We start from the raw sequence: 72,089 nt of genomic DNA on the forward strand, positions 1-72,089 counted from the left end.
TCACATGCTGGGGGAAGGGAGGGGTCCGCAGGAGAGAGAAGGATTGATGGATTGTTAGCCTGCTGCCCCCCCCCTCTCTCTCTCTCTCTCTCTCATTAAGGAGGCTGTTGTTAAAGGACTGTTCAGTTTTTAAAACTGATTTTAAAGGAATGCATTTTTCCCCTTCTCCAGGGATCAGCACATTTCTTTCTCATTTGTAGGGGCCATTCATGTTGAGTCAAATCCATGTAAAAAAAATCCGTGTATAAATAGGCTGGACCTGTAGACCTTTCTTTTTGAAGTAACAGCAAGTGATGTCTTTGTGCAGCCAATTCTATTCCAAGATCAATAAGTCACTGGTCCCTGATGGCATCTACCCTAGAGTTATTAAGGAATTGAAGAATGAAGTTGCTGATCTCTTGACTAAGATATGCAACTTGTCCCTCAAAACGGCCACGATGCCAGAGGATTGGAGGATAGCAAATGTCATACCAATCTTTAAAAAGGGAAAGAGGGGGGACCCGGGAAAATATAGGCCAGTCAGCCTAATATCTATACCAGGTAAGATAGTGCAATGCCTCATCAAAGATAGAATCTCAAAACACATAGACGAACAATCCTTGCTGAGGGAGAATCAGCGTGGCTTCTATAAGGGTAAATCTTGCCTCACAAACCTTTTAGAATTCTTTGAAAAGGTCAACAGGCATGTGAATGCGGGAGAACCCGTGGACATTATATATCTGGACTTTCAGAAGGCGTTCGACACAGTCCCTCACCAAAGGCTACTGAAAAAAACTCCACAGTCAGGGAATTAGAGGGTAGGTCTTCTCCTGGATTGAGACCTGGTTGAAGACCAGGAAACAGAGAGTGAGTGTCAATGGGCAATTTTCACAATGGAGAGAGGTGAAAAGCAGTGTGCCCCAAGGATCTGTCCTGGGACTGGTGCTCTTCAACCTCTTCATAAATGACCTGGAGACAGGCATGAGCAGTGAGGTGGCTAAGTTTGCAGAAGACACCAAAGTTTTCTGAGTGGTGAAGACCAGAAGTGATTGTGAGGAGCTCCAGAAGGATCTCTCCAGACTGGCAGAATGGGCAGCAAAATGGCAGATGCGCTTCAATGTAAGTAAGTGTAAAGTCATGCACATTGGGGTAAAAAATCAAAACTTTACATATAGGCTGATGGGTTCTGAGCTGTCTGTGACAGATCAGGAGAGAGATCTTGGGGTGGTGGTGGACAAGTCGATGAAAGTGTCAACCCAGTGTGCAGCGGCAGTAAAGAAGGCCAATTCTATGCTTGGAATCATTAGAAAAGTTATTGAGAACAAAACAGCTAATATTATAATGCCGTTGTACAAATCTATGGTAAGGCCACACCTGGAGTATTGTGTCCAGTTCTGGTCACCACATCTCAAAAAGGACATAGTGGAAATGGAAAAGGTGCAAAAGAGGGCAACTAAGATGATTGCTGGGCTGGGGCACCTTCCTTATTTGGAAAGGCTATGACGTTTGGGCCTCTTCAGCCTAGAAAAGAGATGCCTGAGGGGGGACATGATTGAGACATACAAAATTATGCATGGGATGGACAGAGTAGATAGAGAGATGCTCTTTACACTCTCACATAACACCAGAACCAGGGGACATCCACTAAAATTGAGTGTTGGGAGGGTTAGGACAAACAAAAGAAAATATTTCTTTACTCAGCGTGTGGTTGGTCTGTGGAACTCCCTGCCACAGGATGTAGTGTCGGCATCTGGACTGGATGCTTTTAAAAGGGGATTGGACAAGTTTCTGGAGGAAAATCCATTACGGGTTACAAGCCATGATGTGTATGTGCAACCTCCTGATTTTAGAAATGGGCTATGTCAGATGCAAGGGAGCGCACAGGTCTCTTGTTATCAGGTGTACTCCTGGGGGCATTTGGTGGGGCTGCTGTGAGATACAGGAAGCTGGACTAGATGGGCCTATGGCCTGATCCAGTGGGGCTGTTCATATGTTCTTATGTTTAATTGGGTTTTACTATACGACAGTGTCACTGAGTGCAAACAAAGCTAGCGTAGAATGAAGACAAAGTTGTGAACTAACTTTGTCTCCCATTATGATGCTGCACAGCAAAACCTGCTTGCATTCCCTGGGCTAGTTGGGATGATACATTTATTGCCCTATCACTCATGCCATGTGTGCATCCTAGATCCTTTAGTCCGGGAGCCCCAATTCAGCCCATGGGGAGCCCCCAGTCTCCAATGAGCCTCTGGCCCTCCGGAGACTTGCTGGAGCCGGCGCTGGCCTGATGCAACTGCTCTCAGCATGAGGGCAACTATTCGACCTCTCACGTGAGCTGTGGCTCCCTCCACTGCTTGCTGTTTCACATCTGTGAAGCGGCAGCGGCAGTGAAGGAATAGCTGGCCTTGCTTTGTGCAAAGCCTTTTATAGGGCTTCAGCTATTGCCAGACCGTCATTCATTCATATAAGTTCCATCTCTAATATATTCATTTATGTAGATTTATTCAAATTTGTAATGTAAATTAATTATTTTCTTTCCCCGCCCCCGACACAGTGTTAGAGCGATGATGTGGCCCTGCTGCCAAAAGGTTTGGACACCCCTGCTCTAGTCCAAACTGCTCTCCACCATATAATTTCAGAAATTAACAAAGAAGTGAGGATTGAAGTGAACAAAGTGAAGAAGTGAACAAAGACAAGAGAATTGTCTCTTGAAGGACAATTTTTCTGACAAGAAGTGGTATGGAAGTTGCAACTATTTGGGGATGTACTCACAATGGAGCCTGGCAGCCACTGCCCAAGTGCCAAGTATTGGATGAGCGGGCTTGGGTCACCTCAATATTTGTTCAGGGAGTGGCATGCCTTTTCTCTGAGTAGGACACAACAGGAGGACACAACAGCACAGTGCTAGGGAGGCAAGGAGAAGAGAAAGCCTGACAATGTCACATTCAGTTCCAGGGGCCATCCAGCAGCTATCTAGGTGCACCACCATGTCTGGCACTTGGGCCACTTGAGACATATGCTTGTATATCGGCCACCCAGGCCTTAAGATGTTTTGGGAGCAGACCAGGAAATACAGACCAGGAAATATTTTTAGCACAGTCAAAATGTTATTTAAAAGCTCTGTTTTCTATACTTAGAGATCAGTTCTAGAGATGTAAAGAGAAGAAAGCCAATAGATTGGCTCCTCATATGTGTTTGTCAAGGAGTTTTTATAACGATTCTTAAACAGCTTGGTGTAATTAGTTAATCCGCCCCTCTCATAAACAATTATCATCCTTTCCCAATTAGCTACTCAGTTGTAATCTGCAAAATCACTTGCATTAAAATAATCCGCATGCTTCTCACATTGCCTTTTCATTTGACTAGTACGGATTTCCACACACTTTCATTTTCTCTAATCAAATTTCTGCTTAAAAATAATATCTCTTGCCTGCATCTTTAATAAGGGCATGTTTGCATTGGGAAACAAATGACTTCTGTGGGGCTCTGCCCCACTTAACATGTGTTGGATGTCGATCCCAACTGTAAACGGAAAAGGTTCAGTATCTATTTATTTGCGTACTATAACATCAGTACCCAATGTCTTTTAATGCCTCTGGCAGCTCTTCAGAGAAAATAAGGGACACTAGACACTGCTACACAATGTTTTGTTATATTTATATTTCAGTTATGTACATGGATACCACCTTGGGTACCCTTCAGGGAGAAAGGCATGGCATAAAACAAACAAACACTTCAGTTGGAAATGGCCACAAAAAAGAGGCACAAATCTGTGGTAGATAAGAGGTGTGGCTGGCAGGGTCAAACTTCAGTACCCACAACGTTGATCCTAGAGAACAGGACAAATTCTTCCAGTTCTGGAGGTTCAAGGTCAATCACTGGTGACTGACTAGGGTGGACAACAAGGAACATTGAGGTTGTTAGCTGAGGAATCTGTCCAAGGGCAAGGGTGGGAAGGAGCAGAGAATGGAATGCAGGCACAGCCAAAAACCTGAAGTGGCTGTATGAAGACATGGAGCTACAAGAGGCAGTTTCAGCAAATGAGAAAGAGATGGTCTTTTTGCTGCTGGTTAGCAAAAAGCAGCCTATAATGGCTGCATGCTGTTTGCATGTGGGGAGCTGATGCTGCTTTAACAATTTCCCATTGTCTGTCTGGGTGTGTGTTGGTTCCTCTATCTACCTTGAACCTTTATTTTTTATTTTATTTTATTTGGTTTTTAAGTCTTCAGTCTCCTCACAGGGAACTGATGCTTTAGAACACTGTGAGGGAAGTGAGGGAAACAATATATATGATGGCAGCAGAGATTTTAAACTGGAATTTCTTTAAATAGTTCTTTGTAGCTATTCTGTTTTAAGTCACTAGACGACCAAACTGCCTATGGATGATTTCTTGGTCCTGCCTCCAAGGAATGAATGGACAGAATATTGTTTCTTCTGACTTTAACATCATCAATTCTAGTTGTGAAAACTTGGTTGATGGATTATGTCTGTGATTTTCTATTTTTCTCCACCAACTCATTTCCTTGATGTGATAATAAGCTCATGTGTTAATCTAGAATAAAAGCAATTTTCTCCTGATGTTAATTTTTTCCAGTCTTCCCACCTGAAATGGCATCACTGCATATACAATTAAATTTGTGTTTAAGTATATAAGGGATTGTGTTAGTGTTTGGCAGAGGTGATTTATGTGTAAATTCACCTTCAGATTTGTCGGTTATCTAGAACTGCCATATCTTGAATTGGGAACTTTTCTGAACCTTCAAGGAGTAAAGTTTGAACAAGGCAGGCTTGATTTGGTTCATGCTTGAGGTCATTTACTCTGTTCCCCAACGATGGATGAAAATAGGTGTTCTAGTCAAAACAAATGCCTTTTCTAGAAAGTCTAAAAATTACCCCAAGCACACAATGGATTTAAAGAGTTTTGTGTCAAACCACTGATCAGATTGCTCTGCCTTATGGACAGTTTCAGAAGCGATAAGGATGACCATATATATATTTTTTTCATCACTGAAATAGAAAATTAATCTGAAAATTGAGCTGCCTATAAGATGAAGAGATCAGACAATTGCTGGACAAAATGCATACTGAATGATATCTGTATGTTTTGACTTGCAAGAGCTACTAGCAGCTGCAGGAAATGTTGAGTGATTGTAATATGAACAAGGCATGAGAAGAAAGAGATAATTCACCTCCCTCAACACTGTGGTCCTGAACCAACCAACCTCCCCTCTCTGCTATTAATACTTCAAAAACCTCAGTAACATCATGTCCGTGGATCCCCCCATGTCATGTTTAGTTTGGCCCCAAGTCAGGCTTGACAGAAATAAATACAGACCAAACTTTGACTGCCATAGACGGTCCAGTTTGGTTTTCACAAACCTTAGAAACAGCAAAGTATTTGCCTTTTAAAATAGCTAATATTTTCTCATACCCTGAAGATAGATAAGCACAATTTTGGCTTGTTAGGAAAATGAGCTTAAGTTCTAAACAAGCAGCCATAAGAGCATCACTGCTGGATCAAGCCAAAGTGCCCATTTTGTTCAGCATTCTGTTTCCAACCAGGTACCTCTGGTGGTCCAATTCTTACCTTTGATTACAAGAGCAAAAGTTGCATTCTCTGGTTGTAAATGGAACGGTACTGCCAAAACCGGTGCGCTGCTGCTGGTAGCTTCACATGCCCACCACTGCAGAGCCCAGCCCATGCTGATACAAGTAAGTCATCGATGGGAGAAGATCATGGGCATGGGGTAGGGAGCAGGCTAGACAGGGTGGATCTTGACGGTAAAGGCACATGTTGGATCTGTACTGGAATCACAGAAGATCTGGCGAGCAGGTAGGGTGTGGTGTCAGCAGTGGCCCCTTTAAGGGTAAGGCCTGGGCATTCATCAGGGAGTGTGCTGCACAGCTGCAGCCACTTGAAGGCAATAGGGCCCTTCAGGCATAAAAGCACCTGATGAAGGGAGAGTTGGGTGTGGGCTGTAGAAGGAGGAAGCAGAGACTGGATTGATGGACTGAGGAACTAATGACCTATGAACTACTGATGCACTGATGTGTGAATGGACTTTGGGGGCTGCTGTCGCAGAAACTGCTGGAGATTGGTGTTTGGCTGCTGCACCCAAGACCTGCAGAGTTCCAATGTGCTGCTCTAGTGGTGGGAAGAGCTGCTGGCAGGAGAGGGGAGGAAGGAGGACCTCTGCAGGTGGAACAGGCGAGCTACCATGGTGGTTGGGTCCAGCAGTGCTGCAGGGCAGAACTAGGGTCATTTTTGAGGCAAGAAGGGGAGCTAATTAGGTGAAAGTGGGCATAATTCTCCAGGGGGAGCTTAGACTGGGAATCTGGCAGAACAGATCTTATCTCAGATTACCTAGTTCCCTTTCTGTCCTCAAATGTATGCCTGAAAAATAGCTGGTGTGGGTCCAAGAAAACCTATGGGTGGCCAGAAGGCTTACTAAGGAGTAAGTAAAAGTTTTTGTACATACCAGTGGTTGACCTTCTGGTTACCCCACTCACCACAGCATGCAGCGCATGCTCCATTGGCATGGCTGCATGCTATAGCATAGCAGAGGATTGGGCTGTGAGAAGCCTGGAAGCCCAGGCTGAAGGCATCTCTACAGCCATTTTCCCCCATAAATGGTATTCAGAAACACACACTGTCAGTGAATCTGGAGATAGTATGTAGCCATCTTGATGAGTAGCCATAGATAGACTTGTCCTACAGGAATTTGTCTAATCCCCTTTTAAAGCCATGGAAGCACATGGTCATTACCACATCTTACAGCAGCCAATTTCATAGATTTATTAAGCACTGTACGAAGATATACCTCGTTTTGTCTATCCTAAATTTCCTGCCAATGTTTCCCAGGAAGTCCTCTGGTTCTGTGAGAGCCTCTGTCAGGTTTGATTAAAGTGGGACATGGGATGGGGAGGCATTTTGTGGTGTTTCTACACTTTACCTGCTGCAATTGAATTTCTTCTAAAATAATTCCAAAAGAAATTGAACGTGTGGGGCAATCCAGGGATAGACATGCGTTTCTCAGACTGCTTACCTCTGGTAGTTCTGTTTTCATTTTGCTGGGGTTTTCAATATGAGAAGTGCTCAGCCTCCTTATTCATATAATTCTTCTAGGCAGGATTTCATTCTTACATTTTGTACATGATCTCTACCCCACCCCCTTTCATGTTATGAATTTATTAAGTGCTTAGGGGAAAGGTACTCAGCGCTATAAAGGATTCCGTTTGTAACTTTGCCGCTCACAGGCAAGACAGAGTTCCTCTCAGAGAAAGAATGGCTGTGCCATGTAGCTCTCCAATAAAATAAATTTTGAATCTGGCAGGCCGTAAAGTGCTCAGGCATCATGAAAGCTATTTCACAGGATTAAGAATTATTTCCTGAATAGCCTGAACAAACAACAGTAGTTCCAGTCTAAGGCACTTCATATGTTTCGGAGAGAGTTCTAAAGTGTAAAAATGGGGCTGGGAAACTGGGATCCCTGAGCTGTGATACTGGCTTTTTTAGCTGAAGGCAAAGTACTAGACTTTATTTTTTTTTCTGCATGGCAAACTGTGAAGGGTTAATAGTCTTCCTTCATTCTCAGCCTTGCTGGGCTGGCTGAAAATAGACTTCGTTGAGGCTATTAGGATCACTCACTCCATCTTTGTTGTCCACTCCAGTTTTGCCCTGGCAGTCCTGTAACACATTGGTTGTCACTCGGGGTTGCAATCTGACTTAAGGTGCACCAGTGGCATTGTGACCGTTGTCTTGTTGTTTAAGATTTCCTTCTTTAAGAGGAGAGGAAAGACTTCAGGGAAGACAGGGAAGAATAGACACATAAAAGGGGAGAGAGAGAGAGAGAGAGAGAGAGAGAGAGAGAGAAACATGTACTGTAAAATGGGCCTTATGTTGCAGATTGAGATAAAGTTGGGTCTGTCCGATGTCTGAAAAGGTTGGAAACTGTGGCCCAAACACATTCCTCAGACTTCTAAAAATTCATGGTGCTAGAAATAGCTGAACTAATAACCCCTCTCACCCTGTACATCTTTTGGAGTTACTATTTAGGAAGGTTCCATAGGAAGCCAAAGTATGCATCTCACTGAGGTTGTAAACCTACACCTGGCAGTATTACTTCAGTCCTTCTTGGAGCTCACATGATTGCATGCTCTCCCATTCAAAACCATTCCCTTCACATACAAAATTAGCATGTCCACAAAAAGTGTTCTATTCTAGCCCTGCCTCCTCGACATACTGTGTAGGGAATGTTTTATTCAAGCACATGATTCTCCCCACTTACAGTGTAAAGTGGCACAGGCCAGGCCTAAGTTGTCCACCTCAGTGAGAACTAGGCTCTTTGCTGCTTATTAGTAGTAGGCAACCTTCAGTCTCGAAAGACTATGGTATCGCGCTCTGAATGGTGGTTCTGGTACAGCATCTAGTGTGGTTGAAAAGGCTGATTCGGGAGTGACAATCCCTTCCACACCAGGAGCAAGTGCAGTCTGTCTCCCTGGCTCTGGGCCTTCCTTCTTTGCCTTTTGGCCTCAGTCTGTTGGCCAAGTGTCTCTTCTGGGAAAGGCCATGTTGCACAGCCTGCCTCCAAGCGGGCCTCTCAGAGGCCAGGGTTTCCCACTTGTTGAGGTCCATCCCTAAGGCCTTCAGATCCCTCTTGCAGATGTCCTTGTATCGCAGCTGTGGTCTACCTGTAGGGCGCTTTCCTTGCACAAGTTCTCCATAGAGGAGATCCTTTGGGATCCGGCCATCATCCATTCTCACGACATGACCGAGCCAACGCAGCCATCTCAGTTTCAGTAGTGCATACATGCTAGGGATTCCAGCTCGTTCCAGGACTGTGTTGTTTGGAACTTTGTCCTGCCAGGTGATGCCGAGAATGCGTTGGAGGCAGCGCAAGTGGAAAGCATTCAGTTTCCTCTCCTGTTGTGAGTGAAGAGTCCATGACTCGCTGCAGTACAGAAGTGTACTCAGGATGCAAGCTCTGTAGACCTGCATCTTGGTATGTTCCGTCAGCTTCTTGTTGGACCAGACTCTCTTTGTGAGTCTGGAAAACATGGTAGCTGCTTTACCAATGCATTTGTTTAGCTCGGTATTGAGAGAAAGAGTGTCGGAGATTGTTGAGCCAAGGTACACAAAGTCATGGACAACCTCCAGTTCATGTGCAGAGATTGTAATGCAGGGAGGTGAGTCCACATCCTGAACCATGACCTGTGTTTTCTTCAGGCTGATCGTCAGTCCAAAATCTTGGCAGGCCTTGCTAAAACGATCCATGAGCTGCTGGAGATCTTTGGCAGAGTGGGTAGTGACAGCTGCATCGTCAGCAAAGAGGAAGTCACGCAGACATTTCAGATGGACTTTGGACTTTGCTCTCAGTCTGGACAGGCTGAAGAGCTTTCCATCTGATCTGGTCGGGATATAGATGCCTTCTGTTGCAGTTCCAAAGGCATGCTTCAGCAGGACAGCGAAGAAAATCCCAAACAAGGTTGGTGCAAGAACACAGCCCTGTTTCACGCCGCTTTGGATGTCAAAGGGGTCTGATGTGGAGCCATCGAAGACAACAGTGCCCTTCATGTCCTTGTGGAAGGATCTGATGATGCTGAGGAGCCTGGGTGGACATCCAATCTTGGGGAGGATCTTGAAGAGGCCGTCTCTGCTGACCAGGTCGAAAGCCTTCGTGAGATCTATGAAGGCTATAAAGAGTGGCTGTCGTCGTTCCCTGCATTTCTCCTGCAGTTGTCTAAGGGAGAATACCATATCAGTGGTGGACCTGTTGGCTCAGAATCCACACTGTGATTCTGGATAAATGCTCTCTGCAAGTACCTGGAGCCTCTTTAGTGCAACTCGGGCAAACAACTTTCCTACAACACTAAGGAGAGAGATGTAGTTGTTGCAGTCACCCCTGTTGCCTTTGTTCTTGTACAGCGTGATGATGTTTGCATCTCTCATGTCTTGAGGTACTCCACCTTGTCTCCAGCAGAGACAGAGGATTTCATGCAGCTATGTGGCGATGATCTCTTTGCAGCACTTTAGCAGGGATGCTGTCTTTTCCAGGTGCCTTGCCAAAGGCAAGGGAGTCCAGGGCCACGTGAAGTTCTTCTAGGGTTGGTTCATTGTCAAGCTCCTCCAGCACAGGCAGGCACTCAATGTTGTTCAGCGCTTCTTGGGTGACTACATTTTCTCTGGAATATAGCTCAGAGTAGTGCTGCGCCCAGCGTTCCATCTGTTGCACCCGATCCTGGATGACCTCGCCTGTGGCAGACTTCAGGGGGGCAGTTTTCTTCTGCGTTGGACCTAGGGCCTGCTTGATACCATCATACATCCCCTTGATATTGCCCGTGTCAGCTGCTATCTGTATCTGGGAGCAGAGCTGGAGCCAGTAGTCGTTAGCACATCTCCTGGCAGTCTGCTGGACTTTGCTGCGAGCAGCTCCGAGGACCTGCAGGTTGCGCTCACCTGGTCAAGCAGCATACAAGGCCGCTTATTACTACAGATCACAAACATTGCTGTAATCTTATCTTGCAATTATATAGTAAATGACAGGACCCTACAACAGCTACCCTTCTTAAATTTTAAAATTTAACCACATGGGTTTCAAGGGCCTGAAAAAGATTGGCCGCTAGGATCACTGCAAAGTTAGATATGTTCCACAATTCTATCTCATACTTAACGATTTTAGATACTTAACTTAGCCACAAAAAATTTCAAGATAGGGGATACAGCAGAGCTGGTGCATCATTCTCAGGAATGCCTGACTGTCATGACATTTTGGAAGGAAGTGCTAAGGATAGTTCAGGATATTTTTGGTTATGATTTTAAATTAATGCAAAAAAGTTACGTAAAACTTACTGTAGACTTATTAGCAGTAGACTTATTAGCGGTGATGAGGGTATCAGTTGGAAAAAACAGGATCTCCTATCTGTTGTAGACTGGTTGAAGTAGGTATGGAACATAAGCATAAGACTGAGCATATATACCATAAAAATCAAAGCTACATTGGATAAGTTTAGACAGAAATTGATTTTATTTATAGACTACTGGAAAAACGGCTTTCAGGACTGTATCTTTTCATACTTATTTACACGACTATGAAGGAAGTACTGCAGGACAACCCTTTTGAAAGGAATTGAATCTAGTGATTGTTGACAGTTCCTTTTTCTTTTATTGGGATATTGATTTGCAGATTCAAATAAAAAAATTATTAAAAAATGATGTGCTACTTCAAAGGACATGGCTTATATAATAAAGATACGATTGCCTCATAGTAAGTTTTAATTTTGAGGAGTGGTGGAAGCTTTTATGTGAATCAGTCTTTTGAGATGGGATAGGTTTAGTTGTAGTACACATTTCTACCTATTACAGAGAAAAAAACCTGCCCCATCTTATAAGTTGCATTGTTATTTTTATTTATGGTTATGTAACTCTCGTATTTGTGTGCCTTATACAAAATTTGGCTTAAATTAAAACTAAAACTAAAATAAAACAAAAAAACCCCTACAGTCATATCTAGTTTAGATTAGGTGCCTACTTAAAAAAAAAATACAAACCAGATTAAACTTCTAGTAAGTCACCAATCTTAATGTCCCAGAAATAAATATTAGAGTAGTGGTTCCCAAACTTTTTAGTACAGGGACCACTTTTTAAAACAACACTATCAAGACCCACCAAGCTTTACAAGACCAAAAAATAAAAAAAGAATTATTTACCAGCTGATCAAGCTTCTGTTTTTATTTTTTTCACTATGATGGGAGAGCATTTGTTGAGCTCCACTTTCATCAGATCAAGACCATTCTGGTGACCTTGAATTCCCCTTTACCTGGCCTTCAATAGGAGCTGAGGCAGGTTTGCCTGCTCATGAGTGAACAAACACGTGTGGCTCAGTTTTGCTTTCATAGGGCTTAATATGTCCTTGTCAGCTTGGAGGGGAAACTTTCTTCTCACATGCTTTTTGGGGCCTGCATTCTGGTGGCATTGCATTCTTTTTGGCCTGCTCTTCAAAGTGGACTGAGGCACACCTGCCTACTCACAAGTAAACATGTGGCTCAGTTTCACTTTCCAGTACATAGGCCTCAATGCATTTTCCTTGTCAGCTAACAGCTTGTCAGTTTTGCGACCCACCAACAATCACGTCACGATCCACTGGTGGGTCCCAACACATGGTTTGGGAAACACTGTACAGGTCCAGCCTATTTATACAAGGATTTTTTATACACGGAATTGACTCAACACGAATGGCCCCTGCAAATGAGAAGGAATGTGCTGATCCCTGGAGAAGGGGAAAAACGCATCCCTTTAAAATCAGTTTTAAAAAATGAATAGTCCTTTAACAATAGGCTCCTTAATGGGGGGCGGCAGCTGGTTGACAATTCATCAGTCCTTCTCTCTCCAGCGAACCCCTCCCTTCCCCCTGAGCAGATGAAAGAAAGGTGATCACTTTGCATTGGCAAAGGGAGGGGCTGAGTCAAGCTTTCTAAGCTCTTGGAGGAGGACTGGTTGATGGATTGTCTTCTTAATGACTCTTATCTTAGAGTCAAAAGGTCAGCAAGGCTGTTTTTCAATCACTGGAGCAAAGGTTGATTGGCAACCTTCAGTCTTGAAAGGCACCTGGTATTCTCAGGCGGTCTCCCATCCAAGTACTAACCAGGCCTGACCCTGCTTAGCTTCTGAGATCAGACAAGATCAGACATGTGCAGGAGCAAAGAAACTGTTTTTTAAATTGATATGCTATAGTGCATTTTTTGCCATCCACGTGAGTGCTTGGAATGGAACCCACACGAATAATTCGTCTCAACCTGTATTGGACTACTCTGAGAAGTAGGTTTAGATTAGGTTTAACCTCCAAATTAGGTTAGGCATGTAACCTAACCTCTGTTTTGGGATATTTTAACTTAAGGAGTAACCAGGGGGACCTATCAGGCTCAGTGGCATAGCTAAGGCATCTGGCACTCGGGGGGGCACAAAAATTTGCTACACCTCATGCCCACCCATAACACCCCCCAAGTTTTAGACATTCCACATATGACAGAGGCAAAAACCGGAAGTGACTTTCAGAGCCCCCTAAGACACCTCCTCAAGGTGTGGTGCCCAGGGCAATCTACCTCTGTCCCCTGTAGCTACACCACTGATCAGGATCAGGACTGCGGTGCAAATGGGGGAATTTATCCCTCTCCTACTGCACCACAGTCCAAAGGAAAATTGTACCCCCCCCCCCAAGCTCTTATTAGCCAATGGAATAATTGTGCCACATTGGCACAATTTTCATTGGGACCATGGCACAGAAAAAGAAGGGTTCAACCCTTCCTGCATGCTACAGTCATGATCCAGTTCAATGCTGCCCTCCCATCCCCATAGCTGCTGTTTAACTTTTTACTTACACTCACTCACTCACCCCACAGAGCAAAATGACATATGTTCCATTAATGTGTCCTTTGGCCCTGAGAGATCAAAACCAGCCAAAGCATCCAACATTCTATCCCTGTATAGCCGCACTGGCTCTTGGCTATGCACTGAAAATGTCCTGCTAAATACAAATGTGAAAGGGCCGGTTCCTCTGTCCTGCCTAAACAAACTGGATTCTCTTGTGATTTACTGGCCTGGTAAAACTCCAGGTACACTATTGTTTCTTTCTGCAGGCCCTTTCACAAACCCAGTGAATAGCTCACTGGAGAAAAGTTGTCACATCTACTGATTCATCAGCACTCCCCCCCCCACCCCCGCAATAGCAGTACCTGTGCCATCTGTGTTTAGCACTTACTAAGAAACCTCTTTGCAACTGCCATACAAATCAGGGGCATGCTGAAGGTCACACTGAAGGGAATTTCAGGACACCGAGAAGATGTTCAGCTGCACGGCGGTAAGCAATAACAGCATCCCAACACAAGTTCTCTAAAATCCCAAGCTGCTCCTCCCCAGCCTGGAGCTGTAGAGGGTCCACTGGGAAATGTGTATTATGCCTGGGTTAATTTACTGATTAATCTCTAGTCAGTGGTTTGTGCTTTCCCCAGATGGCCAATTAAAATTTACAACTGGCAGAACAGTGCCCTGTTGGCAGACTGCTGTGGGGGCCAAAGCTAGAGGCAGTGACAGAAGGCATGGGCCTAGTTTTTGCCTTTAAGAGAGAGAGAGCGCGCACGAGAGAGGGAGAGAGGCTACCAGCTTTAATCAGAAGTAGTATATAAGCCAGGCTGATGCAGTAAGTGTGGGACGCCTGGTGCAGTTTGCAGCTCAGCTGCTATTTACTCTCCAGCACTCCCAGGACTGCTCCAGTATTCTAGGCATCATCGGTTTTACCTACAGCAAATATAACTGACAAAATCAGCCAGGGGGCACAACTGATTTAACAGCTTTTGAAATGTAATAGCCTTTCCCTCCCACCCACCCCCAACCCTGATTTGCGGTCCCCATGGATTGATAGTCTAATATCATTCACTTCCTCACAAATATATAAAACATTCACAGTTGTTTGCGTAAATCAAAGACAAAGTGCCTCGTGTGAAGCTGATAATAAGTAATGCTGTGATACATATAAAAGATAACATACTTTTATAGCAACAGTGGGGGGAGGGGGTGGACGGACAGACGATGACATAGGATTCTTGCCACGTTGCATTGCTCCCCAAATTGTGGTGGCACATACCGCTGGATAAAGACGTAGGAACAAAAATTTCAGAAAAATTGACATAAAGATACTATTTTATTCCATTCATTTTCTTTCTGTACTGTTTTTCTTTTAAGAATAAAGTATTTCTGTTTGTGGGTTTTTTTCCTGAATGCTTATTCAGAATGGAAAATCCAAAATAAATTTTGAAATCTGAATCAGATCATTCCTTGAATGCACCAAATAAAAATGAATATGCAATTATGGCAAGTTGCATTTTCAAGGTATTCAGCTGATTGTACAGATTCAGGCTATAAAACGAAAATTCCCTTAAAAACATATGGGGACTGTTTTTAGCTTTGTATGATGCAGTGAGGTCATTGTGGTTCTACAGGTGTAATGTACACCATAATTTGTAAAGAGCTTTTATTTTTATTTTTTATAAATTAATGAATATTGATGGTAAACTTAATAATAACAAACCCTGGGAGTATTGTCAGCTATTACTGCCCAGTAGGCTTAATGTCCATTCCTTCAGCAAGACTGTAGAACACCCATGTGCCCCATAACTCCAGTATCACCCTTCACTAGACAGTGTATTCTATAACACTAGGGCTTTATTATTGTACAGGTCCACCTTCACTATCTACAGGTTTGGAACCCGCAGATTTAAATCACAAGGGTTCTGAAACCATTGGGGAGGGGCTCCTGGACATGACCGGAGGTGTTCTCAAGCCTAATCTGGGAGGCTTTCTGAGGCCTGGAGAGGCTGCACGTGGATCATCCCATAGGAGAAGCTCTACATTGCAGGGGTGTCTTGCTTATGGGCCCAGGAAGCAGTGGCATCACTAGAGGGTGCAGATGGTGTGGACCACGCCAGGTGACACCCTTGGGGGGGGGGTGATAACACTAGTGGCCTAAATGTTGGAAACCTTTTGGAAAATGTGTATTTATGGATAACACCATCATGTTATATATCATTGGAAAGGTAATTTCATGCAGAATGTAATGAAACAAATCATGTTGAATTAACTGTATTCTATCAAATATCATGGCCAATTAACCAGGAAAAAAAAACTGCCTTATGTAACAAAAATTGGATTTTCTTAACTCAAAATTGACCGATGAGACTGACTCTTCCAAGAGTCAATGAGGTGGTGTTATGACACAGCAGGGAATCAATAAGGTATTAGTATGAGTCATCTCTCATTTCCACGTATCAAAGTTAATACTAGAACTCTTCTTCAGTTGTGTGAGTGTCATCAAGTTGGCTGCTGGTTTTTTGCTGGTTACTGATTTGTTGGGTGACCTGTACCATTATATATTAAAATAAAAAAATAAAGTTAATGGGGGTTACACCAACATTAGTGACTCCAATGCATTGAAGCTGTGTGTATGATATTGTAATTAATTCTGTATAGGCTGGTATGGAAGGAGGTCCATCATGGGGATGACGCAATGAGCTCTTGCACAGAAAAGAGATGCCTGAGGGGGGACATGATTGAGACATACAAAATTATGCAGGGGATGGACAGAGTGGATAGGGAGATGCTGTTTACACTCTCACACAACACCAGAACCAAGGGACATCCACTAAAATTGAGTGTTGGGAGAGTTAGAACAGACAAAAGAAAATATTTCTTTACTCAGCATGTGGTTGGTCTGTGGAACACCTTGCCACAGGATGTGGTGATGGCGACTGGCCTGGATGCCTTTAAAAGGGGATTGGACAAGTTTCTGGAGGAAAAATCCATTACGGGGTACAAACCATGATGTGTATGCGCAACCTCCTGATTTTAGAAATGGGCTATGTCAGAATGCCAGATGCAAGGGAGGGCACCAGGATGAGGTCTCTTGTTATCTGGTGTGCTCCCTGGGGCATTTGGTGGGCCACTGTGAGATACAGGAAGCTGGACTAGATGGGCCTATGGCCTGATCCAGTGGGGCTGTTCTTATGTACAGGATGACCAAACCCTAGTGATGCCTCTGCTGACACAGCCTTTGTTATTTTGAGTGGAAGAGAGTTATTTCCCCTTCCATCTGCACCAGAGCCCTAAGGTGAACCCTGGTTCTGGGTGACCTTCTTTCCTGCTTCCTGAGTACAACAGCATCCCAGTTAAAGCATGGTTCAATGCTAAATCCAGTGGTGTTTCCTCTTCTCTTCAACAACAAATTCGTTTGTGTTGTCAAGGAAGTGTGCTACAAGAAGCATGAAGAAAATGGAGAGAATCATTGGAAAATGGGAGCATAATTTCTCCTGTTCCTTGAAATTTCATAGAAAGGTAACAGAAAGAGAAAAATGTGCAGCACCCCCGCCCGAGACAATAGCCAGTAACATCTGACTCGCAACATAATGCCATGTTCCATTTATCATATGGTTCTTGTGTGGGAAATCTCTCTTAGGCTGTAGAGTATTCTAATTCTTACCTTTCTCCAGAACATAACACACCTGACAAAGACAAAGTAGAAGAAAATGGTATGTATGAGACTTTCAGCTGAAAGGTCAGGCTGCATAATTGGAAGACTTGCCGCCTGCCTTTGCCTCCACGTCCATTGTGGCTGCAAGAGTTAAAATAGTTAACATAGTACTTCTTTATTTTTTCTCCCAATGGCTAGAGAAAAAAAAAAGAGTGCATTAAATGTATCTGTTTTATGATTATTTGGAGGAAAGGTCTGTGGGCAACAATTGGCAACTGAGTGTCCTGCTTGTGGATCTTTGCTGCAAAATCCATAAGGTTTTTTTTTGTTTTTTTAAATTCCAGTGTAATGTTTGTCCTTCAAAGGCAAGATCATGTCTTACCCAGTATTTGGAAAATAGTGGGAGGAAGACTTCTGGCACAAAGTACCTAGAGCAGTGTTTCTCAAACTGTGGGTCGGGACCCATTAGGTGGGTCGTGAGTCAATTTCAGGTGGGTCCCCATTCATGTCAATATTTTATTTTTAGTATATTAGACTTGATGCTACCATGGGATGCATTTGGGGAAATGTTACGCAGCTGTACTTTTAACAAGCTACTATGTATATTCTTTTAACAACAATAGTTAACGCCTGCTAACTAGGTAAGAGGCACTTTTTCAAGTGGGTGCTCTTCTTTTATTTAGCAGGGGAAGAGTAACTGGCCCTCCTCACCCCAGCAGTATCTTTTCTAGTGGCTGTCTGCTGGTGTTCTTTTATATCTTTTTAGATTGTGAGTCTTTTTGGGACAGTAAGTCTTTAGTTATTTGATTTTCTCTGTAAACCGCTTTGTGAACTTTTTGTTGAAAAGTGGTATATAAATACTGTTATAATAATAATAATAATAATAATAATAATAAATGGAACTTACTTCTGGGTAAGTGTGGGTAGGATTGCAGCCCAGGATTGTTAAAAATTTTCCTGCTTGATGATGTCACTTCCGGTTATGATGATCACTTCCAGGGGGTCCTGACAAATTCTCATTCTAAAAGGTGGGTCCTGGTATTAAAATTTTGAGAACTACTAACATAGAGTAGTCCTGGGGATCAGAACGCTGCCTTCCCCAGCCCCTGCCTTCTCCACTCTCCCACAAGGACTAACTGTGGTCCTCAAACGCCCTGAGAATTTGAGAATTACAGGGCTTCAGTGATGGCTTCACACTTGGACTCGGGACGCATGGTTTCAAATCACTATTAAATCACAAAGATCATTGGATGCTTTTGGTCACATGATTTTTTTTCCTCTTAGCCTAACCTAGTTAGGAGTGCTGTGAGGATGAAATTGGATGACCCTGGGTGTGCCGGCTTCACCTGGTTGGAGTTTGTATAGAATACTGTCAGGCTTCAGCAAAGATTAGATGCCAGATTGTTGGGTTTTAGGGGATCTGGCTGTCAGTTCAAGTGAGCCAGAAGAAAATGTATGGTGCTAAACAGGCACAGGTCAAGCTCCAGAACAGCAAACATATCTCAGAGGAGTAGTAGGCTGGTGTTTGGTCAAAACCAGGCAGGTTGAAATCCAAGACGATCAGGAAAGCTTGAAGCAGGTATAGCCAAGGTCAGACAGGGGTCAGCACCCAAGGGAGCTGGAGCTTAAGAAATGATCTTACACCAGGAACAAGGTGCCCAGCCTGAAGAGGAAGCTCTGAGTGGAGCTTTATAGGGTCTGGTAGACATGACTTGGTCACTGGGTTTAGCTGACTTGAATGCTCAGTCAGGCTGGAACTGTAGCCTGGATGGCACCCTCCAACTACTGTTCTCAGTCTGACAGACTTGCAGTGGACCCAGAATGCTGTTGGCAATACAACCAGGCTGCCGGAGCTGCCATTTGAGAGCCCCCTCAGTGGGGGGATTTATAAATCAGTCTGTATGGCATCAAGTGAGGAAAAGGTGGGCAAAAGTTTGTCAAACCTTACAAATCTGATTCCAGTGCTGTATTTTGGGCGGTCCCAGTGGTGTTCCCAGAGAGGGCCCAGCACTAGGTTTTGCAGGGTGCCTCAACACATTGTGTAGACATCCCCTCCCCTTTGGAACCATTACGAACATCAAGAGCAATGTGGAGGCATCTCCTCCACATTGCTCTTGCCAGCAGGAATTGCTTCAATGGGGAGTGTGAGAGGCTGCTCGCTTCAATGGCACATTAAGGCACCCTGCAAAACTTATCGCTGGGCCCCCACTCTAGGAACACCACTGGTCTGTCCACCATGCTTGGTGTTCCTCGTCCTCTAGCAGGCCTCAGCTCATCTTTCTCATTGGTCAGGAGTCTATCTTGTCTCTGAAGAGGCTTCAGTGTGCAGCCTGTTTGCATGTCAGGACAATCTTGGGTCTTATTCCAGAGTACTTATCCTGCTTGACGCTGGTATTTCTACCGTGCAGAACAATGCATCTACAATATGAAAGGACTGCCCACAATCTGTGCACTGCTTTGGCTTTTTGATTCTCATTGTGGGGGCCTACAGTCAGGCAGGCATAATGTCAGAACCTAGAAGGGCTGAAAGCAAAGTCTTGACTTGGTTCAAAGAGAGATTGTCGCTGAAGTCATACAATTACAGTTCCTCCATAGACTCTGTTTAGTTTTTGGTTGTGGTATCTAGTTAGCAAAACACAATAGTTGTTTTTTTTCTTTTGCAACTTGTCTTTCTTAAGGTAGTGGCCCCCCTTTTTTTTCCTGAGAGCAATATGCCCTCAATTAACCTTCTTAATTTTACCGCAGTGGGTCACAAGCTGACCTGCTACCATTGAACCAGAGAGAACTTTTCACCCACATGGTTAATGAGGGAGAAATCTCAGAGCATGGCAGTAATCCACATGGGACTTGGTGGGGGGGGGGGCCCAGGGGAGAGTCAGTCAGAAATTGTATAGAAGAAACTGCAAAATGTTTTAAATTTTATAAGCATTCCGTAGACATTAAAAGACTGTGAAATCTTGCAGAGAATGTAGAAGCATAAAAAACAACTACACCATAGGGGAAAGCCTTGACTATTCCAATGAATTGAAATTTTGCCTCTTAGTTCAGTAGAGTCATGTTTTGTCCATAGCCACCCTTTCTACACTGAAAGCTGAAGTTATGATTCCATGTTGGGTTGCTGGAGGACCTAACTCCTCTTGATTTTTCCCGTTCTACAGGGAAGCTGCAGTAAACCACAAAGCTTGTAATGTCTGTGAATTTTTGAGAATGCTAACTGGAGTTCTGATCATTTAAGTCCTGTAGTGGAAACTTTCCACCTTAAACCATACTTTGGAGATAGAGAAAAACCATAGGGCTTTTCTGCTTATCACACTTGATGTTCCTCAGCCTCTAGCAGACTTTCAGCTCGTGCTTCTGATTAGCCAGGAGCCTACCAAGCCTCTGAAGAGGTTTTAAGTGTGAAAGCTGACTATTTGTGTGTCAGGACAATCTTGGGCCTCATTCCAGGTGATTTTCTTCTCGACTCCATCTGGAAAAATCTACCTATAATATGAACGATCCAAGTGCTACAGGTTTTTTGTTTCAATTCTTAGGGCCCATGATGATTTGTTAACTACATATGAGCTGTAGGAAATGCTTGGTTTGTGCTGACTTCTAGAGCAGGGGTGTCCAAAGTTTTTGGCAGGAGGGCCACAACATCTCTCTGACACTGTGTCTGGGGCCGGGGGAAAAAAGAATTAATTTACATTTAAAATTTGAATAAATTTACATAAGTTTACATAAATATATTAAAGATGAACTTATATGAATGAATGAAGGTCTTGCAATAGCTCAAGGCCTATAAAAGGCCTTGCACAAAGCAAGGCTGGCCTTTCCTTTGCTGCTGCTGCTGCCTCACAGATGTGAAACAGCAAGCAGTGGAGGGAGCCCTCGTCCCACATCTCACACAAGAGGTCAAACAGTCACCCTCACACAGAGAGCAGTTGCGTCGGGCCAGTGTAGGCTCCAACAAATCTCTGTAGGGCCAGAGGCTCATTGGAGACTAGGGGCTCCTTGAGGGCCACATTGAGAGGTCTCAAGGGCTGCAAGTGGCCCCAGGGCCGGGGTTTGGGCACCCCTGTTCTAGAGCACTGAGTCCCACTACCATGCATTGAATTTAGCTGTCATTAAACCTACAGTTTAAATTGGTTTGTAATGAGATAGGATTGAGTTCAATGTATGTCAGAAGCTGTAAACAGTTACTGTAGTTTGGCATTTGCTAGGAATGGTTGAAAGTCAACAGGGTGACTTTGTGTACGTTTTTTCTGCTGAAGTTATATTAGTTATACGAATAATCTCTTTCTTCAGTGGTTCTCAAACTGGACTCTGCCCCCTCAAGGGCCGGGGGTGGGGCAAAGGCAGCGACGCAGGATTGCGTTGCTAAGGGGGGCGCAGGGGCTGGCATGTACTTACCAGTCTCTGTAGCAGCCTCCCTGCATGACCCTCTGCAGGGCTCCCCGGGCTTTAGAAATTGAAAGTGGAACGATCGTGCCCCACTTCCAGTTTGTGATCACAAACCGGAGGTGGAGCGCCATTGCTCCACTTTCATTTTCTGAAGGTTGGGGAGCCCCGCAGAGGGTCACACAGGGCTCCCCGCACCCCCAGGAGGCTGCTGCAGGAACTGGTAAGTACATGCCAGTCCCTGTGCCCTCCTCAGCGATATGATCCTGGGGATGACCTTGCTGCCTCCCCCCGCCCGCACTGCTTTCCCTGCTCCCCCCCCCGAAACACTTACAGTGGTTTTCAAGCTTCCTGGGAGTTTGAGAACTGCTTCCTTACTTGTTGCTTAAAATGATGGTACTATGATGTACTCAAAGAAATGACTTAATCTTATCCCCCATGGTTCTAATTTCCATTGGATCCCCACCTCTGTATTTTCCAAGTGAAAAATCTCTCATTGGAGTCAATGGGAGCTTTTTACTCTTGGAAAACAGCTGGGGGGGGGGTCTGATCCTAATTGTGAATGTGGTGAAGGTTGGGTTAAAGGCCCCTGCCCTCTCCCACTCCTTAGGAGCCCATTCCAACGGCTATTTGACCTTAAGAAAAAAAACCAAACAAGCACGTGTCTAAAGTAATGTGTAGTTTAACCCTTAGTTACAGGCAAGGAAGAAAACATACTGAAAATTAATCTCCAAAACCTAATCACAATGGTTAGGTAATCCCATGATAAACGTTCATTTCTATTGCATGATTTTGCTTCATTTGCACTTCCAGGTGAGTCAAGAGATATTATGTGTTCCAGACACTGCATCCTACTCACTACTCATTTCTATAGTAAGGGCCCAGACCGTAACATGGATTAGTTAGCCCTGAGCAAATGATAACCAAACCACCATTTTAGAAGGAAGTTGGTTAAGGTGTATAAAATTAATGCATTTTCGTGGTCTTCCATCAGTTCAGATTTAGGGATGTCATGGAGGTTCTAATCCAGGTTTGTTGATCAACTATGTTTACTTTTAATATAAGGAAAAAGAATAACCCATTAATTTGAGAAAACAAGAGGTGTGTGGATACCATGGTCTCTGGAGTTAATTTCAGTAGATGCAATCTCTAAATGATCAGATCATGACATTGTCACTCACCTTCATGGACGTACAACTTAAAAGGTGGTAAGATCAAACAAATTAAGAATGTCTTTCTCCCTTTTATTTCTATCTGTCTCCATCTATCCCTAATGTTGCAAAATTCTTCTATTCATATTGGGCACTAGATACATGCCTTTTCACCCAGGATTAATTTTGGGAAAGCACGAAGTCCAGGCATGCTTAAAAAACCATTTTTCCATTTTCTCTCTCTTCTCCCCCTGCTCATGAAAAGTCACATGGAGAAGCAGAATTTTCCCAGGATGACCACAGTTTATGCTGAAGCCCCATTTGGACCCAAAAGACATGGCACAAACATTGTGCCATCAAAGGTAAAAAAAAAAGTCTGTTTGGACAAACAAAAGAACAAAGGATCCTGACCTTAGGGTGCCCCTGCATGTGCAAGACCTAATAGCACCACATCCTCATGTGATTGTGGAAATTAACATATTTATCAGAAATTAACCTAATCACCAGCCATTTCCCTCATCTAAATTCCATCATCCCCTCTTGCCCCAGAAATTGGGCAACAGGTGAAGCCTATCCAGAAAGTGGAGAATGAAAGATTCCCAGAAAGGAGCTATACTTTCATGGGGTGGGTGGACCCTAAGCCAATGAGACCTCACTCACCTCATGTGCAAATAGACCAGCCACTTTCAACCACTGTGCCGTGGCACACTGGTGTGCTGCGAGTGGTCCACAGTGTGCCACAGGAATTTGGGGGAAGGTCATTTATTAATAGGGCCAATGGGAGATGTTAGCCTCCACTGGCAGCATGGTGTGCCTTGTCAATTGTCAAATACCTGCTGCTGTGCCTTGACCGTTTTAGTGCCTTGTCAGTGTGCCATGAGATGAAAAAGGTTGAAAATCACTGAAATAGACTATAATTGCTCTGGTGTAGAGACGCCAATTTGAATTCTTCCTTCTCTCTGCACTTGGGTGCACATGAGATTTCCACTGTGCAGAGTTAACATACCTCTTCTTGCCTAGCCACTTCAGTGAATGCGCCAAACAGCGGGGGCAAGGGAGGGTCTACTATCTTCCCCTTGCTTTGGCTGATCTATACATCTGCCTCCTCCTTTCCCCTTTAATGGCTTCCTCTCTGGCATTCTCTCTCTCTCTCCTTGCAGCTCATTCATTCCCCATCCCTTGATCATAGCATGCTCTTTTTTTCCCCACTTCCTGTCTCAGCTCTGAGGAGTTGCAAAACTTAGGGCTTTCTATTTAGCCTGAACCTTTTCAACTAATTTTATTGCTTTCCCCTACCTCTGATATTATACTTAAATCCCTCAATAAACTGGCATGGGTTTGTTTCAGTTCCTCTTGACTCCTGCCTCTTCATTTAACCCCTTAAGTGCCAATATACCATGTGGTTATGCATTCAGCAGTGGTCAAAAATCCTTCACATGTGTGCCTGGGGAAGCAAATGCATGTTAATTCACATACCCTAGACAGAACATGCCCTAGAACTAATATCCAGATAAGAACCAGAATTATGTGATTTTGCCTGGAACTGTTACGACATTGTATTATCTTTGTTGTTTGATCGCCATAGCACTTAAGGTAATACAAATACAAGTTGTGAAAATTATGTTAGGCAAGTCAATTGCTTGTCATGTTTGCAAAACAATGATCTCAACCATATTTTAAAGCATATAATTTAAAACTCATCAAAGCACAATTTTTTTTTTCAGTGAATAAGAAAGCATGTGCAGAATCCAGTCCATCTGTTCTTGTACATATGTACATTTGCCCAGTCTTGTTATTGCAATGATGGAGAGGTTTTCTGTGTTGGGGAACTGGCCTGAGAGGAAGAGGAGTGATACTTGCATTGAAGCCTCCTGGTTCTTGAGATTAGGAAGCTTTTTGACATCCTTCCCCAACAAGACTTTGTCATGTGAGCAATCCCATGGCCTCAATTTGATTTTAGTGGTACCCTAAGCACAAGGATTGGCTTTTACTTGGGAAGCCGGTTTCCTTGCCAGAATGAGCAGAGAGGTTTGCCATTTTGAGGCAGGTCCTACTCCCAAATATATGCTTGGCAAAGCCACGCTGAGGAGGTTTCACAGATATTTTGGTGCTGGGTGTTAGCAGCATATTTGAATGGGCTGAAGCCTAGGCTGCACACAGTCTTCAGGGACTGAAATGCACAGTGTTTGGCATGGCTTGGACAACCAAGGAGCTGAGTGGCCTTGGGTCACTGCCTTTCAGCTCAGCTTGCTATACCACACCGTTGTGAGGATTAATGCAGAACAAATGACAAAACACTTCATCTAATGAAAGTGCCGCAGTCATGATAAACAATATTCGAGTTATGGCTTTTTTCCCCTGGAGGATGACATGACTTTCATTAACAGCAATGTGCAGGCAGGGGAGGCAGAGCCTCACCAGACTCAACAAGTTGGGGAAAAAAAAGTCCAAGGACTTAACAAGTAAAAAGAAAAAGTTCCTTGCCTTTCTACTCTGCTCCTTTCTTCTCAAGCAGTGAATTGAGCAGCACACACACACACACCCATTAATAGTTGACTTCCAATTAAAAAAAAACAGGCAGGGTGCCTGTGTCAACAATCTCTGGGGAGGCAGCAGGAAGATTTGCCTCAGCAGGTTAGGCTGTAATCATTAGTGCTTTCCAGTGATAAAAAAGCAGGGCAACTGGCTTCCAGTTTAAAAAAAAAAAAAAGCAGGATGCCTGCATCAGCAAGCTCTGGAGAGGCAGCAGCAAGAGTTGCCTGCTGTTTAAAAAAAAAAAAGCCATAAGAAAGCAGGGAATCTGCGCAATGGATCAGCTTTCTAAGCAGGCAATCCTGAAGCACCCTTGGGTTGGCGCATGTCCCTTGCACTGGCCCAGGAGGGTCACAAACTTGCCATAAAGCACATTTGTGCATTCAAGTTGGGGAAGCTGGCGCAAGGACATGTGCTGGCCTCCCTGTGCTGACGTGGACCCCAGAAAGGGTATGTTTGCATCAGCCATTCCAGGCTGGCGCAGGGATCTGGGGGAGTTGTGATGAGGGCAGGGAGGCAGCATTTCAGGATGAAGGGGGCGGGCAATGGGCAGGAAAATGGACAGGTGGGCAGGGAGTGGGAGGCAGGGCCAGGATCCAACGCTTATGCCAGATCCTAGTTCTGTTCCCAGGCAGCCTGGGCCAGCCTGGATTTGCACCACCAATTTAGGTGGTGTGGATCTGTGTAGCCCCATTGGGGCTGCTGCAGTGTTACCCAGAGTTAGGGGAAGTGTTTCCCCTTGCCCCGGGCTGGCCTGCAGTTAGCCCCAAACTTACACTGCATACAGCTCCTGGAAAACTGGTGTTTCCCCATGTGTGAGCCAGGGTGCCTTCCATTTATGCAGGGGACTCTTCTGATCCAAGCCATGCTACTTAAAAAAAATCATAAACACACTGAAGTAAACATATAGATTTTTACAGCCATTCACTTTCCTGTTTCCAAGAGAGTTGTTCTCCAATGTGCGATCTCCAGCGTCTTCTGAACGTATAACTGCTGACTCGAGTAGAAAACCAAATTCTATGCTAACCTCTCCAAGGATTTGGAGATTTCCCTCCCCCCCCACCAACTTGTTCCTTATCACTTCAAATGTACATCAGTTCCATCAACCATGTGAAGTGGAAAGATAGTATTCTGCACCTATCAGAATGGTGACATATCCTATAGCACTGAAACAGCCAGGAATTTTTTTTTTAAAATGACTCAAAGAACTAGCAAGGAAACCACATTGATTCAGTGAAACAGAAATTAGGCAAAAGTGACTGAAGGTGGTCAACCTTCTCTCAGTGAGCCAGATATCTTTATCAGGGGTCTTTAATGCAATTAAAGGATATGTGCATAACATTATAGGATTTATAACCAAGACAGGGACAAAATTATATAAAATAATATATCTGTCTTAAAATGTTGCCTTCATTCTTGGCACAGGTTAAAATATGTGCTTGTGTGGGGGGGGGAAGTGCATATCTGGCTGTCTTTTTCTAACTAAGGTATCAACGCATATTATGCTGCAGTTTCTGTGAGAACTGGACAATTTATAAATGCTATTCACGTTTAATTAGTAGTCATTTCTTCCCTATAAGCATATTTACTTGGGTCCTTTGTTCCTACGGCAACCCAGTGAGAAATCCTGCTACAAGAACAGTCTAGACTAATCTAAAAAAAGAAAAAGGGAATGTAGATTAATGAGCAAGCTTGATATTAAGATTATACTGCACAGACCAAGTACTGAGACTGGTGAGAAAAGCTTTAAAAAGAACCTACAGCTAAGAATCTCTTCTTTCAAGAAGCCTATTTATGGCAATTATGGATTTTATTTATTCAAGTGTGCCTATAGTACACAGAAGTGTGAAAGCGGACTCATTTAGTACTAAGTTCGCTTTAATTGGCCATCAGCTCAGGTAGAGTCTTTTTAAGAAAAAAAATAATTGCAATCCATTTTCAACCGAGTTGAAAACATTTATCAGGGGAATAGCTGAACAATATTCATAGCATTTTTTGTATTTATGGATGCTCCCCTTACAGACATTGCTGTATTTTAAAGCAGGAAGAGTATCTAAATTTACTTAGAGCATTAAAGCCATTCTTGTAGAAGAGAGTCTTGATAATAAAGACTTGCAATTTTTTTTTAATTAACACTTTCATAGCTTTGGCCTCACATTTGAAGCACCAAGTGCTGTTTAAAGGGCCATTTGAAGTAAATAACAGGAAATACAGGGATTCCTGTGAATACAGGAAATAATTAAAAGTGTTTTTCTGTCTACCGGGTATGTGTCTGCTCGGATTAATTCAGAGATCTTTTAAAAACTGCCCTGAAATTGCAAAATGAAATGAGCAACTGTCTTGTGTGTGACCCACTAAAAATATTTGTGAAAGACACCTGAGTTGGAGCCTGTAGTAGAAAGGACTTGCCAACAGTTTACATACATACATACATACATACATACATACATACATACATACATACATACGTAGCAACAAAATAATTGCATTTCCACCATATATTTTGAAACATTTTAAAAATGCAGTTCTTTTGGTTGTGTCTCTTTAAAGTTCTGCGTGTATGTATGATGGAGAGGGGTTCGGTGTGTCATGATGGTGAGTAGAACTGAAGCTCCTAAATGGCTGTATTTAGTAGGAAAACATGAAGAAAAAATATTTCAGTCTGATCCATTCAATGTTGTGTCTCTTGGTTGCAAGTCTGAAGTTTAAATATGGGGCCTCTATATTATTCTATATTTGGAATATTGTCATGACTATAGCCAGTCATATTTTTGACACTCTGAATGTAATAGGTTATCTGCTCTACAAGCTTATATGATTTTTAACTTGGTTTTGAAGCTGTTTCATTAACTGATGAGTCTGTGTGGCAACACACCTGTCCCCGTCCCCCCCATTAGAAACTTTCTTCAAAACAATTTGCTATCACTGCCTTCTGTAACAATGAACAAATCCATTATCTGAGCGTGAAAAGTCACTTCTACCTCATTATATCTGCTCTTATCTTTAGAACGTATTTCATCTGAAATTTGGTTTAGAGAAAGGGAATGTTAACAAACTTAGTTTTACAAAAAGAATTTCAAAATAAAAGAAAAAAAATTGGAAAAAAGTTATGGTTTCTGGAGAGCCATTATTTTAAGAATGGATCTCCTTATTTCAGGAGTCTATTCTACAAGCATGCCAGTGGAAAACCCAGCATAGCAAACCAGTCATTCAAAACCGAGCTCTTGCTCTCCTAAACATACAGAGGATATGGAAGTTTGGAAAAGATTACAGTGATTTTAATGTATAACAGCCTTCTTCTTCTTTTCTAAACCTGAGGCAGCTTGCAGCAACCACACACTGAACAAATTAATTAATCTCAGCCACCACACTGTGGGGCAGTTCCTTCCCACATAATTTGTGACCGGAGCCAAGCAATCCTGCATGTACTTCTGGGCTTGTATGAGATGCATTTTAATACCAAAGAACACAACAACTTAAATGCCATCCCCCTGGTTTTATGAAAAAGCAATATAGGAGAGTAAATAGGGCAAATACCAACAAGGAAGGACACACAAGTTGAGTCAGACAATAAATTCAAATAACATCACTACCTCTACCAGAGGAGGCACTGTTTGACTGAAGATCTCCCCAGAGGGTGTGATTTTGGAAGAAGAAAAACCCCTCACAGATGTAAAAATAATGACTTCCACACAGTAAATGGTCGAGAGTGATCAATACTAGTATGTGTCCTTTAATCCTATTCCTAATATTTAACACAGAGTTAACATTATAACCCGAGCAAAGAGCTACAGTGCTATTTTGCCTGCAGTAACAGTGTCATGCTGCCACCATCTTTTTAAATAACAATTAAATTGCTTCCTGGATTAGCACCTTGTTCTGATTTTTCCATCACAATCTCCTTTAATGGAGAAGAATCAATAAAGAAACATATGGGAGATGATCATATGAAATTCCATCCCAGGATCAGAGAGATTTCTTTCTTTCTTTCTTTCAAAGCAACTCCACGGATAATTATTAGGTGTTGTAAATTATGACCACCCGACAATTAAGATCTAATTTGCCTACCCTTCTGAAAATCATCATAGTGGTGCATTTGGTAACCTTCATCACAATGTAAATAACAATGCAACTGATTTGTGTTGACTGTGCTTAAAACCTGATGCACACCGACCCTCTCACTCTCTTTCACACACTCACAGATGCATACACACTGAAGCCTCAAAGTGCTGAAACCCAAGTCCCTGCTCTTAAACAGAAGGCACACACGAAAAAAGAAGAAAAAAGGAAGGGGGAAAAAAAAGGAATTGAGATTTGCAGATCTGATAATGAGCCAGTTAATGACATAAATGATACCTCAAGAACCTCACTAAACCATCCAGGTCCTACAATTTAATCTGTAATAAATACTCCTGCATCATTGCGAGATGGCTGCTCATAATGGCAAATGAAATATGCTGGTATGATAGGTACAATAAATCTGGATTTTCCTATGGTTCCCTCAGGCTAGAACAATATGTAACCAGAGTGCGCACTGTCAGGATGAGCAGATCTCAAAGCCATCATAAAATCTAAATGGGGACTAATTAGGAGGCCCTTCCCTTCTAGAGTTACTATTTCTATTGACATTTTCCATGCATGAGCCCCTCCATAACATCATAAGTCACCAAGATAAGAACTCCCTAGATTATAGGGAAAAAGCTTTAATGGAGAAGTTGAACTCAAAGGCGATGCATAAATTTTCCTTTTGATACTACAGGAAGTCTGTGTTCAGTACTTTCTTTACAAACTTTCATTCCCTGCTCTGGATACTTCTTAATCTTATGAGGGCTTCCGCCGGGGGCACCCATCCTCTCCCCATCTTGGCACTACAGTTGCTCAACACTATAGGGAATTTTTACATCATTCGGCAATTGCTTTGTATAGCAGTTTGTGCTTAATCCCAACATGGTTTCTTTTTTGTTTGTTTTTTTTCTGTTTGCTTTTGCAATGGCATGGAGAAAATTTCCTGAGCGGTGTGGTTGGCTACTAACATGAGAAAATGTTAAGACATAGCCCATGGGGCTGCCATTTTCATGAGGCCCTGAGAGCTGATCCAAATGGTAAGGTTTACTAGAGCTGTGAGTTTTCAGATCTTATGAGGGTCATAGACAAGCAGTAATGGATAGAGTACCGGACCTTTCAATTTCTGCCAGTTTATCAAGTGACAAATTAGCACTTTGTGACTTAACACCGTAACCAGTGGTGTAAGCACTCACCCAAATTGTTGCTTTGCTGCACTTTCTATGTAATTGTTCCAGAAGAAGTTTAAACTGCCATGATAAATGATCACATGGCATAACAGGGAACAGAACATCACCTGAGTTTTTATAAAATATCCATTCACTGTTTACATGACTAAAGGCCAAATCCTATCCAATTTTCCAGTGCCATTGGGTTGTGTGCTCCATCCTGTAGTGGGGAGGCAGTCACAGAGGCCTCCTCATGGTATGGGAACATTTATTCCCTTACCTTGGGGTTAGATTGTGGCTACACTGGTGCTGGAAAATTGGATAGGATTGGGCCCCATGGCTGCAATCCTAACCACCCTTTCCTGAGAGTAAGCCCCATTGAACAAAATAGGACTTACTTCTGAGTAGACCTGGTTAGGATTGTGCCCTAAGAATGAGAGTAGACTTACCTTTGACTCAAGACCCCACAGATTATGAACTTGCCCAAATTGGGTACCCTTTTCTCATGTGGTCACCTGGAGCTGGGAATTGACAAATATGATACTTGTGTGCTCATCTGGCTTCTCTTAGGGATCTTATATCTGGAGAAACACAAAATGATGGCTCTTCCTATGACTCAAGGAAAGGGAGCAGTACCCAGCTTCCTGGTTTCAGGAAATATTGCTAGAATAATAATCTCTGTATTGCAGATGGTTCCCTGTCTGTGGTTGTAGCCTATGCCTGCCATTTTTGTACCTGTCATTGTCCACCAAAGTTGGCTAATAAATATAACTTGCATCTTATGCAAAGTGGCACCCTCAAAATAGTTCTCTTTGGAGCTTCTGCCTTTTAATCTGTACCAGCATAAATAGGGGCTCATAGCAGAATAAGGGTCACTTTGAATGTTATGCACTCCAAGGCTCTACATAGCCATTGTACTATTTTGGGAACCACTGGCAACCTGGATCCATTTGATCATGTAGAGACCTCCTGGCTGTCATTGGTGGGTGTCATGGTTCATGTGATTATCTGAGTCCTCATAGTGAGACCCTATAGCTACAGGTGTTTGAAACCAGTGTTATTTTTACTTAGCCCTTTGTGTTCAGTAAGACTTAAGCTGTACAGGTCATGCCTAGATATCCCCAGTGGATAGTGGATCCCCAGGCACAAGATAGTTACCTGTCTTGTAGAGCAGTTGGGGGGGGGGGAGACCTGTGGAGAGGAGCCTCTGACACAACACAAATGTGTTGGGCCTTGGAGAGAGAGAGAGAGCCTGTGAGAGGAAGCCCTCTCTTATAATGGGTTGGGAGACAGTGCCTACAGTGCTGAACTGGATGGTAGCTTGATTGCTAACACAAGGCTGGGTGCTTGGAAAATGTATACATTCGAATAGGGATCAGGATGTCAGTTATCAGCAAAATTCAATCAGAGTTTGATGGCTGGCTTCCTCAAGGGGGAACTTAACAAAGACTGTGGAAAACATAGGTACAATGCAATGAATCAGGAACAGAATTTCAACACCAAATTGAAGTGGAAGGCAGTTCAAGTTTGCATACAGTAATGTAGGAGACCTTAAACAGTGATTGGATTAAAACACAAGACTTCCTGGCATAGTGTGTGACTATGGGGGTGGTGGTTGTGTAACCATGAGCTTGTGGCTTGACCAGGGTCCTGGAAATGTGGCCTGTATGCTGGGAGAACAGTTTAGCTTGCATGGTATTATAATCGTGGCATAACCAGATATATATAGAGAGAAAATCACAACTAAAAGGCAAAGAGGGGGAATTTCATGTGAAAAGGTCCCACCTGTAATTCTATCTTACTCACCAGAAACAAACACCTCTAGCAGATATATCTCCTGTGTAGACCCATACAATGCAGAAGAGTTTTCTTGCAATTACCTATGTACGAGACTGTAACATTTGGGTCTGCTCCAAGGCCCAGACAATTTTGTGCCTGTTACGGCTCAAATCTATAGCTCCACTTCATTACCAGAACTCACATTCCAGCAGGCCATCATGCTTTATGGTGGTCACAGAGCACTACCCGCCATTCTATGCAGCTGGGCTGCTGCTGCAACGGGTGAGCAGCCTTAGCTGCTTGCCATTGGCCTCCTGAACAGCCCCAGTGCCAGTAGGTTGTTGCAGGGGGATGGGTGGTGGGTAGAATAAGAAGGGGAAGGCGAGGAACAGAATGGAGACTGGAGCAGGGCAGGGTGTGTGTCAAGGCCAGGAATGGTCGGGATCGGTGGTGGCAGCGCCACTGATAGCCTCTCCCCCTTCCTGGCTTCAATCCATCTTGCCAGGTCGCCTTGAATTTGTGCCAGGAAAATTGCTTGCTGACACAGGTCTGAGTAGACCCAGAGGTTTACCCCTGGGCAAGGTAAAAAATGTTCTCTTCTCTGGAGAAAATCTCCGAGACGGCCTCTTCCGCAGGATGCAGCCAGTGCTCCCTGGCATGGCTGCATTGGCAGGGGTGTGTGTGTGTAATAGGATTGGGCTATTCGTGTAATAATAACCATGTTTTCCTCAGATCCCTCTTCAAATTCCAATTTTTCCATAAAGCCTTTCCGTTGCCTCATTTATTTTTTTTTAAAATTATGCTGCTTCTGTTGCTCCTTTCTCAATCCTTGTCCTCTCTCTTCACCATATCCTGTGTCATTTTGATTGTAGGGTCTTTGAGCTGGTCAGGGGATCCACTTAAGAAGGGCAGCAGGAGCGGATCATATGATTATTCTTCAGGAACACTTTTTGTTTTGTTTTGTTATTATAAAATAAAAGATATATGCTATCACGACAAATGCTATCAAAGTACAGTGCTTTTTAACAGTAACTTTTAGCCCTGAATATAATATCCAAGAACAGACCTTTGATCCATGCCATAAGTCTTGCCCCCAGAGACTGAACTCTCTTCACTTTCACAACTGAGACTTGAAATAGCATCTTCAGCCTTTTCTGTGCTCATTAAAGCAAAGTTAAATAGCAATCGCAGGAATGATAGGGGAAAGTTGATGAAAATAAATTTGAAGTTAATTTTTCTGTACAGTTTTGTATTGTATCTCAGTGCAAAATGATGATGGTTCTCCTTCAAGCAGTAAATATTACAGGCAGATGAATCAATCACCAACAGTGCTCACCAAAAAGTGCTATTAATCCATCTCTTATGTCTGGATGTTTCATAATAGTGATGGACTTTGAACTTTCTGTAAATCCATTTTGGTCTGCTGTTATAATAATAAATATTCCACACTCCCAAATTTGATGGAAAAGAAAATATGAACTATTCTTTTATTATTTTCATTGATTAAACTCTAACAGTGCAATCCTGTGTAATCTAATAGTTCAGTGGGACCAACTCCCATGTAAGTGTGTATTGGGACCATAGCCTAACAGCCCATCCTATCCAGACCTTGTGCTGTTGGAACTTGCGCTTGGTCAGCTTAAGGCACAGGCCACTGTCATGGCAGCCGCTGCAATGGCATGCAGGCTGGGACCATCAGTGCAAACAACTGGCAACCCTACACATGCACCAACAGAGTGCCAAGCCCCAAGTGAAACAGGTAGGTCGGCAGAGAGGGCATTCCAGGGGAGAATTGGGGCAGGGATCGGGCTGGGCCAGTCAAATGTCAAGGGCAGGCTGGGGTGGATATCAGCAGCAGTGGCAGCACCAATATCCTGTACCCCTGAACTGTACTTGACACCCCCTCCCCTTGTACTCATTTGGATTTATGTCAGTTAAAGAGCAGGCGCAGATCCGAGTAGACCCATTCAGGACTAGGCAGCAGTGAAATAGGTAAGTAGACCAGTTTTTATTTACTCTCTGTCTTGTCCCTAACAAGCCCACAGTATGCCGTTAAGGCAGTGTCAGCACCACTGCACACTCTGGGCCAGCCCTGGATAGGATTGGGCTGTAAGGTATGTTATACTTAAACAAATGTGTTCCTTTCCTTCAGAATTCACATTCATTGACATTTTATAAAATTGAATTAAGACATTAATTAATGAGTTGCAAGTAGGCATGTGCTGAATATTGCTTACTTTCGGTTTTTGGATCAGCAGTAGTTATTTTGTTGTGGTGGAAATATCTCCTTGCAAAGACTGTTGGAACGTTCACCTTTTATTGATTCTGTTTGGTAACTATGCCTCTTCCTAGCTCTTGCATGTGGCAACACACACATTGTCTCACAAACCAAGGCAAGTATGTCAAATTGAAATAAGTTACCCTTCCAGATTCCCCTCAGAAATACCTCAACATCGTAACGTTAAAAATTCACCACATATGTACCCAATACTTCCTGAATATCCATCAAGTATTCACTGTGTGACCTAAGCATTTGATATCCACTGAGAGTTCAGGGAAATTTTTTAATTGAAAAATTTAATGCTTAAATTGGAAATGTCGAATTCCCGTTTCGGAAAACAAAAGCTGCAATCTTTTCTCTTCTGCCTTTCACGTCGCCATTCGTTTGCATGTCGCTATTGCAGCATGCTCCATAGGGCAGCCTAATCCTTGATAGGATTGGGCTATGCTCTGTACAACTGAATCCTATGCATGCTTATATCCCAACGTATGCTTATATATTCAATGGAATTCATTCCCATGTAAATGTGGGCATGACTTTAGCCTTAGAATTGTTGTTCTACAGTGTTGTGGAGATTATACTGGGGATCTGTGTTGTGCCATGCCATAAGTAGTGAGGCCACCAGTAACAGGAGCGCCAAGTCGGTTACAAAATACCTCATCACAAAGGGAGGAAGCCTGAAAGTTCCCATTGATCTGAGATTTCCCATCCCTATGTACAAAACACAGCAGTCAACCAAAAGCTGTATTTTCTGAAGTTGAAATCAGTTGCTACAATAAAGTGCTCCGTTCTGTGTTTCCAGACTCTGATGCACAAAACACCTCCACTAGGAACAGCCTCCCCATCCACAGAAAAGAAAATCAATGAGAGATTACTGCAATAAAAAGGAATATACATCTGTGAGCATTTTAAAATATTGCTTAGATTATCAATATATAAAAATATTATATAAAAGACTACAGAAACATATATAATCCATGATGGCTTGCACCTTCAGTGACATTTATTCTCACTCATGAGGATAACATCATATAACATGAGGATAACCTAATAACATCAATTAGCAGAACCCTCCTTACTCATGAAGGAAAATGTCATAAAACTCCCATCCATGCCATCTCATTGTCTCAGCGTGGTGTCCGTTAATCTTTGTCTTTAGAATGAAGCCTACTTCAAGCTTAGACAAAGAAAGTCTGTAGAATGGCAATACCCTCCCCACCAACATTTCACATATAAAAACAGGGACACTCTTGTTGGCTTGTAATCTCACAACAAGGATCACTGCCTGAGCCTCACTCCCCACCAACACTGTGCATTTCTGAATCTTCTCTACACTCTGCATTTACTTGGGCCCAATCCTATCCAACTTTTCAATGCCGGTGCAGCCGTAATGCAGCCGCAAAGTAAGAGAACAAATGGTCCCTAATCTTGAGGAGGCTTCAGTGACTGTCCCCAAAGCCACAGGATGCAGTGTGTGCCCCACTGGCATGGCTGCATCAGTGCTGAAAAGTTGGATCGGATTTGAGCCTTCAGGCTCCGAGTGTCTGTTCTGCAGTGACTTCAAAGCAAAGAGGGAGCCTGTTCTTTTGGATAAAGTTAGTTAGAAGAAGCATAATTGCCTTACAGTGTGTACCAATAAGGAAGAGCCAAAATGCCCCTTCCCATTCTCGGCCCCATTTACAGGTGGCAAAGGTGGGGGACCATTTTAGCCACTTCGAGAGCAAGCAATTGTGGAGATGTTACTGTGCAACAACAGCACAGTGCTCCTCCTGGTGGCTGTTGGTTGCAGCTACAGTTCTTTCCCCTCTCCCAAATGCCTGAGTGATGCTATGCCACCATACAGCACCCTTTTCAGCCCAATCCTACCTAACCGCTAGGCCCCCTTGCCGATGCATGTGCACCAATAGAGTGTATGCTGCAACCCAGGATGGGGGAGAGGTTGGAGAGGTCTCCTCAGGCCAAGTGAAGTCCCAATGGACTTGTGCCAGCTATTTTGCTCCCAGTACTCCCGCAGTCCCTTCCACTGCCAACTCACTGACATCGGTGGCTGTAGTTGGCTCTGCTGGTGAGTGCACCAGGCTGCTAGCAATTGTGCTGAGATCTCACAGCCCTCACTGGCTGAACTGACATTCTGCCAGCATCCTTTTCCTTCCACCGGCATAACGCAAGTTCCATGGTGGGGCAGCCCAATAAGATCAGGCTGCCGGAGAGGTATTCTGGAAAACTTGGTAGCGACTGCTGCTGAGAAAAGCACTGCTGTTTCTCCTGTGGAAGAAACATGGCAATGGCATAGAAATGTGGAATAAGGTTCTCCTCATGGTGTGGCCTGGGTATCTCACAACCCAGCTTTAGTTATCAACATTTCAAAATGAACTTCACCAGCCAAGAAATGATGGCCTTCACACTCTGTGTGAGGTAGATTTACCATGGCCCTGAGTGGGAGTTTCTCCTCTCACACCCCCCACTGGCAAATGGGGGATTTGGTTGGCAATGTTGGGGCAGCAGCTCCTTAGACAGTGGGAGGAGGAAGGGTTGCTGCCACTACTCCATTCATTGTGCATCAACAACCTGCTACTTGGGGGGAGGGGGAGCACTGCTGCCCAATCACCATTATAGCCACAGAGGCTTCAGCGGCTGGTAAAATGAAACTTTTTTTCAGTCAGGTCCTGATGCTAAAAAGGTTGGGAACCACTGTTCTAGCGAACTTGAGACAGACTGCAATCTGATTTCTAACAAGCTCTCCTAACAGCATTTGTAAAAAAGTGTCTCTGAAATCTTCCTCAAAGACAACACAGCGACAGTGATTTACCAGAGCGCTGAAACTTTCTATGGTAAATAGAAACCACTGGAGCATAGAGCATATCAAGAAGAAATTCCAGAAGCATCTGATTTCCATGTGCAGCATTAATGATAACAACAATAAAAATAATCATGATTTCAAAATGCACATTATATTCTTGAAAACTACCAAGTTGGGTAAACAAGCATTTTCTGAAAAGCAGCATTCCTGGAGGATGAGTCTAAATACCCTTCTCTCAACTTTGTGTTTACATAGAGTTATACAGGGGAAATAAGCCTTCTGAGTATTATTAGAGGGCAAACCAGAAGCAGCTGAGTTTATGAAAAAATATCACAAAAATGACTGAGAGGATAGAGATCTATATCCTAAGTCAACTGCAGCTCCATTTCATTTTTTTTAAAGGAAATAATCATTGGCAGGTGCAATTTACTCTTTATTTTATACCTTTATTTTGTAGAAGACAGAGAGCTGCTCTTCTGATTCCTAAAGAAATAAAAAATAAAATGCAATCCTTTCCAAGTAGATATCTTCTTGTTGGGGGGGGGGGCATCTCTAAATCTGGATATAGAACTACCTTTCCTGGTTAGTGTGCAAACAATAAAAATATATGAAGGATGTTTGACTCACTGAATAGATCTATACTGATGAATGTAAATCATACATCAGTATTTCTTTTATTATGTAATTGTGAGTGATTTTCTTTTCACACTAGTATTTAGAGGGGCAGAGCAGATGCAAGGCTCTTCTTAAAGTGTGAATGGCGAATGGAACTGCTAATGAAGTCTGTGAAAGAAAGGTACCCTTTACAGTGGCACATCTACATTTTGGGGGCCCAGAAGCTTCTAATATTATGGGGGCCCCTTTGCAACCAGCAACAAAATATGGGTAACCACTGTTATCCTCTTCACTGTGATTGTTCCAGATCATCCCAATTAAAAAAAAAAAATTACCAACTGCAAAAAATATTTACCAACTACATCTCAGATTTTGATTAATATTGCTGTACTGGATTATCTCACATATCAAAATCACTGGTTTGAATAAAAATTCCTTGACTCTCAAACTTTGAGATTTTTGAAATATATAAAACAAAAAATTGATCAATTTAATTAATGTGACTATTACGCTATATTTTTAATTTTTTTTAACCCTTCTCATACAGTACACACAAAATTTTTAAGCAGTGTGGACTAAAGTTGCTTCTGGAGTCCCTTCAGGATTAGGGGCCCTGATCCTTAAGTTTCCATTAGTTTCATAGTAGATCTACCCCTGACCTTGTAAAAACAATAGGGTTTATCCAAGGAAATACAACTGGGAGGTCCCTTTCTACAGTCTTCCTTCCATTCATGTTTCTTTGAATACTATAGTATAGCGATGGGAATTCAAGTCATTCAGGTCTGAGTCGCAAAAAATCAGCATTTTTCGCTGACTCATGGAGATTCAAGTCACCTACGTCAATGTGAGACTGTGTTTGGAAAACTCCCATCATGCAATCAGCAAACAGGGCTCTCTACCATGTGCAATACATGCTGCTCAGCCCAGCCTTCTCTTTTTAAAAAGAAATAAAATTTTTTTTGTTATTTTCCAAAATAAAAACAAACAAATATAAACAAACACATAAAAAACACAAACTCAATACACAACACACACACACAAAAACAAACACAGAAACACACCTTTGGAGGGTGCAAGCAATCATATATCAATATATCTAATCAATCAATACATATCTTCTAATCTTGTTCCTCTTCTAGTTTAGCCTCTTAATATCATTTATCTGTCATTTCATATCCTGTATAATATATCACGTATACAATATATTCGTCTAAATGCCCTACCTTATACATCTACAACTTCATTTTCAACCAAGCATAAAATGGTCTCATTGCTCTATCTGTGTCGGTTTGCGCTATTGATCCAAAATCTCTGTAAGCCTATCCATTTCCGCCACATTCATTATTTTCTTATTAATTCATCTTTCATTGGAATTTTAATATCTTTCCAGTATCTAACATATAAAATCCTTGAAGCAGTTAATATCATAGTAACTAAATACACATCATTTTCTTTATCTATAATATCTAAGGTAATATTAAGCAAAATTAACTCTGGTTTCAGCGATATCGTAAATCCAACGATCTCTTGGATTGGATTCCTTACCATTTTCCAATATAATTGCATTTTTTTTACATGTCCACCGCATATGATAGAACATTCCGTTTACACTTCCAACTATTTTTTGGTATGTTCTGATTCATTTTTACCAGTTTTACTGGTGTCATGTACCATCTATAAAACATTTTATATACATTTTCTTTAAAATTTGTTGCTCTAATAAATTTTATATTATATATTTCCAAATCTCTTCCCATTGTTCTAATGTAATATTATGACCTATCCATATTTAACTTTTACAATTGAAGGAAGACTTTCTTTCATTTTTGAGGTGAATTTAAGCCATTTCTGTTGACAGAGTAAATATTCCATCCTCCCTTAACCATCATGTTTCTTTTTACTATTCACCTTCTCTTTTTGTCTTCTTCTTGTTGCTATTGGTGAATGCCTCCTTGCCCCTCTAGTTTCTTCCTTTTCTGATTCCTCAGTTATCTCTGAATCATCTGATTTCTTTTCTTCCAGCTCCATTTCTACAGTTTCCACTTCTTTTCTTCTCAGTTCCTCTTCCTCAGTTTCTTCATTTCTCATTTCATCTTTCATCACTGTACTCAAAAAATTTTCTGCTTTCATTGTTGAGTTTATATTATATCTCTGTGACTAGAATTGAAAAAAACATACCTTCCGGGAGAATCCATCTATATGGTATTTGCTTTCCTCTTAAGAATTTTGCTAGCTCTTCATATTCTTTTCTCTTCTTTCTCACACTCCATGGGACATGTCTCAGAATTTTCACTTTACTACCCTCTGCCATCCATTCCTTTTCCTGTGAGATCTTCAATATTTTATCTCTGTAAAAAGTTCTGATGAATTTCACATGGATTTCTCTTGGTAGTTCATGTTTTCTTAGATAGAAAGTGCTCACTCTTCTCGCTGAATCCAGATTCATGAATATCTCCTCTGTTGGCGTGTCGATCCACTCTGATATTAAATCACTAATCCGACGTCGTGTATCTTCCCCTTTCTGTTCTGGTACATTTTGTATTTTCACCACTCGAGGTGCACTCTCCATCTGAATTTCCATTAAAGTTGCCTCTCCATCATATTGGTTCTGTTCTATCGCCAGTATTCTAGATTGATCTTTTGTTGTCTTTTCTTCTAATTTTCTAATCTTTTGTATATTCTCATCTGCTTGGCCTTTAACAGCTTTCAGTTGCACACTGAGATCATTTAGTTGTGTAGTTAAAACATCCAGACTAGCTTGAACCTACAGAAATTGATTTGTGTGCTGCTGTCCCACTGCCACTAATTCTTCTATATTGTCTTGTATTGCCTGCTTCCAATCTTTCCCTTTCGGTTCCTCTTGTGTTAGTTTCCCAAGCTTGACTCCAGGGCGGGAGAGCCCCTAACTTTCGCTCCTTTTCCTGTCATCCTTTTTCTTCCTTCTTATGTCTTCTTTCCTGTAAAACTCAAATACCTGTTATCACATATACCAGTATCAGTTACCCTTATATCACATCACATCATGAAGAAATCAACTGTTCACCCATAAAAACCAACACAAGGAAATTTTAAGTCAAATAAACCTTTGCCTTGCAATATTTTTAATGCCACTAGATATCCTCAGTATATCGTTCTCCTTACTTCACTTGTCAAGTCCTGTTCTGATCCTTGCAAAGTCTTTTTAACTCCACTAGATGCCCCAATGTTCTATTCTTCTTATTCTGTTGTTTTGATTCTATTGCTTACATTTGTTGCCTTATCAACCGCATTCCCTTCCAAGAGATAGTGAGAGGAATTCAAAACAATAAACCACTTTTGCAAAACAAAGAAACGCAGATCTCCAGCCCTCTCCAAAGGCACTCCAAGATCTCCACAGGGAAACAAAACTGAGCATTCCAAAGCAGAATTTATATTCCAAAACAATTAATTTGTAATTCAACGAGTTTTAGATTTGTAAAGTTAGAGTTATGCTCTCATATTTCCTTAACAAGCTCAGCAGGTCTCCTCCAAAACTTCTTCTCACACAAGCAAACAAGTGAATGGAGAAAGCCTCCCCCCTCTTTCCTCTTCCCAGAGGGGGAAAATCTGCCTCTTCTTCTTCTTCCCTCAAAAGCTTAATCAGGCAGTCAATTAATCAATCAATGCCAGACACACACAACAGAATAACATTCACTTAGTTCTTCCAAGGTCTTTCCCTGCCTGGGGCCTTCAGCTTAGTTTCAAGATGACTCCTCACCAATACCAACATTGATGGTTGGGTTCCCTTGGAGAAAAACAGCCCCTGGCTGGACCCTTCTACTCCGAAACGGTACACCATGTGTAGGATCAAATCTCTCCTGATCACAGATCCTTGGATCTCCGCAGACCCACAGGTTTTTTTTTTTTTTTTTTTTTTTTTTTTTTTGGAGAAAATAGCATGCTTTCTCAAGAGCTTTCAAGAGCTCAGAAAAACACAGTCATTGCCTCTGGCCCTGCTCCCTTCAGCTCTTGACAGAGAGCTGCCCCCTCTTCTTCTCCCCTCCCCACTTTAGCTAACTCTGCAGGTACTTCCTTTGTTGTGTGGAAGGGACAGGAAAAGAGGCAGCAACTCCTTCAGCCCAGAGAATGGAGGAGGGGGGTTCACTCTGAAGAGCACCCCAGATAGTAGAGGGAGTCACCCTAGTAGCAGGTAGGTGTTGCACTGCTACCTTTGCTGACAGACAGCCCAATCCTGAGCTGGCCAGTGCTCAGGGCTGCAGTGGTGCTGAAAATGGCTGCCACTGCATCCAGTGCACTCCAGGCAGCCACCACTTCCTCCTTGGAAGAAGGGGGCTTTCGTCCCCTCTCTCCTTGGGTTTAGGCACCAGTGATCACTACTGTTTATTCATTGCTCCCAAGAAGTTGAGTTTGAAAAAGTATGGGAGAAGCAGCTCCCCCTTCCCCTAATCCTTTTAAGGTTTTCCCCTTAACTTATACCAATCCCATTGGTTCCTACGGGCAAAACAGTTTCAACTTACACATTATCATTATATGCGCCAAATTCCAAGAATGTAACCCCTGTGTCAATTAAGAGCTGCCTGTACAATTGTTGGTTCATCCATTCATTTATATATACATACATAAATACATACCCCAAATAATTGGAGCACTCAAGGTGGCATACAATATAGCGAAAAAACTAGTAAAACGCACAATATGACCGAACTTTAAGGTCATTAGTTGTATTTAGTTGTATTTATAGTTGTATTTAGTTGTAAAATAATCATGAAAAATAGTATAATAAAACCATTAAACAAAAGAAAACAAACCATTAAACAAAATAGAGGATACAATCATGGAAACCAAAAGCAACTAACAGGCAGCTCAATCCTGAGCTGCACGGAGTGCCCAGCCTTGGCGGCACTGAGAGCAGCTGCCGCCGGATCCTTTGCGCCCCAGGTTACCGCGAGTGGCTTCTTGGGAGAAGAAGGTAAGCAGCACCACAGTGGAGCTACTCACTTTACTGTAAAGTAAAGGCATTCATGTAGGGCGCTAAGCCCTACACGAACGCCTTGGATCCGGTGGAGCGGAGCTCCATGGACCTGCCTGTCTCCTGCCCCCGCCCCCACCCCACCTCCCCATCATGCCTTCCCCCACCCTCTCTCTGCCCCCGCCAGCCTCCCCCATCCCCAGAACACCTCCTCCCCACCCCCGTCCCACTTACTGTGCCACGGCTCAGGAGTCTGTGAGACCGCTGAGCCATGGAGGCTGGGCACCTGCCGAGCACTAGCCTGGCGCTAGCCCAGCATTGGTCGGCACTGGGCCAGCACGGGTGGTAGCCTGGCGGTGAGGCTCACAATCATGCCTTACGGCACAAAGCTGCAGCACTGAGCCCAGGATTGGGCTCTAAGCAGGAGAAGGAATATACAGATTGTCATATTCTGCACTACAAGTATGCGTCACTTAACGACAGGGATATGTTCTCGGATCCCCATTGTTATGAGATCAGGTTGTTAAGCAAGCATTCAGCCCAATCTAGTGCCTTTGTTGTGTAAACAGACACCTGACTGCCTCATTAAGAGCCTCTTTGTTGTGCTTTGACCACCGTCATATATACGTTTTGTCATTAAGTGGAAGGTTGTTAAGTAGCACATGCCTGTAATTGCAACTTCCAGGCAGTCTTCAAGGGCAACTTCATGTAGAGTGTGCTACAGTAGATAACTGGGTGTACTCTACTGTTCTGAAGGCTATATTGCTATATGGTCCAAATGCATGGCATTCAGGCAGTATACAGTTTTTTTTAGGCACTATGAAAATGCCATTGTTGCCCATGATTCACCCCCCCCCATTAGCAGCGCTTCAATGACTTGAAATTCCCAATTGACCAGTGAATATGATGGGAGGGGGGAATGAACACATATGTAGAATGTCAGCTCTTTAATATTGCCAAGTCACTCCGAAACAATGATCTCTGCACGACTTCTAATTACATCTCTGTTTTAATTTTAGTTTTAAAACTAAGTGTTTGGAGTTTTGTGGAAGTGGAGAATGCAGTGAACCTATCCATGGAAATCCTCAGCTCCCTGGCAGCATAGGCTTCTCCTTGATTTAGTGACATGCAGGAAGCATATGACATGGGAATGCATTCAAATAATTTGACCTCACGCCTGTAGCATGAAGTGGTGCAATCCAGAATGAGAGCACCTCCATTTACCACTTTATTCTGCAAGACAGCTCTATAATTCATAGAGTTCCAGGTGGGCAGACATCAGGACTCTTAAGCCACCTGAAGCGTGATTGTGTAAACATGCCCTCAGTCTAATCGGAGGTCAGTGTCACAGAGTTCAGCTGTGCACATAGAACTTCTTCTGATATGTGCTCAAGATCATGACATCCAGGGAAAGTGATGTCTTGATCTAACAGCCAGACTACATCATTTTTTTTTCTTTTGCATACTGAAGAGGAGCAAGGAAGAGCAGGTTGCCAAATATTTTGTGTGTGTGTGCTGGCCAGTTACAATGAATGTTCACCAAGTAAAAGTAGACATATCATTCATTACCAGATTGTCTCAGAGTTAGTTAATTAACACATTCATACTTGTTCCATATGATGCTCTCTTTAATAGAGTATTATTTTTACAGTTCATCTAATTTTACACACAGGATTATAGTTAGCAGATTAGTTTAATTAATGTGAAGCAGTCATATTACTGCTTATCATTTCAACTGTCGTCCAATAGATCTGCCCAGTGGCTGAGAGTTTACAGGACATCTAACTATAATAATTTAGATACAGGTACACATCTTCAATGTGCCAACAAATGATATGTTTGACAGAGAGACTCGTTTCTTGACATTCCTATTTGTTTTAAGATCTTAGCGCTGACCTTGGTGGGATTGTGGACACTTATGAATTTGTGGTTCTGAGAATTACTGCACCAGTTTTTAAAGAGCTGACAGTATTTTACAAGATAGTGAGCATCATAGCCCTGATTCCCCACCTCACCCCCAGCCCACACACTGCTATTAGTTTGTGCTGTATGCTTTTCCCTCCATGGCTCAATAGCAGCCTGCGGGGAGGGAATTTCAGACAGGTAATCAGTGAATGGGGAGGGAGAGGGAAAAGTTAACACCTTTCTCACACTGTGCTGTGGCCTGAGTCTAAATGGGTGGGGTGTGTGTGTGTGTCCATGGCTGCATTTTGAAAAGGAAAATGACATTGGGGTTCCAATCGAAACAACCACATCACATCTTAGTTTGGCCCTATGTCCTACAAAATTACTTGAGAATTCTTCTGTCCTCCTCCTGCAGTGTCCCAAACAATGTTAGATCTAGTCTTTTCATTGAGAATCACCTTGAAGTAATTTTTGGGTGAAGGACAGTTTGTGCATTCAGTAAATAAATTTGTATGGGATTTCAGTGTTTTAGCAATTCACAGCCAGGATGATGCAGTGATGCTGGTGTTGGACTTAGACCTACAAGATGCAGGTTCAAATTCTTAGCCATGAAGTTTCCTGAGTGATCTTGGGCCAGTCGCTATCTCTCAGCCTCACTGACCTTTCAGGAGTGTTGTGAAGACAAAAATAGGGCAGGAGTCATGTACAACACCACCCTGAGCTCCTTGGAGGAAAGGCATTATAAAAATGTGAAAAATAAATAATACTTATGAATAAACATCATCATAATAACTAGGTATTTATATACTGCCTTTCTGGTCATCTGATTACTCCTCTGACTTTATTCAAGGCGGTTTACATAGGCAGGCGTTTCTAAATCCCTCAAGGGGATTTTTACAATCATAGAGGTTCTCTCTTTCAAGAACCAACAACATTTCAGAATGGATCTTCCTGGTTTGGTCTCACTTCTGGCCTCCAGTTCTCCCACACAGCCTGTGGATATACAGGCTTGTCAGCCTAGCAGTTCCATCTCTCACATGGAGGGCAGCCAAGACGCTTCTTGCTCACACCAAGACCAGTTGGAATCACTCAGCTCGGCTTGTCAGCTGCTTCAAGATCTCGCCATTCTCAGCTGTTCAGGGAGCTGCCGGTGTCCTCGAACTGGCGACCTTCTGATGTTATCTTTGGGCTAACGGAGGCTCTACCCTCTAGACCAGACCTCCTGCCCATATCAGATTGCACTCTTAGTTTCTTTCCCTTCAAAATTTTTTTTGAAATTTCTTTAATTATTTCGCACTTTAAGTCTACATTTGTTGAGTGACTGCCATGGTAATAATTGTTAACTTTAGCATGGTTACTGGGGAAGTAAACTTCAAATGTCATATATTCAGTATATTACTACAGAGGTCATATTCAACTCATGTTACCACAGAGAAAGAAGATTAAATAAGTTTTTTATGGACTTAGTAAATATTTTACTCATTTCACAAGTGGTACAGGATTGACTTTTTTGTGTTGCCTATATTTTTCCATATAATTTTAGAACTATTTCGTCTGTTTAAAAAGTTATTTGGTGAAAACAGGAATAAATTAATAATTTTCTGATTTTTTTTTCCCTCTCTAAAGCCATCTCTCTGTCATAGGTTTTATGGCTCCCTGTGTCTGTCATTTTAATACTTTTAATAAATGATGTGACTTGGGATGGGTCCTGTATATCCAAATGGTGCCATCCACAGGGATCTGGCTGAAACTCTCTGATTATTCTTTCTCCACCACAGGAAGTAGTTGGAGCAGCAGGGAACCCGCTGGAACGTCTGCCGCCTAAGCAAGCTCAGGAAAGGAGCTGGTGTCAATGGAGAATTAGGCACCAGCCTTGGTTTCCCTTTGGAAACAAAAGTTCTCAAGACTTTGCAGCTCAAGGCAATGCAAAATACCTCAAGAAGAGACAGTGTCCCAATGAGAATTCACCTGTCCTGCAGAATTTGCCTTCAGCTGCAGAACCAAACGTGTATTGAATAATGTAAGTTCACACATGTTTCAGCTGGAGATCCTGAATGTTGGATTGGCATGTGTGGGTGCTGCTCACCTTGGGCAAAGATCTCACAAATTAAATGTACATGCACACTCACACATGTACATGGTTATGAAAGATGCTGTAAGGCAAGGGGGAAACAGCACGGCTGGGGTGGGAGGTATGTGGATGCTTCAAATCAACATGCCTTTTTTGGCACCCTTTTGAAGCTTTGCTTTTTTTGGACACTTTGTTCTGCTGCCACCCTCTTTTTCTTTCCCCAAGAGGAATAGTGCCAAACTGGGAACATAGAAAATTTTTGTGTAAGTCCCCTCCATCTGTAAGTGTGGGTGTGAAGCAGACCAACTCCTGAACTGCTTCACTAACATGAGCAGAAGAGGTACTGTCAGAGACTGGGATGGAAAGCTCAGAATATTTTTAGGTAATCAAAGACTTGGAAGAGAGCCCCTTCCTAGGAAGAGAAGAAAGGTTGGTTGGCAACCTTCAGTCTCGAAAGACTATGGTATAAGCCTACAGCACCCGGTATTCCCAGGTGGTCTCCCATCCAAGTACTTACCAGGCCTGACCTTGCTTAGCTTCCGAGATCAGATGAGATCGGGCATGTGCAGGGTAACAGTTGCTGCATAAGGTTATGCTGCATTATGCCATAATTATGGACATGACAACAGTTGCCGGCAGACCAGTCATCTCCTTCTGCCTTCTTCCCATTGCAGGTTTGAACATTTTGAACTCATGGTGGTCTATACTGGGCCATGCTGCAGATTTGAAAATGTTGTCTTCTCGGCAAAGAATATCGCCAGGACTGAAAACCAAATGATAGTGGGTACTCAGGTGAGGCAAGGGCACATTGTCCAGGTGACGCACCCCTGCATATTGTCCAAAGACTCATCCAATATCAGCCCACCTTTCAATACACATTCCTGCCTTCCTGGTAGTTAATTATTCTTTCCTTGGATGACTAGGTCCCATATGGTTTTTTAATCAATAATGCAACATTCATAGATTTCTCAGCACTGTCATTCTGCAAGAAAAAAGGATTCTCTTTCTTAATAGGTACTTTGTCTCTTTTAGAAGATCTAAATGTAGGGAATGCCCATCTTTCTGTGTTTTACAGGGAATCTCATGCCCATCTTATAAGCTTTCCAAAGGCAAGAAAAATTAACTTTTCCCCACATTAAGGAAACCCTTCCATCCTGGCCAGTTGCAGAATGGCTAATTTGCAGACTGTCTAGTAATAAGTCATTGAATGATATACTGTTGACTGATACATTGAGTGCTTTGTGTACATGTGTGAACTGGTTCTTGATCAAGATTTAACTATATGCACCAATGGATATTGCAACAATACCTTGCACTTTCATCTGGTTAGGAACTAGAACATTAATGAAAGTTAAAAATGGATGAATGTCAAAGCGTAGCCGTATTTAGCTTGTGTTTTGGCCGAATTCCTCTTCTAAACTTGGCCTAGAGAACTTACGCCCTCTTTAAGCTAATTAGTCCTCCTGGCTCAAGCACAGCTAGCTCTAGTGGCATATAAACCTACTGCTGAACCCCAGCACCAGTGGGAAGATGACATGTCTGCGGCTTGGCTGTAGGGTTGCAGGGTCCCAGTTCTCCAAGCAACAGCTCTTCTAGGTACAGCAGCACTACCTTAGCTCTCCACCACTCAGCAGTCTCTGCTTGGTTAGTCAACTAGTCCGTGAGTCAACCCACCAGTTTGTTTTCCGTCCGTCTGTCCGTCCACCCGCCCGCCCGCCTGCCCACCCATGCATCTACTACCCACAAACTCTCACTACTCTGGGTGCTGCTTTTATCCCTGTAATGACCTGACTGCAGCTGTGCAGCACACCCATTGCTAACACAGGCCTACAAAATTGAGGGTCAGAAAAGTTTTTCCCAAACTTTATGGTGGTTTGATATGAATTTGGGGTGCCGATTCAAAAAATGGCATCCGTTTTGCCCTATCACGTCTCGTTTGGGAGACACGGCATAGCCTCTTTAGTGAATGGTTCAGGCAGCTTTCTCATGAGGAAGCCATGGTGTAGGCTTCCTCATGAGGAAGCTGCTTGAACCATTCACTAAAGAGGCTATGCCGTGTCTCCAAAACGAGACGTGATAGGGCAAAACGGATGCCATTTTTTGAATCGGCACCCCAAATATACCCAGGAATTGGTGTAACGTTTAAGGAAGCAAAATGTGTGTTGGCCTGTGTCATTAGAGCCCTGGGGCTAACCCTGGCTTAGGTTTCCTGGCTGATCTTGAGCAAGGAGCCACTGTTAGCACCACACTATCTTCTCAAGAATCTTCCGCAATTCCAATACAGCTTGCAAATATATATTGGCTGGCGAAAAACAAAAATAATGCATGCAAATGAATGCAGAACCTAAATAAACAGAAACAGAAGGAAAATAAGCATAAGAGCACTGGTGAACATTGTGGGAGGTTGGATGAAATCAAATGAAAGAGGAAAGCACATGGACAAAAGTTGAAATGAGAATGGCTGAAAGAGCAAGGCGCCGAAAGTCAAGTGGATGAAAGTCAAGGTATTGCTGTACTAAGAACAATACCTCAGGCTGAAGTCATTCTCCTCTACAACTTTACAACCAAACAAGTCAAAGGTAAGGAGAGAGGTAATACAGGACTGCCACATTGTATTTTAAGGTTCTTTCAAAATACTTGCAAACAGCAGAGGAATCTCCTCCTTAACTACTACAATTAACACAAGGGTCCTCTAATTAAACAATTAATTATAGTTCTACTGCACCTTTCTCTTTAAAAAAAAGACTGAGGGTGGATTACATAAAGGTTTCCTGCATTGTACTGATTGGGAGGGAATGGGTTGACATTCAAGGTAGGTTGATGTGATATTTTGTACAGGGATGTTTGTATGGCTATCCCAGCATGAAACACGGGCAGATGAATCAGTTGTGAAGGCAGCATTCATATATTATTAGGCACATAATACCTTAAAACTCTTAGAAGTAGCATACCCATTCTTTCCTAACCCATAATATCATGTGTGGGTAGGAAGCAAACCAGTTAAGAAACATACTGAGAAAGGTTAAGAAGGAGCTTGTTACTCTCCGCTAGCTATTTGTACCATCTTCTCTCACACTGAGAACCACTGATTTTGAGGATTGTTTAGCTTCATTTAGTCAGAGACTCTGCCAGACACTTGCCTGAGACTGAGCTATGTCTAGAACAGAGAGAATTGTTTGCCATATGGATACGAGTCTTAATTATAAGAACAGTTCAACGTTTCTGAGGCGGTGGTGGAGTTGCCTTTTGTTGTTTTGAGAGAAGTTTGGACAGGCATCAAATGGAAATTTTTGAGGCACAAGAGATGAAGACAAGTGGCAGTGAGTTTTAGTAGATGGCCCAGTGCATTCCCTCCAAATTCCGATTTTCATGTGTACACCCAGTGCTTCTTAATGTTATGATTTGGTGAGTCACAGCTTCACATGTGAACTGTCTTGGTTGTAAAACATTGCAGAGATGTGAGATGATATGAAAGCTTTGCTGTTGTGTATCATCATGATGGTTGTTCTACTGTACATGTGCAAGTCATCGATGTTGCAAACATGGCTAGATTACGTGTGTGTGAATTTACCCAAATGGGAAGACTTTACTAGTCAATATTTCACTTAAACATATTGTAATATGAGGAGTGTAGAACAGAATATCATCTATAATTTCCATATTCCACCATACCTTGTGTGTGTGTGTGTGTGTGTGTGTGTGTGTGTGTGTGTGTGAGAGAGAGAGAGAGAGAGAGAGAGAGAGAGAGAGAGAGACTCTGGCCACCACCGGAGGCAATTATTGCTAATTCCAGGATGCGGCACCAAAATGTTATTTGTGGCTGGCAAATCAGCTGCTGTTTTGTGGAATACTCCAGGGTAAATCATGAGGAGGAATGTGTTAACAGTGACTGGCACGACTGTTGCCTTGTTATTGGGTTCAGCATAAAATTTAGTAGTAAATAGCAATGCTAAATTCATAAAATTCAGTGGTAATGCAGTCAGCATTACCTGACTACACAATATTTTCCACCCAATGGAACACCAAATCCTTTATGGAATAATGAGCTAGGAACTGTGCCAGCCTCCAACTAGTAATTCTCTTACGCTCATTTCCCCCGTTGCATGCAAGCTATGGAAATATCCAAAATACCATAAGGTGAAAAAAAATTTCCTTCATCGCCACCTTGCAATCTGATAAATATAATACCATTGTTAACAGTAACTGGTCTGCAGTAATGGCCTAGTTCCAAAATTGTATGTAAGTTTTTGCAGGCAAATAAAGTAAGTTTCCTTCGTCTTATGAAAATTCGCATTTCAATGACAAGAAGCATGACAAAACACAGAATTAAGCACCAACAAAAATCTGACAAGCCAAAGCAATGTGAAAGAATTTATCTTGGAGATATGAAGAAAGGAGCAGCCCGACTTAGCAACTGTTACCCTGCACATGCCTGATCTTGTCTGATCTCGGAAGCTAAGCAGGGTCAGGCCTGGTTAGTACTTGGATGGGAGACCGCCTGGGAATACTGGGTGCTATAGGCTTATACCATAGTCTTTCGAGACTGAAGATTGCCAACCATTTACAATGGGGGAGTCACAACAGTAATGCAGCAGTCACTGAATTAGTGCAGTGTCTTAAGACTGCTTTCGTGGCCCAGCCCTGCTGACCTGGGAGCCCACAGTCAAAGTGGTCTTCCCAAAGGCATGGATGGTGGAAATGATGTCGTTAAACAGATTCCTATTTTAAACAGCCACACAGGCCAGCTACATAGTTCATGACCCCATTGTATTCTGGAATGGCATGCATCATGCAGGGCTGCCAGTACATCCTGCGCACTGATTGGGAACCAGGTCGGCTGGGAGAGGTAAGAAATGAAAAATGTTATTTGCTTTCCTGGTTGGAGGGACTCCTCAGATCTGTTCCAGTTCTGTAGCTGGCACAGCTCTGAGCAGCCTGCTGTGGACATGTTCAGGCCAGGAGGTTGGAATACTGCAGATGCTGGTGCCGTATCTATCCTGTCAAGCCCCCAATCCACCCCCAATCCTGGCCATTCCACTGATATAAAATGGAAGCTCTTACAATGGATGGGGTGCCAAATGGATTTTTTTTAAACACACACACCCTTACTTGCAAGACCAGCTTTAAGCCTATTGGACCAATTGCTACCAATTGGGCCCTGCACCAAAGGGAGGGGTGTGCTAGGGTAAAAATAAAAAACAAAATTAATATTATATAGATTCTCAGATTAATTAATATTTTTAATATCTCAGATTAAAATTAATATTTTTTTACTAAGTCATTTCACAATCACTAAAACAAGTGATTTACTTTTCAAAGGTAATCTACACATTTGTTCACTTGTAGGCTTACACATAGGCAATTTTATATCAAAATGGGCTTAGGTCCATTTGGTCTTTTAACTCACATGCACTTTTTTAAGCGCACGTTTTGATTGCTTTCCATTCTACCATAGAGAAATAAAGTCTATAATAAATTTTATCTGTTTTGCTAAGATTCTACAGATCTTGGCTGTGAACTTGGGGGCCTGCAAAAGAAGTTTCCAATTGGACACCGCAGATGGGATTCGGCCCTGGCTGGCCCTGCTTACGTGTATTTTGGAAGCACCTATCATGCTCTGATGTTCCAATGCAGTTATTGCCACATGATTTGCTAAACCTGCCTACTGTCTTTTTCAAATCTGCTGGTCCTCTTTATCCTGGACAGCAATGAAATCCAGTTGCAGAGCAAATAAGAAAAGTTCATTACTGAACCTAAGTTTTTAGATCTGATGTTTGCAAAGGATTTAGGAACTAAATTTCAAAATGTACATTTTAATGTAAAAAAAAAAAATTACATGGTATTTTTTATACCACTCTTCCAAGAAGCTTAGGGCAGCAGACATGGTCCTCTCTCCATTTTCATTCACATCTTCACAACAACACTGTGAGGTGGGTTAGGAAGAGAGCAGATGATTGGCACAAGATTACTCAGTAAACTTTATGGCTGAGTGAGTGGGGATGTGACCTTGGGTCTTCACAGTTCTATTTCAACACTCTGCCCACTACACCACACTGGCACGTGTTTAATATCTTTTTTTTAAAAAAATTTGAATCTTTAGTGCTAAAAATGATGAGTAAGATGCAGCTTGTTTGCATTTGGATACCTTTTGCACATACTGTAGACATATAACATAGAGCTGAAAAATACTGGAGATGCACTGATAAGCGTGCATTAACAGGCTAAATGTTCCATAAATGCAGTATTTAGGAGCCCACATTTGCACCTTTTATTCTAATTCTGCTGAAATGCTGTTCTAGAGGAACTAATTTAGCATACATGTGATTGACGGTTATATGATGAAATATTTTAAATGAGCAATAAAAGAGTCAATAAGAAGTAATGTCCAAATTAGAAACTGACTGAATTATTAGCAATAAATAATTTCTTTCTTCCAATTCACATTTTTCCATCCTGGAGAACAAGGGCACGTAGTCATCATCTTATCCATTAGTTATTTTTAAAAATTAAATATTGTGACTTACTTTGTTTTTACTCTACAATTTAGCATGGCAATTGCAACTCTAGAGAATGGCTTTTATAAACAGCAGGGTTGATACTTGAGATAAAAACATTCTAATGCCTGAGTGGGGCCTGGTAGAAGAGGTCTCTGCCTCAAATAGTGGATTTGAGGTGGGGATGCAAGCCAGAATAGAGGTTGGCCATTTTATTTGGGGTGGGGGGCAGGGGCAGAGCCAAACATTTTTGGCAGGTTTGGCAATGGAGTCTGGTGCAAAATGTGTGCAATGAGACCCTGTTCACAAGATACAGTTTTCCTGCATCTGTGTGACAATCAGCCCAATCCTGTGCTCCCCCCGCCAATGTAGATGCACCAAAAGGGCTCCCACCGCATCCTGTGGGGGGGGGCAGTCCTAAAGGTCACTCTGGATGAGGGAACATTTGTTTCCTACGGGCTGCATAACATGTATTTCACCAGAAATGGTGGGAACACTTTGGTGGGAAAGTAGGTAGGCAGGGAGGTGGCAGGAGGTGCAATTTTCTGCTGTTTTCCCCTTCCTTGTTGTTCTTGTGTGGTTCCTCCTAACTACGCCAGCTCTGTTATCAGTGTTGCGTTCTTCTGGCATCAGAGATGTGTCCATTCTCTGAAGGTGGGTTAGGATATGGTATCTGTCAATGCCTCCTTGTCCCTCCCACACCCCTCCTACTGTGTCCCTCCCATGTCACGCTGCCATCTCCCTGTTTTGGCCTCTTTGCCAGTGGAGTTGCACTGGCATCTGAGTGATGTTCAGGCTGTGTCAGTGCAGCATTTTTCTGGTATTGCACTAGCATCCCTGGTGCAACCGCTGGCAAGCAGGCATCTACAGGCATGGTAGTGTAAGTGCACCAGCATACATGGAGATAAACTGGCATATCTCAAGGATAGGATTGGGACGTCAGTATTATATGTTCTCTATAATATATGTATGCTGGCTGATTGGTGGAGAATCAGAGTAGGGGGAAATGGCTTCATATCTGGATTGTGCAAATCAGAAGCACCAAGACATTGAAATCCCTGAAATGAGAACTTTCTTGATTCAGAATACAGGAACACAAGAAAAAAATGGCAATGGTACTATTATGTGCAAAGATGTATATAAACCTTTGCACAAATGCTGGGCACGCTTAGCACGGTGAAATAGGCCTTTGCATGTGGAGGTAATTCTCTGAATGTGACTTAATTTCCCTCACGCAAGGTTCTTGCATGATCTGCTTTTGTAAGGACAGTACCTCGTTCATGGGCACAAGCCCATTTCCACATGCAGAAAAGTATCTTGGGAATTCACTTCCATATTTTTTTTAATGTAAGAGAAAATAAAACAAATGCAGACAAACATACACAAAATATGTATTCTGAGGAATTAAAATCCTTGATGTTTTGTGCGTTTAAAAAAAATAGGCAAGATCTACAGCATCTGAACCATTCGGAGAGCAAATGTATTTTTTTTTAATGTATGTTCTGACTTCCTTTTTCCTTAAATAGATAAATGGAAGTCCTTAAAAGAGAAAGCTTTTCTGTAGAATCCATTACGGAGCTGACAGGGCCTTATAAGCCAGGCCTACCCTGCTGCTTGGGGGAGCTTTATAACTGATTGTTTTAAAACCAAAGTGACACCAGAAGGGGTCAAGTAAATAAATATGCATGCCTCACCAGTTCAAAATAATAAAATTCCAATGTGTGCAAGCCTGCTTGTTGAACATATGTTTGAGGCACGGCTAAGCCATCTGGCTCAATGTCAAGCATTTACACCAACTGCAGTCTTACACTACCTGACAGCAGAAAAGCTTTATTCCCTTGGTGTTTGGGCACAAATGGAGAAATATTATTGAAATGATTATCTGCATCAAGACTCAGATTTGGTTTGACATTTAGCTGGCTCTGTTTAATCCAAAGGGTTGTCTGAATGAATAAAGAGAAGGGTTCCTCCAGAAGAGGCTGCCAGCGGCGGGGGGCAGGGAGGGGAGAGAGCCAAATGATTAATGAGACTGAAGGACTGGGTGGACCCTGCCCACCTCTACCCAGACCTCAGTGCCAAGAACTGCATATAAAATTAGGCGGATGCTTTCCGCGCCTTGTCAGGGAGAGTCTCCGCCACCTCCGGGGCCTCTTTTATTGGGCCTGGAGGAAACAAAGGGAAAAGGAAGCCCTCCATTCTCCAGCACACACACACACACAGCACTCATAAATAGGAAAAGAGACATCTCGGGTACACTTAAGCTATCATTGCATCACACAGCAAGAGACAGAACAGCCACCCAGAGTGCAACAGAGCAGGGTCTGGGATGTGTTCTGTTGACTCCTTAGACCAGTGTTTCTCAAACTGTGGGTCGGGACCCACTAGGTGGGTCGTGAACCAATTTCAGGTGGGTCCCCATTCATTTCAATATTTTATTTTTAATATATTAGCCTTGATGCTCCTATGGTATGCGACTGCATATGGGGAAATGTTACAGGCCTGTGCTTTTAACAAACTACTATATATATATTCTTTTAACAGTGATAGTAAATGGGACTTACTCCTGGGTAAGTCTGGGTAGAATCGCAGCCTAGATTGTTACAAATGTTCCTGCTCGATGATGTCACTTCCAATCACGACATCACTTCTGGTGGGTGCTGACAGATTCTAAAAGGTGGGTCCCGGTGCTAAATGTGAGAGAATCACTGCCTTAGATGAAGTGAAGAATCCAAATGAAGCAAAGAACACAGGTGCATGCCTGAGCATGCAGGGCACAAACCAACCCCAAGAAATGACTTTCTGCATGTCTTTTTTTAAGCAGTCATATATGGAGTTTAATGCCCACAAGAGCATCCTCATTGAGTTTAAGCAGTTGTGGTAACTTCCGACATGAACGGGAATGTTTGCACAGAATCTCCACAGAAGCAAGTGCAGGAGGAACTGGATGTCGGGAGGATGAAGAGCTTCATGTGTGTGCTGGAAAGCATGTCAGACTCTGAATCACATACATAACGAGGTCACAGTTTTGCGGTAGCTCCAGTCCTTCCTGGATTCAAGAAGGTGGTATTGAGGGACCTGCTGGATGCCACAGCATTTGGCTTATGGTGTCTGGAAGAGTTCTGTTTTGTGCCCCGTGCTGTCAATATCTACATGAAACTGCTAGGAGAAACTGCTAGGGTTTGGGGTAGGGTGGCACCAGTATGTAAATGATATGCAGCTCGGTGTCTCCATTCAGTTTGGAGCAGTAGAGATCCTTAATCTTGAATCAGGGATGGACTGGATGAGGGCAAACAAGTTGAAATTAAGTCCAGACAAAACAGAGGAAACCTACAACCCAGGATTGGATTGTCAGCCTGATCTGGACAGGGATGTACTCTTATTGAAGGATCAGGTCCATAGTTTGGGATGCTGTTGGACCCAGCATTGCTCATGGAGACAGTGGCTATGAGTATGGAGTGCTTTTGACTAGTGTGTGCCAACCCGGTCCTTTCTTGGATCTGTCAGACTGTGGTTATCCAGGTGCTAGTTAAATTGAGCCACTCAGTTTCAGCCACTTTGGTGCCCTTTGGTGGGAAAGATGGGAAACAAACAAGCAAGCAAGCAAACAAAACCTCTTATTACAGTGCTCTACAGTGTTCCCTGCATGAGTGACATCTATTCTAACCAATGGGAGCACTGCATTCTGAGCCAGTTAGCTTCCATTTTTTGTCTATTAGATTAATGATCCACCTACCCAGGTCCACTTGGACTTGCACCAGCAAAGTAGCCAGCGCAGAACTGAGTAGACCCATCAGTGCAGTAGAGGGCTGCCCCGTGGCAAGGGAACAAATTTTTCCTTACCTTGAGGAGAGGTATTTGGCTTATGGTATCTGGAAGAGTTCTATTTTGTGCCCCATGCTGTCAATATCTACATGAAACTGCTAGGAGAAACTGCTAGGGTTTGGGGTAGGGTGTCACCAGTATGTAAATGATATGCAGCTCGGTGTCTCCATTCAGTTTGGAGCAGGATCCAAAGCTCCCCCACAAGATGCAACATGTGCCCCTTTAGAGCGTCTGCATCAGCGGTGGTGTGTGTGTGTGTGGACATCATCAGGGTTGGATGATCAGTCTGTTTCAGTGCAATCCAAATGCACAGCCATACCTGCTCTGGCTCAGAGTTTCACAAACATGCCTTAAAGAACGTTTGCAACTGCTTGTGAGCTGGCAGTGATGGCTCAAAGACCTGCGCCAGCCCGCTGGTGCTGCATACAGCAGCAGCACAAGACAGAGCAAGGACTTGGGGAGAGTAATGGTAGGTGGTATTTCTGGGTGGGTTGAAGGTAAAATGGGGCTGATCAGGCTCAGAAGGGGGCGAGATTGTGGAAGCCTCCTCTGCCGTACCCTAACCCCCTTTCCGGCCGTCCCAGCATTACACCAGGCTTCCTGGATTTGCGCCAGCTAAATAGCTGGCATGGATCCAAGAAGCCGCTTAGGTTAGGCTGGGGCTTAACACAGAGTAAGGGGAAAAATATTCCCTTATCCCAAGGAGTCCTCCAGCCACCTCCTATCCTGCACTGGATGAGGTTAGTTTTGGGCTGTTAATGTTTTATCATTATTGATGGGTTTTTAAAAAAATCTATTGTGAACTTGCTTGGGTGTCTCCTTGTGGGATGAAAAAGGTGGAATACAAATATTTTGAAAGAAATAATATGAAGGAATAATGCTTGACTTCAGTGCCAGGTTGATATCCTGGCTTGATCACAAATGGTGCTAAGAACAAGATAGGATTTGCTGGGTTTGGAGGCTATGGCAAACCCCAGTTTGATTTAAACCTGGACAGTTACACATTTCCTCCCATTGCTCACCATGGGGAAAGGAAAGCACGGAAGTTTAAGGCTCATCACTGTAATACTTAAACCATAGTTTAATCATGATTTAGCATGAGGTCTGAACTCAGCCAACGTGTTGCACAAGTTAAGGGAAAATAGAACAGTATTCAAGCTCACTGGAAGGAAAAAGTCAGAGTTTAATCTAACAAAGATCACTTACCCAGACAAATTTCAAACAGTACTTATAAATGAAATCACTTTAGTTCAAGGCACATTTTAGTTCAAGGCAAACACTTCTGCATAATGTAAACTAATGTCACAGCAGCTCATGGAAGAAAAAAAAAAACTACGTTAAAAAATGCAACCCTGATTGTTGATTTGGATTTGAAATTAATTTGGTGATTTGGATTTAATATGAATGTTAGACATGATTTCCTCTTCACTCTTACTTTTAATTAACTTTTTAATTGAGATTTAAATGAGTTCTAATGAACACAATTGGTAGCCTAATTGATTTGCTGCCACAGACTAGTGAGTGATCAGTATGCAGCCAGCATTTTAATATACTATTCCGCATGTCAAACAGTTTACGGGTTAATTTTTTGGCAGAGGTCGGCGAATGTGTTCTAAAAACAGCGATTTGCTTTTTGATAGCAAGCAACCTCTTTTTATGGATACGTTGTGGTTTGAAAATTCCATTATTCTCTGCTTTGTCCTTTTAACACCTGTAGCACTGTGCCAAAGACACTGTGAAGGTTGCAAAAATAAATGAATTCCTAGTGTGCAAGGATAGCGTGCAAACACTAAAAGGTGCATTATGTAAAAGCACTAAAATAATTAGATATTTATAATGCTTAATTTATAACTACTCATTGGATTTCCCCCTTAAAGGGAATGATTAAATGAATCTCTGAGAAATTATATTCTTTTATCACGTTAAGAACAATGAACAGATGAGAAAATATATTATGACATAGTTAAACACAAGGCTATAATTTCTAAACTGCATAAATTACATGTTTTCCCCTATTATGATCCAGACAGACAAAATGAACATTTTTTGAAAGAAAATGACCAACGCATGATTAATTGCAAGCTCGCAGATTTTGCAGCTTCAAGAGTAAATCAACTGCTAAGAAGTGCTAACTTGCTAAAATATAAACTAATTTTAGTCTCTGGATATTAAAATATAATCCATCTTCTTCCTCCATTGGGAAAGCTAATTAGAAATTGTGACTGGCATAAGGAGAAGAAGCTGAGAACGCCGGGATTAAGTTCACTTGCAAAAAAAATCTGAACTCAAGAAAAACTGGCCAGCTCTTTCCGCATTTCACTTGGCACTAAATTGTGAAAAAAAGCCTATACTAATTATGTGTCTGCATGTAGAGAGGGAGGTTGTTCCAGATACAGTACAACAGAACATCCAGAGGTCACTGGCTGAAATCCAGTCGTGACCTATCCCAATGCTGGGATGGCTTTTGGAATGACTTCCCACAGATACACCATCATCAAGACCTCTGTGTAGATCAGGTCATCCATGTATCCTCCAAAAAAATCCAGGAACCCTGAGCACACAATGGTTAGGCATTTCTTATGATTGCATCTCTTATGGAGATAAATGATGGTATAAATCACTATGTGATCTGTGCACTTGTGCCTGTATATGTGTGATTGTGTACCTTACCTATAGTGCAAAAACAACAAAGGCAGAGAATATATGCCCCCTCCCTGCACTAACAGGCCAATCCTAACTAACTTTCCAGCGCTAATGCCAATGGGGAACACACTGTATTCTGCACTCATGGAGGCTTCCTCAAGGTAAGGGAATGTTTGTTCCCTTGCCTTGGATCTGCACTGCTGTTGCATCAGCACTGGAAAGTTGGTTAGGATTGGGCTGTAAGTCTAACGGCTTCCTTCATTTCATCATACTTCCTATTTTACGTGCCTTTTGTTATGGGGCAACAGGTTACGGTTGCTTTAGCCCATGCACCACTGTTCTTCTGCATCTGCTATGGAGTGTACTACCTGCTACCTTCACCCCAAATTTATATTTCAAGATCTCTGAAGTCTGTCTGGGCTGTAGGCACACCACATCAGCGACAAAATAATCTGGAGAGGGCTACTTTGGTTCAAGCACATGAATCCTTAAAACGGGAGTTTTCAAACTCTTGCATGTGGCATTCATTGGCCCAATTAAAATGATACATCTCAGGATGAATCTTCCCTCTAACATTTTTTCATGTTATTTACCTTCTTCTATTATCAAATTGCATGTGGCTTTAAGGGGTGATCCAAGATGTGTCATTCTAGCTTCTAACACCAGTGCAGGACTAGTTACTGAAGGTCCAATCCTATCCAACATTCCAGCACCAATGCAGCCACAGTGCAGCCCCAAGGTAAGGGAACAAATGCTCCCTTACCTTGAGAAGGCCTCCATGACTGCCCCCCAACCTCAGGATGCAGCACACAGCCCTTTGGCACAACTACATCAGAGCTGGAAAGTTAGGTAATATTTGGCCCTCATTCCACACAAGGTCCTCACAAGGAACAGCATGAGAAACCTGACACCTGTGGATCAGATTATTGGTGTTAGGGTGCAAATACAAGGCAGAGGATGTTCAGAACAGAACCCAAGATCTGAATGGTTGAGAAACATTGCCTTAGAGCCCAAACCTATCCAAACCCCACATCAATACAGCTGTACCTCCAGAGTGTGCGCTGCATCAGGAGAGTGGGGAGTCATGCAGGCCTCCGCCTTAGCTGCCTTGATGGGTCTACTTGGACCTGCGCCAGCAATTTTGCTGGCGCAAGACCAAGTGGACCTGAGTAGGTGGATCAAGGCCGGGAAGGAGGCTGCCACTGATAACCACCCCTTTCCATCCTTCAGTACATCCCCATCCTTGCCCTGGTCCTCACCCCATTCCACCCACTCCGTCCCATTCTGTCCACTACATACGCCAACTTACTGACACTGGGGCTCCTACAGAGATCACTGTTGTCTGGCCACCCCTGTTCACAGTTTGTGGCGGCGGCTGTGCTCTAGTATATGTCTACAGTGTGTCGTATTGTGCAATGGCCATAAAGCATGCTGTGCTGCAGGAATGCAATTTCCAGTGACGTGTCACCACCAAAGAATTGGGTCATTAAAATGTTTTGGGCAGCGCAATCCTAACTTGCGCTGGAACAGGCAGGCCAGCAGGCCTGTGCTGTATCCAGCGCAAGTTTGAGGCTGTCTGAGGCTTAGTTAGAGGCAAGGGGAAACTTTTCCCCTTACCCCAAGGAGAGTCATAGCGGCCCCAATGGGTCTACTTGGATTTGTGCCACCCGACGAGGTGGCGCAGAACAGAGCAGCCAGGCAGCAAACATCAGTTGACATGATTACTGATATTATCAGTAGACAAGAAATATGGAGAGCAAAATTTTTCTTCCCTTGATCCTTCCCATTTGTTTTGGTGCTGGTCATTTTTTCTTGCTTGTCAGTGTCAGTAGTCTATACTATAAGTAATTCAATTCAACTTCAGAAGATTCTGGTGAGTAGTTATCAGAATTGCCATTGATTTCGATGGAAAGTATATTGGATTTATATAGGGGGAAATATCTCTTCCATTCTCAGAGCTGAATGAGAATGAGTACGAGTATCCTTTATCACAATGCAGTATCCTTTATCACTAGGCAGGGTTTCGTTCTCCAGTGCAAAAGTGGTGCACACATTAACTCCTTTCTCAAATGACGAGAATAATGCCAGTACATGCTGTGAAAAAGAGGCTGTAGATGTGGAATCACAGTGAAAATTAAACACCACCTTTGGCAATTTTGGTCGGACTTACTCATGAGTAAATATGTTCAAGACGAGGGCCATTTGGGTCAACATAAGTACATTGAAACAAAAAGAATGATCCTCAGTTTGAATTTTGCCCCAATCTGCCTTTATGAAGAAGAAAGTATCCCCCCTATGACTTTTTTTGAAAGCAGGAAAAGTCTTTCAATTAACTGTTTTCATTGCATGAACAAAGAATCCACTTAAAAAAAAGTCACAGAACCCTTCAGGATCCCTCAGTGCACTCCTGAACATCCAAGTGGAACAGCGCTGGTGTGTGTCTTTGAAGTGTGGCTTGACTTGTGCTTTTGCCACTGCTGTGTCAGTGAACGCGCGTCACCCCACTGGCCCTAGGCAAGCTATTGGCTTAACACTGGAGGGACAAGCATCAGTGGTTATAATGGTTTTCAAATCCCTGAAAGGAGACAGATTTGCAAAAGGTGTAAAATTAATGCAGAATTTAGTCAAATGCTTTCAAGTGGCACTATGTTATCATCATATCACACACACACACACACACACACACACACACACACACACACACACACAGAGAGAGAGAGAGAGAGAGAGAGAGAGAGAGAGAGAACTGACTTGTGTTGCATATTATCATAAAATAATAAATTAGAAATTTCAGTGGAAGTGAAAATGGTTGCTCCGTCTTTTTCATTTCTTCCCCGCAAAGAGAGCAGCGTTGGCAACATAAAACACCAGGTTGAAGTTCATAATTTGTTTAAATTTGTTCCACTTACGTGGCTTTATACCCTGCTTATGTGAGGTTAAGGGAATGTGATTTTTCAACTTAAAACGTTGTTAACATCCACTTGGTCATTAGTGATATAAATGATACTTAAACCCATTATTGGAATAACTGGATTTAAATGTAAATAAACTGTGTATTAGGACAAAAGAATATCTTCATAATTTGTCACAGTAGCCTCCTTTCAAGACTTAGAAACAAAAAAAGGGTACCATTCAGGCTTGTTTTTCCCCATAAGGAACAGAAATCTTTTTGTCGAAGATTGATAAACCCCATACCCAGCTTAGGTATGTGTAACTGAAACAGATCCAGATTCATTATCTGTCTGCCCCTGTCTTCATATCCCTCCTTGTATGCTATTGTCTCTCCTGTGTTAAATTTAGATTGTATGCTCTCGGGGGGGGGACGGGGACCTGTCTTCTTATACGTTGTAAAACACCATACACATTGATGGCACTATATAAGTAGTAAACAATAACACATTTCTATGACTCCCACCAGCAGTATAACAATAATTCTATCCCCCACCATGCTGAAGCATGCAGCTGCACCATAGAGACACGTGATGCAGGGGAGGGGGGGGAGGTGGACCTGTAGCGGGGAGGTGATCAGGAAGTCTGCTCAAGATGAGGTCAAAAATTTTTCTCTTACCTCTGCACAGGCCCACTGATGTCCTATGGGTCTGCTCAGACCAATGTCAGCTATATCACTGGTGTAACAGAACTGGAGGCGGAGCAGGCTGAAACATGGGGGATAGGATCTGGTGAGCACAACTGCCGCTAGATCCACGCCACACCACAGCCCTATTTCCTCCGCTGTAATGCCTTGTTGCTCTCCCTCTCCACCCACCGCCCAACCCTACCTCCAACTTATTTCCTCTGGTGGTGGCTGGGGACTCTGGTGGCATTTTTGCAGTTTCCAGCCATTCCGGCTAGCAGCCCCATTGCTGTTGCATCTGCAATGCCAACAAAGTGGGCCTTCTGCTGAGGAAACACTAGTTCCCTCAGCAGAAGGTACCCATAGGACTGGGCTGCAAATCAGGTCTACCCACAGAACAAAACAAAAAGCCTGTGCTCTGTCAATTTGTCCTTAGATCTGACGCAAGTGCTTAACTATCTCCAGGTCTAGTACGTGGGATGTTCCATAGGATTTGGTAAAGAGTCAGAGCAAGGCCTACTGTGCTTAGAAATTAGTCGGTGCTTCTTGCCTCCCTTCAGTGCTAAACCATAAATGTTATCATACCTGAGGCCCCAAGTCAATGTTCAGTGGCCAGGATAATTAAAATGTAATCCCAGCTTAGCAATGCCCAGCAGCCCACACTTAAAATGTGTTTAATTCATGGTTCTCTAGCAGCCCAATCCTATCCTTTTCCCTGGTATAGCGTGCACCTGTGCAAAAACAGGCTATGCTGCATGCTGTGGTGGAGGGGATCGGGAGGCTTGGAAGGGGAAAGAAGATATTTTCCTATACCCTCCACAAGCACCTCCACTGCCAATAGGTCTCCTCAGACCTGCACCAGCTCTTTAGGTTGGGCGGGTCCAAGGAAACAAGGGGGGGGGGTGTTGACTTGCTCCCAAGGTGATAGCACCTTGTGAAAATTGCCCACTCTGGAAGCCACCCTCTTCCAGCTCGGACATGTCCCCAGTCCTCCCCACTCTGCTTTGATTCTCCCACCCCCTGCCCTGTTTTGCCCACCCTGCCAACTTACCAGCATTGGCTGGGTCTCTCTTCACCGCCACTCCGTGTGGGGTCCATCTGTGATGGCAGCCTGGAAGCGTTCTGGAAGGCCTTTTTGTGATGCCTTAAAGCATCAATGGCCACTGGAATACTAGCTGCATTTTGCAAAGCCTTGGCAAGCAAACAGAGGTGAGTCATGAGCACGACAGGGAGGATTTGAGTACTGCTACCAGCAGTTTCCAGTATCCGTGGAAGCAGCAGGAACTGACCTCCTGCAGCTACCAGGGGACGCCTGTATTTTTACTTACCTCTGGCAGGCCTCTTGATCACCACCACCCCCCAAGCATGCGCTCCGTCAGCACCACTGTGTCAGCACCAATGGTGGGGGATAGGATTGGGCAGAAATTGTCTTTCTGCCTGTGACTGCCTTATCAAGGAGTGCTGATTCACAGTGAAGTTGCACAGATCATAATTAAGTCATTCTTCTATTATTATTCCCTTTGCTTTGACAAAGACTGTCAGACACTGAAACAGCCATTGAGGTTCAATCTGGACTATTTCTATAATGTTATTCTTCAGTCCTATAGAACAGCGGTACTCACACATTCAGCGCCAGGACCCACTTTTTAGAATGAGAATCTGTCAGGATCCACCGGAAATGATGTCATGACCAGAAGTGACATCATCAAGCAGGAAAATTTTTTCATAATCCTAGGCTGCAATCCTACCCACACTTACCCAGGAGTAAGTCCCATGTACTATCATTGTTAAAATAATATAAATAGTAGCAGTAGCATAGCTAGGGAGTGCAGGGGGTAGCAGGTGCACCGGGCTACAGGGTGGGTGGGGGCAACAACGCGGCTGAGGGGGCAACAACTTGCAGGTAACAACACCTGTGTACAACAATTGGGCTGCTGCCAGCAGCCTTGCCAGTGCCAGGCACTCTGGAGGGAGGAGGGGCAACAGTCACGGGGAGGGGCGAAACAGCATGTTGCCCCTCCCTGCAGCCAAGATGGAAGGTAGTCTAGCTCGTGGCTTCCGGCAGAGCTCAAGAACTACAGGTCACGGCAGGCACGAGGAGCTGGCCCTCTCCCCCTCCCGCAGCTGAGATGCTGGCGGCAGGCACAGACCTCCTCCGAGTCTTCCTTTCATGCACCTGCCAGCCCTCATTCCCTCCATGATTTCCTCCACCTGTCCTGCTCAACATGCTGCCCCCTGAAGCCTATTTGGCTTAAATGGCAAGAGAGGCAGCCATAGCCCCCAGAGACCCTTGTGGAGCCCAGCCTGGACTGAGGAGGGCGTTCCCCTTGTACAGCAGGACCAGTTGTTCACCACTCCCCCGCCCTGCGCCGCCTACTCTCCTCTGCTCATCACAGTCCTCTCTCTACTTGCCTGCCTCCTTATCCTCCTCTCTCCTCCTGGCAAGGTCGCAGCAGCCCAATTGTCTCAGCCATCTAAGCCAGTAGGGCTTGTTCCTGAGTAGACATGCAGGAGATTGGGCTCTGAGGCTGCAACCCTATCCACAGTATCCTGGGAGTAAGTCCCATTGACTAGACTGGGCTTGCTTCCAAGTAGTCAGGCAGAGGATTGGGCTCCAAGGCTGCAATCCTCTCCCCACTCTCCTGGGAGTAAGCCCCATTGACTAGACTGGGTTTGCTTCCAAAACATGCAGTTTTGGAACTAGCCATGCAGAGGATTGGGCTCTGAGTTGGCTGACTGTGAGAGGTTACCTGCGCATGTGCAGGAAACTGAAGAGGGTAGCAAGCAAGGCACAGCAACGTGGGAGGCAAGTTGCAGCAGGAGCACTGAGCAGCAGGTGGTTTGGCCTCATCATTTATTCACATAATTCCACTTCCTAAAGGTCAGCTGCTGGCTCTTATGATTGTCTCCTGTCCCCTCCTGCACATCTTGAACTGTGTAAGGCTGCAATCCTACCTTACTTCACTTACCAGGGAGTAAGCCCCATTGAACACAATGGGACTTACTTTTGAGTAGACATGAATAGATTGCGCTGTAAAAGTGCAATAAGTACTTTCAACAAGCGTTTGCTATTTTAAAATATTAGCTAACACTTCTCACTCACTTTAACAAATAAAAAGACCCAATGTAATTAATTAAATTTGATGTCATTGGCGGGAGGGGGGCTACAGAATTTTTTTTTGCACCAGCAGCAACTTGGTTAGCTACGCCACTGCATAGTAGCTTGTTAAAAGTACAGGTCTGTCACATTTCCCCAAATGCAGTCACATACCAGGGTAGCATCAAGTCTCACAGATTAAAAATAAAATACTGAAATGAATGGGGACCCACCTGAAATTGGCTCACGACCCACCTAGTGGGTTCCGACCCACAGTTTGAGAAACACTACTATAGAAAGCTTAATTTTTTTCCCTTTGAATGATTACTCCCATATGCTCTGCATGGACTGAAGTATCTGAACACCACCTTCTTCAGACATCTACATGGACCGATCCATGAGCAGCCCTTCCTGATGAGATGCTATGCAAAGATTCATCATTCCTGTGCTAGGAAACAGTTTTTAGCATCACAGGATCCTTATGTGTCTTGCATGTGTCTGAAGCTTCTTTGCATTGTTCCTTTGTGCAATGCATGAAATGCATCACAGTGCTTCATGGCATTGTTCATTTCTGTGCATAGCATCGTGGATTGAACTCAGACGTGCCACTGCACTTTCATCTTTCCCCTTCCCCTACTCAGTCCTCCTGTTGACTTGATGTTTCTCATCTGTGCCTGTTCAGTTACAATATCAGCTACCCATAAATGATTACTGAGATGTACAACATGTAGACCTTGGTAGAACATGCAGTGGATATGAGGATGACTAGCTTCAAGGCTTGCAATTTCTTGTCAGAGTTACTGTCCGTATATCATTTTGGTGTACAAGTTGTGACTTGCTACGACAACACATGGAAGCATTTCTCTCAAAGCAGATCCTAGTCCCTGATTTTCTTGGTCCTGGGCTACTTTTTCAACATGTGTACCATTATCATGTATTGAATCCACAGAGAGCCAGCTCTGCTAGGTTTCTCCTTTTGCCTGTTCTATCTTGTTTTTTTTTTAATTCTAGCAAGGTTTACATAACTCATCGTGTATGTGTGAGCCTGACAGAACCTTGTTATACACCTGTTTAGCATTTGCAATGAGGTTACCGCTGTCTTTCATGACAAGACCTGTATCTGAAGCTGCATTTGTTCCTTCACGAGGTACAGTACTATCTGGTGGCTGGCTGTCATCTCTAGTGGACTGAAATGGAATGGGCAAAGTTTCAACAACCAGGAGAATAATTAGGGTAGCATATACAAGGAAGTGTCCTTCTCTCTCCTTTTCCAATGTTTTGCCGCCAAGCAGATAATCTACTAGTATAAGGCTGCAATCCTAACCAATTTTCCAGCACTGACATAAGGGCAATGCAACTCCGAGGTAAGGGAACAAACATTGCCTTACCCTGAGGAGGCCACCATGACTGCACCCCAACTGCAGGATACAGCACATGCCCCATTGGCACATCTATGCCAGGGCTGGAAAGCTGGTTAGGATTGCACCCTAAATCATGGATGAATTAGCCCAGAACTGTCCCTGATGTGACCTATGCATCATGGGAAACGTGTCTCTGTGTACAGATCCTCCTAACATTAGAATCAAATGTTTTAGGCCAGTGTTTCTCAAACTATGGGTCGAGACTCATCATGATCCAATTTCAGGTTCATCCCCAATCATTTCAATATTTTAATAGACTTTTTGCTACCATTATATGTGACTGCATTTGGGGAAATGTCACAGATCTGTATTTTTAACAGGCTACTATGTACATGCTTTTAACTATGATAGTCAATGGGACTTACTCCTGGATAAGTGTGGGTAGGATTGCAGCCTAGGATTGTGAAAAATTTTCTTGCTTGATGATGTCACTTCTGGTCATCACAACACTTCCGGTGGGTCCTGACAGATTCTCATTCTAAAAAGTGGGTCCTGGTCCTGAATGTGTGAGTACCACTGTTCTAGAGGAATGAAGAATAACATTATAGGAAATAGTCCAGATTGAACCTCAATGGCTGTTTCAGTGTCTGATTCTCATTCTAAAAAGTGGATCTAGTGATAAAAGTTTAAGAATCGCTGTTTTAGGCTATTGTCTTTCAGTTCATTGGCAAAATTTTCAGTTATAATGGCAAAAGCCTTCCACCAAAACAGATCAGTATGGCACTGGCACTTTGTAAAAAATAAGAGCTGAGCAGATGCATGTCACACTGATGGGATCCATGTCTATTATACACAAAATGACAACATGACTTGCCAGGGTAGCAACCTCTGTGCATCCTGTGTGTAAATCCTTCAGACAGTCCTAGCCTTGGATGTTGTAAAAATAGTGACGTTTTCCACAGAACATCCAGCAGGAGTTTCTTGGAATTTACTGTATATTTCACTCATTAATGTTTTTCCATAAAGAATATTCAAGTATGATGTACAAAATTAACTTGCAACCCAAGCCTAGACTTCCTGGCTGTGGTAACATGTAACCATTTACCTCTCTTCCTACAATCTTGTGGCTTGTCTGTGAGACCAATTCACTTCAGCTTGATGTAGAATTGAAGAGAGTGAAGGGAAAGTTTAATTTATATTCATATATTTTTCTGTCTCTGCAGAGTATGTATAGCCCTAGGACAGGGATTCCCAAATTTACTGTGATCATGGTGCCCTGCAGTCTGGAGCCCTGTGGCTAAATTTTTAGCCGCTGCAGTTAGCATCAGGAGGAAGAGAGCGGATTGTGGCCTTCCAGGTTGCTCATAGAGGAGTATTTATATTCTGAATAAGTTTTTAATTCAATATGGACTAGAAGACTTTCAGAAGTACCTTCCTCAGTTACTGTACTCTGTCCAATCCACAATAACTAGACCAAACTTAATCTAGACTTAGGTCTATTAATTGTTAGTATTTTATGTTGTTAAGTGCCTATGTTAGGATGCTGTGATGGGTCGTATGTATGTTCAGTTGTATACTATGAATGTATTATTTTTATTCTGGTCGGTAATAAAACTGAACTGAACTGAACTGGAGCCTTGTAGCAGCAGCACTATTGGTAAGTGCCACTATCATGGATCTCAGAAGATTGCACAAGCTTCTGTGCAATTCAAGATGGCAGCGCTTGGGAGAGCCATTAAGAAGAGGCAGCAGGGACATCCCATGGTGCTCCTGTGAGTGTACCACAGCACCTTTGGGAACCACTGCCCTTAGAGGAGAAAGCCAAGTTAGAGAGTGTATAACCAATTCATAAATGCTTTTGCATATTTCTAGAGAACATTTTTCAGTGTAGCATCTTACAGAAAGGTGTGGTCAATAAAAATTTATTCACATTTATTTTGACATCTGTTTTAAGTCAATCAGTCCAACAGAGATCAAGTTGCAAGCATTTTTCTAAGTTTGACTTGCTCAAAGTAAAAATCAAATATGGTGTCCCAAAATGGTGAACTTTGGTAGATTCTGAATGTGCTGTGTGTGTGTGTGTGTGTGTGTGTGTGTGTGTGAGTGAGAGAGAGAGAGAGAGAGAGAGAGAGCATACTACTTTTGTTGCAGTTTCCCCCCCCCCCCCAAATGACTGGCCTCGAGTGAAGAGAAGAAGTGTGGCATGTGGATGCGGGAGAACCCGTGGACATTATATATCTGGACTTTCAGAAGGCGTTTGACACGGTCCCTCACCAAAGGCTACTGAAAAAACTCCACAGTCAGGGAATTAGAGGACAGGTCCTCTCGTGGATTGAGAACTGGTTGGAGGCCAGGAAGCAGAGAGTGGGTGTCAATGGGCAATTTTCACAATGGAGAGAGGTGAAAAGCGGTGTGCCCCAAGGATCTGTCCTGGGACCGGTGCTTTTCAACCTCTTCATAAATGACCTGGAGACAGGGTTGAGCAGTGAAGTGGCTAAGTTTGCAGACGACACCAAACTTTTCCGAGTGGTAAAGACCAGAAGTGATTGTGAGGAGCTCCAGAAGGATCTCTCCAGACTGGCAGAATGGGCAGCAAAATGGCAGATGCGCTTCAATGTCAGTAAGTGTAAAGTCATGCACATTGGGGCAAAAAATCAAAACTTTAGATATAGGCTGATGGGTTCTGAGCTGTCTGTGACAGATCAGGAGAGAGATCTTGGGGTGGTGGTGGACAGGTCGATGAAAGTGTCGACCCAATGTGCGGCGGCAGTGAAGAAGGCCAATTCTATGCTTAGGATCATTAGGAAGGGTATTGAGAACAAAACGGTTAGTATTATAATGCCGTTGTACAAATCGATGGTAAGGCCACACCTGGAGTATTGTGTCCAGTTCTGGTCGCCGCATCTCAAAAAAGACATAGTGGAAATGGAAAAGGTGCAAAAGAGAGCGACTAAGATGATTACGGGGCTGGGGCACCTTCCTTATGAGGAAAGGCTACGGCGTTTGGGCCTCTTCAGCCTAGAAAAGAGACGCTTGAGGGGGGACATGATTGAGACATACAAAATTATGCAGGGGATGGACAGAGTGGATAGGGAGATGCTCTTTACACTCTCACATAATACCAGAACCAGGGGACATCCACTAAAATTGAGTGTTGGGCGGGTTAGGACAGACAAAAGAAAATATTTCTTTACTCAGCACGTGGTCGGTCTGTGGAACTCCTTGCCACAGGATGTGGTGCTGGTGTCTAGCCTAGACGCCTTTAAAAGGGGATTGGACGAGTTTCTGGAGGAAAAATCCATAATGGGGTACAAGCCATGATGTGTATGCGCAACCTCCTGATTTTAGGAATGGGTTAAGTCAGAATGCCAGATGTAGGGGAGAGCACCAGGATGAGGTCTCTTGTTATCTGGTGTGCTCCCTGGGGCATTTGGTGGGCCGCTGTGAGATACAGGAAGCTGGACTAGATGGGCCTATGGCCTGATCCAGTGGGGCTGTTCTTATGTTCTTATGTTTAAGTGAAGACAAGTGAAGACAATGGGTAGGGAATTTGTTTTTATTGCATTTTTGTTTCCACTTCTGATTTCTATCCACCAAAGAAATTGACTCTGGAATGCTTAGCTTAGTCTGAAATATGGAAGATGATTCTCCTTCAACAGGGTGATCAAAGTTGGAGAATATTCTAAAATGTACTAAGCTGCCCTGAGGAATCTACCAGAGTGGGCAAATAATACATTCAGATATATCCATAGTCAAATTCACTTCAGTCTGCTGGACAGAACTTGTTGCAAGTTAAAAATAAATGAATAAAAAGGCACACCCACCCGAGTACTATATTGTGGCAATGTAGCGAATGAAGGAGAATCTGAGAATGTAAAAATTGATGTGTGTGTCTGTGTGAGTGTGTGTGTGGGGAAGGAATGTGAGTCAAGCATGTACCTACCTGCTTTTCCTTCAGCATCAGAGAGATAAACTGATGCCATGATATTTATTTCAGATGTCCCTGACGTTATGAGCATGCCTAGGAGGGCTTCCCCCTGCTCTCATATCTCTTTAAAAAGATTCTCAGTAACTGTGTACATGATATCATCTGCCAAGGTCTTTGAAATTTCTGCTTTGCATTAAAGACAAAGAACTCCTCTTAATTAACACTCTTGGAGAGTTTCCTGCCACAGGAACATAATTAACTCTTTCCTGGCCTGGCTAATTTCTGCGTTTTAAAAAAGTAGTCTGATAATAACAAAATTGGAGCACTCAATCCACAGGGTAGCCATTAAGCACACTCCGTTCTTGTGCAGCCTGCCTTCAGACCACAATTACTGTCAGAGAATTAGACTGGAAGCTGCTTCGTGTACGCAAACAAGAATACCATTCATTAAAGACCTCCTCTCCAATAAAATACAATCTATAC

At 43.1% G+C, this 72,089-nt stretch overlaps 1 pseudogene; it reads right to left on the minus strand.

Annotated features, from left to right (window-relative positions):
• Nucleotides 1-47,155: 47,155 nt before the first annotated feature.
• LOC136638027 (5S ribosomal RNA) lies at nucleotides 47,156-47,275 on the minus strand (annotated as a pseudogene).
• Between the last annotated feature and the right edge of the window lie 24,814 nt (nucleotides 47,276-72,089).

Source organism: Tiliqua scincoides, chromosome 1 (assembly GCF_035046505.1).
Source record: "Tiliqua scincoides isolate rTilSci1 chromosome 1, rTilSci1.hap2, whole genome shotgun sequence".
Lineage (NCBI taxonomy): Eukaryota > Metazoa > Chordata > Lepidosauria > Squamata > Scincidae > Tiliqua > Tiliqua scincoides.